The sequence below is a fragment of the Amblyomma americanum genome, chromosome 10 (genome assembly GCF_052857255.1).
Source record: "Amblyomma americanum isolate KBUSLIRL-KWMA chromosome 10, ASM5285725v1, whole genome shotgun sequence".
NCBI lineage: Eukaryota > Metazoa > Arthropoda > Arachnida > Ixodida > Ixodidae > Amblyomma > Amblyomma americanum.
In genome coordinates, this window is record NC_135506.1 from 14,402,441 (window position 1) to 14,473,751 (window position 71,311).

The 71,311-nt window shown below is 46.1% G+C and overlaps 3 protein-coding genes across 3 annotated transcripts in view; 1 reads left to right on the plus strand and 2 right to left on the minus strand.

The window, feature by feature from the left end:
- The first annotated feature begins 861 nt into the window (after positions 1–861).
- LOC144107441 (calcium-activated chloride channel regulator 3A-1-like) lies at positions 862–24,157 on the plus strand. Its single transcript, XM_077640437.1, has 10 exons — positions 862–1,020; positions 2,329–2,626; positions 3,856–3,965; positions 6,292–6,465; positions 12,215–12,343; positions 15,013–15,312; positions 19,661–19,784; positions 21,340–21,513; positions 23,467–23,754; positions 24,141–24,157. Exons 1-10 carry the CDS (start codon positions 862–864, stop codon positions 24,155–24,157), a joined length of 1,773 nt encoding a protein of 590 aa, XP_077496563.1.
- Positions 24,158–33,120: 8,963 nt separating this feature from the next.
- On the minus strand, positions 33,121–57,668 carry LOC144106863 (calcium-activated chloride channel regulator 3A-1-like). The gene is made up of 14 exons (XM_077639813.1): positions 57,531–57,668; positions 56,500–56,678; positions 54,405–54,705; positions 48,290–48,396; positions 47,226–47,402; positions 44,618–44,745; positions 43,585–43,699; positions 41,716–41,943; positions 40,116–40,415; positions 38,963–39,181; positions 37,906–38,179; positions 36,847–37,020; positions 35,619–35,915; positions 33,121–34,330 (listed from the first exon to the last, which is right to left on the minus strand). The coding sequence occupies exons 2-14, from the start codon at positions 56,653–56,655 to the stop codon at positions 33,408–33,410; spliced, it is 3,399 nt and encodes a 1,132-aa protein (XP_077495939.1). The 5' UTR covers positions 56,656–56,678; positions 57,531–57,668; the 3' UTR covers positions 33,121–33,407.
- Positions 57,669–63,353: 5,685 nt separating this feature from the next.
- LOC144106625 (calcium-activated chloride channel regulator 3A-1-like) overlaps positions 63,354–71,311 on the minus strand; it is a 13,938-nt gene continuing 5,980 nt past the window's right edge. Inside the window, exons 8-14 of the mRNA XM_077639470.1 lie at positions 71,166–71,311; positions 69,706–70,005; positions 68,665–68,883; positions 67,769–68,042; positions 66,737–66,910; positions 65,794–66,084; positions 63,354–64,504 (exon numbers count right to left, since the gene is read on the minus strand). The exon at positions 71,166–71,311 is cut by the window's right edge and continues 82 nt beyond it. Of these exons, the coding sequence (XP_077495596.1) occupies positions 63,939–64,504; positions 65,794–66,084; positions 66,737–66,910; positions 67,769–68,042; positions 68,665–68,883; positions 69,706–70,005; positions 71,166–71,311 (1,970 nt within the window). The 3' untranslated portion in view covers positions 63,354–63,938. The remainder of the gene's footprint in view (positions 64,505–65,793; positions 66,085–66,736; positions 66,911–67,768; positions 68,043–68,664; positions 68,884–69,705; positions 70,006–71,165) is intronic.

Consider the following 71,311-nt stretch of genomic DNA (forward strand, 5'->3'; position numbering starts at 1 on the left):
GGCGCTGACAATTTGCATATTTCCACGATTCTGTGTTGTATTTTATACCTTACAACAGGTTCCATTCGCATGATTAGGTATTTTCGGCGTAAATGCGGTATTAGGTAGCTATGTTCTTCAGTCGCTGCCACAGTCGTGCCTCCTGTGGCATTGTTCACTGTCAGACGAGGAGTTGACGAAAATTGGCACTGTGCGCTTTTGAGATCTGTGATCGATTTCGGCGAAGGATGATTTCTTCTTCAGCGAGGTGACTTGCATAAAACTTACTCCGCTTTATGTAAACAGCTTCCTCCTGATGCCACTTATTGTGTAAGCTTGTTCAGAGGAACCAGCCTTAAAGTTGTAAATTATTGCAACTCCATGCATCACGTGCAGCTGCATCTGTGTGACAGAAAGGGCAATCACGCATGGTCGTTAAAACGAAAACAAAAATACCCGAAAAGTACAAACCTTTCAGATAACGTAATGCTGAGCAAAAATGATTATTTTTTTTTTCTACCTGAAAAACCGGACGAGGAAAGCACGCGATTTCCTTTCAGCTCACATTGCTTCCTAGCACTATCCATTGCTGTCTGCTGTTTTCTGCTCGCATTTCCGCTCGCTTTGACGCCTGCGGAGCTAAGTTCTGGGAGTTCCTGTTTGTAATGGACACTCTAAAGCACGCGCAGGGACAGCGAGTGCGACAAACAGCGGTAGACATGGCTGGGAGGACACACCGCAGCGCGCTCGACTGCTGACGCACCCTTGGTATTTAACTTTCGTTTACCATTCGCTGTTAGTCACGTTTCTTTTTTTGTTTTTGTAAACGCACTTTTCGAACAACAATACGAGCTCCCATTCGGCCATTTCGCAGACAGCAGGATGGAGATGAACTCGCTTCTATTGACTGTCACATTGCTAAGCCTACTGAATGTGGGGACGCTGCTGGACATCGACGCCGTCGACGGTGGCTACATAGACGTGGTGGTGTCTATCAGCAAGAATGTTCCTTACAACGAGTCAGTCATCAAAGACATAAAGGCAAGTGGCGCAACTTGCACATTTAGTGCTTGAGCACATATTGCGGACTCAAAATCCGCTCGGCTTCCTGACGAACTGGGATACGGAGTGCAGCATAAATTGAGTGTCATGCCCTTAGTTTTTTAACACTTTAACGTTTTGACGTTTTAAGTACATCGATGGCTTACAGTTATTACTTTGCATTTTTCGGTGCTGAGATTTCCCGCTTCCGAATATCGCTTCCCCGTTGTCTTCTATCATTATCATCAAATAAGCACACGCGTAGTTAACTGAGTTTTGTCATGTCGTGAGGACCGCATAAAAAGCAACAAAGCTTGCTCTGCTCCTTGTGCCAATCAATTTGGGCTCGCTTGAATGTTTCTTAATCACTGCAGCACGAGCTCACCCCCGACAATTGGTCGAATTGATGTAGTTTTGAGAAAAAAGAATAGTCTTGGCAATGCACGTACACACATATGAAAACACAGAGGTGCATGCAGTACCAAGAAAAATATGCACACACCTTCGAAAACGTCTGTGGTAATCTCTATAAAAGGTTCATTGCATAAGGTTCGCTATGGCGCCTGCCAGTACAAAGGCATACTACGAAAAAAATACAACGCAAAGTTGCTACTCAGGAGCGGACGACGCGGCCACGAATATATCTGTGTCCATCTTAAATGTTCTTTTTGGGGATGTACCAGCTGCGAAATTTTGCTTGCCTTTCTAAATAATGATCAGCCTTGTACAAGTTAGAGAAGATAAGTAACCGGTTGCAATTACAACTACTCTGTGCTAAGTGTAACTTATTACAGTGGTCTGTACAGCTCCAGAAAAATAACTGAACAATTACAGAAAAGTAATCGATTGCTGTTGTGTTATTTTTCTTCTAGCTTTAATGCTGTATAACACAAATTTACACTACAATGAACTACTGTTTACCTTTACGTACAGCTCTGGTAATGGTGCACATCAGGGTACTGTATGAAATAGGAAGTTTATCTCGAACAAATACGCACAATAAAATTATTCTAGCAGGGAAAGTCCAAATAAAACGGTCGTCCAAACGGCACGGATACGTATGAACATGTGCGAGGACAGTTCTCGCTTACCACAGCTTATCTAATCAGATCGCTTTTTTTTTGCCTTTCATGTAAATGTAGTTTCGTGTGAGTCTTTGGGTCTCCCTCATATATGCACTTAGGCCCTTGGTTTAATATGAGTAAAATCAATAAAAACAAAGTTTCTTATTAAAAGTCTTTTAAGTCATGCCCTGTCACGTGCATATATATCTGTGAGTAACGTTAAGCGCGTTGACGGGCAACGCAGTCACTGTTCCAGTCTTCTGCCGAGTTCCTGCACCAGGCGACCAATGGGCTGGTGTACTTTAAGCACGTCATCATAGATGTGCCCCACACGTGGCCTAGTGGAGGCAGATTCCGACATGTGTCATCCAGAGGCTACGAGAAGAGTGACGTTCGCGTTGGACCCCCAGTGCCCCCTTACGGCGACCGGCCTTTCACGAAACAGGTCAGAGCTTGCGGTGATCCAGGGGAGTTCATTCACATCACACCTGATTTCCTCGGCGAGGTCAGAGCGACCAGCCCACGAAGATATAAGAACCCAGGTAGGTGGAAATGGCAGTTACATTTCCCTCATAGTGAAATTGCAGACCTTCTTCTGTTCTCTTAAGGTGAAGACTATTAATGCGGATATTTTGGGAAGCTATACTCCTGACGCTAATTAGCTGATCAGCCTTGGTGTGTGATTAGAACCTCTGGCACGTTGTGACGCAGGACGATTTGAAGAGCGAAGAATCTGGGGGTTGTGGGGTTGAATTGGGGAGATAAATACGTTCTCCCCACTCAATCGCGGCTGGCACGGTTCAAAGCCGCCCGGACCCCACCCCGGAACCCCACAGGGTATCGATGGCGATGCCATTTGGAAGAGCTGCCGTTTCCACGTAGCGCGTCAGGTAGACAGTAGCGACTATGGTCACTACTGGATGTATAGGGAATGGTCTAAGCAAGTCCATCCCGATATGTTGGAATGATCTTGACGGTAGTTGAATGGCCTTTAGAACACCGTCTGGCTTGAGAGGCAGAAACTTGCGTCGCTGGCAGACCCAGCAAGTTCGAACATAATGCATCACGTCGGGGTATAGACGAGGTCAGTAGTAACTCTCTTGAATTCGCTGCTCGCATTGCTAGCGGCAATGTGCCGCTAATCAACAGTGAGAGGAAAGCGCATCTAGCTTTCTATTCTCAAGACTACAGGCTAAGAGTGCGGTATGTTGGGATCAAGACGCATAGCAGTTTGCATCAATTCTAAGAAGTAAAATAATGAAAGGTGTCATTGGACGCTAAATGTAGTTGCGCAGGTAACCGTGCCTGTAACATCTACGCTACTATTTAAGGATGTAATTTGATGGAGAAAAGGGGTTAATGTTGCAAATAATGAAGTAATGAAAAGGCAATGTTATAAGTGAACAGTAATAGGTATGCAGTCTGTCAAAGGTGCTACAGCGATATTGATACGGGCCACGAAAGTATGGAAGTGTTAAGTGTAATGAACAATTATGTTCGTGGCATAAATGACTAGCGTGACTGCGTCATAGGAATTCAGTAAGGTAGACAGGTGAGTCGGCTCCGCTGATCATGGGAGGTGAATAGTGCTACTTTGGAGTAAGCTTGTTTGCGCATTTCACAGAGGCCCCCCGGCTATTGGTCGTTGGTAAGCAACCTAGCCTTTGGCTACTGTCTGTGACCCTGGTAGGATGCTTTCACACTCTGTGCGAGGACGGGGTCTCGGAAATAAAACAACTTTAATATTTTTGTTTTGTTTTTGGATGCGCAGCATACACATTCGTGCACGAGTGGGCCCACTTCCGGTACGGAGTGTTTGACGAATACGGTTGCCCGGGTGACGACCAGTTCCCCCTCACTTACTGCAGCATCAACGGGCAGGTATACACCTGCGACACTGAACAGTCGTGTGTGAATGCAGAGTTAAAGCCTCGTGTCGCTTTGTGCCATCTCCTTTTTCTTCTGGTCCAGGGGTTGGCTGTCTTTTACATACATAAAAATGTACCAACCTGCCGAAGGTTGTGCCTCAGTGCAGTTAATTTCTAGTTTTTGGGCCCGTCCCGTCCTTTATTTTTTCACAGCCTTTTTCATGTGTAATCCTTACAGCGTGTTGAAGTGAGGCCATTGTACTTGCTTGTCAGATTAGGCTTCTGTTCTGATCACTGGTCTACAAACGACGACAGATGTGCATATTAATACTACCTTTCATAGAATTTCGCGCACATATACTGTACTCGGAAACACCTCTTCTTGGCAATAAAGAGGCCAGCCGCCACGATTCAGTGGTTAGGGAGCTCGGCTACTGATCCGGAGTTCCCGGGTTCGAACCCGACCGCGGCGGCCGCGTTTCTATGGACGCGAAACGCAAAGGCGCCCGTGTGCTGTGCGATGTCAGTGCAAGTTAAAGATCCCCAGGTGATCTAAATTATTCCAGAGTCGTCCACTACGGCATCTCTTTCTTCCTTTCTTCTTTCAGTCCCTCCTTTATCCCTTCCCTTACGGCGTGGTTCAGGTGTCCAACGAAATATGAGACAGATACTGCGCCATTTCCTTTCCCCAAAAAACCAATTTTCATTTTTTTTTCAATACAGAGAAACCTACACGTTCGCAGCATCCGTCTTTGAGGCAGTGTGTCATATATTTCACCCATCATAAACTGTTTTAAACCTGCGTGCTCATGATTATATGCTTGCTTTGAAAGGTGTACCGTTTAGTATTAGTGGTGAGTCGTTAATAACAGCACATTTCGAAAATAATTTCAGTGGAATTGACTCAATTTCTGGGTGGTCGAAGCAAACGCTAAGGTTTAAGTGGTAAGTTATGTTAGTTGATATGAGTCCTTAGTGGACGAAAAGCGGAGAAAAAATACAACTTGGTTCTTGAAATCGACGATTGACGTACACTTATACTTCTCTGGAACGTTTCTTTTCCACATTTGCACCAATTTTTCAATGCTTCAAGTCAATGCTTTGTATATACTCCTGAAGCATTCTACTTCTAACGCTACTGATCAGTGTTTTATTGAGCGTTTCATGAGAGAAAAGCTAAGCTTTCAAGGCGTTATTGCCGAACAAAATGAAGTGAGATTCAATTTACCTGCTGGAAATTTTGACCTCTTAACAAACGAGCTCAATAAATTGAATTTTTATTGACACGTTATAGAGTGTGCAGGTACTCAATATTGTTGTGGTCAGTTGAAATTCAGTGTGCATTCTTTTATGTAAGGTGCTCGAGAACAGCCGCAGTTATTTACAGTTTTGCAAGAAAATGGTGAAAATACCAAACATTCGCCTTAAATTTATCTGCTAGTATATAGAGCGGATAAAAGGAATGTACGGAAGACATGCCTGCCGGAAAGAGAACGTTCCTTTCGTTAGCACCCGCCGCGGTGGCTCAGTGGTTAGGGCGCTCGACTACTGAGCCGTAGTTCCCGGGCTCGAACCTGACCGCGGCGGCTGCGTTTTTATGGAGGAAAAACGCTAAGGCGCCCGTGTTCTGTGCGATGTCAGTGCACGTTAAAGATCCCCAGGTGGTCGAAATTATTCCGGAGCCCTCCACTACGGCACCTATTCCTTCCTTTCTTCTTTCACTCCCTCCCTTATCCCTTCCCATACGGCGCGGTTCAGGTGTCCAACGATATATGAGACAGATACTGCGCCATTTCCTTTCCCCAAAAACCAATTATTATTATTATTTCGTTAGCAGTTAGATGGCATTACGAATAAGAGGACATGCGCGGTTTCGTTTTTCGAGCTTCTATGTGTAGCAGTTGATTAGCTGCAATTTTTTCGGATTTGTCGTATTATTTTAAACTGAATTCAATCAAAAATTGCTATCCTCTTTCATTATTGACTGTGTCTTCGATGAGATAATATAAGTATTGGGTGTAGTTCTGGCTTCTTCACAAAAACATTTAGTAACAACCAGTCCCTGCTCAAACGCATGGGCTAAAACTTGCTGCCCCATCACATTTCATGCAGCATACGTTGTCAAGGCAACGGCGCGAGTTTGAGCGAAATCTGTTTTTATAACAACCACGTGTATACGCCCCCGAGCTCGTTTAGGTAACTAAGTAACGTGCCTAGTTGTCCTATCTTCCTCAACGTAGCCTCTTCGCAAATGCAAGTGAGCACTGTGTCACGAACGATGAAATGTATTCAAAGATATCAATGAATTTAGAAGTAATAAAATATTGCTTTTTCTTCAGGTCAAGCTCAACTCCTGCTCGGCGAGAATGCGTTTCACGGCCACACTGCCTAACGGAGCTAATTGTTCGATCAAGAAAAACTGCCAGTTCACCGACGACTGCAAGATTGATGTCTTCCAGCCGAGTGACACACTCGTGGAGTCGTCTATCATGTTCATGCCGTACCTGGCTAATGTAAGTGTGGATCTATGTAAACGCTCACTATACAGTTTACCCTCAGTGTACAACAGCTTAATATTACCGGTACTCACCTACGGGGCAGAAACGTGGAGGCTAATGAAAAGAGTTCAGCTTAAGTTAAGGACAACGCAGCGAGCCATGGAAAGAAAAATGATAGGTGTAACGTTAAGAGACCGGAGGCGGGGAGAGTGGGTGAGGGAACAAACGCGGGTTAATGACCTCCCAGTCGAAATCAAGAGGAAGAAGAAATGGGCTTGGGCAGGGCATGTAATGCGAAGGCAAGATAACCGCTGGTCCTTGAAGGTAACGCAGTGGATTCCAAGAGAAAGTAAGCGTAGCAGGGGGAGGCACAAGGTTAGGTGGGCGGATGAGATTAAGAAGTTTGCAGGCAAATGGTGGATGCAGCTGGCAAAAGATAGGGTTAATTGGAGAGACATGGGAGAGGCCTTTGCCCTGCAGTGGGTGTAGTAAGGTTGATGATGATGATGATGATGATGATGATGACGATGATGATGATGATGCAGTTTACCTTAGTGTTGCTGATTTTGGGGGTCACTTCTAGAGTTTTTCTTCTCTGGTAAGTACAACAGTGATTATTAGGCTTAAGCATAACGATTAATAATCTAAAGCAATTGAATGTCTCTGGAACTGCCCGTAACACTGTGCTCTGGGAAGCACATAGGAAAGAAAATAGAAGCAGGTGTCTCAGCCCCCAAGAAACTCGATGGACGATTACTATACTCAGGAATGCCAGTTTTGAGTGCAAATGTGAAAATGTTGCGATTTTGCAATATACTGATGCGAAGAATTGAGAGAAACACGCATAAACCTACAGAGTATAGGCCACTCTTTATTATCTTCCATACACACTCGTTATTCGGCTACCACAGCGGTCGCCACGCAGGTCCGAAAGGGTTGCTTGTCCTCTCTCGAGCGCGCGCCCAGTGACAACGCATCCAGGTTTGCTTGCGTTCGCGTACCGCTGACCGACGGCTGCCACCTTCATCAAGCTGTGAGGTCGCTGCAAACTGGGCTTAGCCCGCTGGGTGCGCTGCCGTGTCTACGCAGTTTCGACAAAGTGCATAGCAGTGGGGAAGCTCGTACTAGTTTTACCGACGGGGTTCGAACCAACCACCCACCGCAGCTACCTCTTGGTTACGCCACATGAATTCAACGCGGCTCAACCTGGGAATGGACGATGCACAGCTGTGCTCGGAGACGACTCTATACTTAGAGAGAGAAATCGTTAATAGGCAGAGAAGCCTGTTTTTTTCTCTGTGATTCAGCTTTGCCATTGGTCTCTAAAACCCGAATAAAGTTATTCTCCGTAAGAAATTGACTTGTAACCTTCGAAAATTCGATCGCTAGTCACAGCAGTCATGTACGCAAAGTTTGTTAGTGCAGACCAAGCCTAGATGGTTTCTATATACGAATCATCGTGATGACTACGGGGCATCTGAAAACTTATGCCCGTGCGGAATTTGATATATGCGCAGGAGCAAGAACAGAAACGGCCAGCTCTTCGTGTAAGCGCCTTCTTGGTTTTACTCATGGAATAATGTGAGCATTTTTACGTGTACGAGTAATCGTCAAAGCAAAGAGGAGAGGCCTAGCTACTTTTAGACCAAGTTGAAAAACAAGATGGGTACAGTGAATACCTTCTGGAACTGCTCTTTAACTGGGTCGACGCTTTTCTTAGTTCCTTATAGCCTGAGTCGCTTTGGGACGTTAACCCCGTAAACCAAACCAACTTTCAGTCCCCCTGGTGCGTCCGGCACAGTCATGTGATCTTATTGCAGATAAAATCGTATACATCGGCATTGCGGTGTATTTTGCAGGTTACTCAATTCTGCGAAGCGGGAACAGGAGATCGCGAGCACAATCCCTATGCTCCTAACAAGCAAAACTATATGTGCAAGGGGAAGTCTACGTGGGAAGTCATCGCCGGTAACGAAGACTTCAAAGGGTGTGTAAACATTTCTACAGCTGCTGGTAAAGCGGTGTGCATTGCGCCTTTTTTTATGCGTTGCATATTGCAATCACTCAGTTCAGCCCTTGGGCGCGGCCGGGCAGCCACCATTGACCTTTAGCGCAACCACGTGACGTGACGTCACGACAGCCGGAGGAAAAGCTGGGCCCCAACTGGCGCGGTCGCGCGCGGCCGCAGCCACCACCTGACTCCCGCTCCCCCCGCTAGGGGCGCTGCGCTATGATTGACGTCACGGCATATGAATAAAAGAGCTGCGCTCCTTCGCCGGGACAGTCTTATACCCCTGTCACACGGGCATTTCGAGGGCCCTCGAACCGATAGTCTATCGACTCAAAGGCGATCGAGCGCTGCTACACGGGCAGTTTCAATGGCGATCGAGTCAATAGCCTATCGAGTCAACGGAGCAGCACGGAACTACATCGAGATATGCAACGCATTCTTGGCTTAATCAAGCTAAGCCTGGCCATTTTTTTCCCAATTTTATCGAATCACTCCGTATTTCCTTGTCGCAGCCTATATATCCGCCGCACATCGTTGGTAGCGGGGGAGCAAGCGAAAGTATAATAATGGTCCACTACTTTATCCTTATGCTCTTAAATCTGTTGCCTCACGTAGAGTGTCAGAGTTATTTATGTGCAGCAACAATCAACAACTGGTGAAGTATGCAGTATATGGGGTTTATTGTCCCAAAACTGCATACTTGTTATGACAGACTCCGTAGTAGAGGGCTTCGCATTAATTTATAGCAGCAGAGCTTCTCAATTAATGTGTTTTATTATATGTGGGTGCGGTGTTTAACATCCGGAAGCTACATACAGGCTGTGAGGGATGCCATAGTGGAGTTATCTTGACCCATTGCGACCACCTATGGTTCTTCATTGAGTCCATTGCACAGCATAGGTCCGGTTTTGCAACGGTCTAGCAAAGATAAATGACCTTCTACAGGCACACGAAATGTGTTTATAACTTTTGAGCAAGGCTTCAGCAACAACGGGCTGCAAGATCATTGAACTAGCACATAAAAAAGTTCATTTGGCCGCGCAAATCAGAGCGAAGCTTTTTCTGCTTATGCAACCAGTTTAAAGCTGCAGCTAATAGAGTAATATTTTTCTCTGGATGTCTTACAGAAAAATGTTTTCGCGTTCTGCGAAATCTCACCCTTTGCATTCGCCAGCAGGTAATTTATTTTTTCACTTGTACGTGTTAAATCGGGCAAATGGGTTATATGATCTTTATTCGTTCAAATTGCTAACAAGAAATGAAAAACATTTCCTAATGAAAGAAGTCAGGAATGGGAACAAACATCGTTTGGCTTTTAGCATGTGGCTTTGTAGACCGAGAAGCTTGACGGTTAGTCTAAGACTTTTAGAAACATTCGCCGAGCGCTACAAGTTCATTGCCTGTATTCGCTGAGTAACATGACCTTAATCACGCGTTCATTATTTTTTTTTCGTTTCCAAACAAATATGCAGGTTACCACAAGCGGACATGGCAAAGCAAATTTCGGTATCGTTCGAGGAAAGGATCCGAGATCTGCCTCAACGGGTGGTGCTGGTTCTTGACGTCTCCCAGAGCATGAGCGTGAGCGTCGTCAGGGCGAAAGACATTTTTGAAGGAGCAGAAAGAGACAGTTGTAAACTTAAGCTCTTGGTTTGCGTTGTTTCTACTCATGATTACACTGTAAGGCACAAATTGGGGAACTGTGAGGAGCCGTCTAGGCAGCTCCACTGTCATGACACCCGGTAGCAATCGTCGTCGCTATCATTACTATGAGCACAACTCATCTCAATGATATATGCCCGAAATCATTCACGAAATTATGCCACCTACGCAAGAAATTAAAAGGGTCCCCATCGAGCCTAAAACCAGTCCTAGAGTACGCCTTTGTTGTGTGGGATCCGTACCATGCAAAAAACATCGAGCAGGTGAACAGCATCCAACGTCATGCAGCCAGGTTCATCTCATCCGATTACCGGAAACATTCTTCGGTTATTAAAATGCCGAGGCAGCATAAGTTGGAGCCGCTCCAGATGCGCAGACAGATTGCCAGTTTAAAATCTTTGCACTTACTATACCATAACAAAACAGGATTGTCACGTGATTCGTATTTACTTTCTGCATCACAAATAGCATCAAGTCTGAACCACACACTGAAAGTGATAAGGCCATACAATGCCAGGACTAAGCAGTTCCAAAAATTTTTTTTCCCATGCACAATCGAACAATGGAATCGCCTGTCTGCTTCGATTGTTGAATGTGCTAACATTAATACCTTTGAGCGTTCTTTGCAAAATTACCTTTTGTAACCCTCTCGTGCCTGGGCAGCACTGCTGCCTGTAGTATTTGGAAATAAATAAATAAATAAATCCAAGGCGGGACAAAGACCTTTCCCGTTCACCTCCAATTACTCCTGCCTTGCACAAAGTGCTAAAACTTTATCCACGCAAACTTCCTAAGCTATTGCTCCCACCTGACTATCTGCATTATTCTGCTACTTTCCCTTCCATTTCGATCCATTCTGTTGACCTAATGGACCATTTAATTATTTTTAATTTAAGCATGCAGTATGCCTGCACATTGAATTAAGTTGAGATAAGGACGTCACCCAAATATGAGATAACACTATGTTTAGGAACTTGCTTGTTTCCTTCATCACGTGTGACTGCGGGCGAGTTGCAGCCAGGCTTTTTAAGCCCTCGTATTGTTAGCCTGTGGGTGACTGGGCGTAAACAGTGAATGTAAGAGTGGGCACACAAAATTCTCTGCTCGGAGTGCTCGGCATCGTACGTTGGTGAAACCAAGAATTTCTACGAAAGAATGAAGTGGCACAAAGCTGTTGTCAGACAAATGAGCACGCATCGAAGCGCGTTGGCCGAGCTCTGCGAGGCATGTGAACACAGAAGTGGGAATGTTACCCGCTCCCTCAGAACGCCTCCTCCCTCCTATACTCACGGTTTACGTTTGACAGAGCCATATATCCTCGACGGTCAGTTACCCGCCGGCTAACTATAAGAGGGATTAAAAACCCAAGCTGCTACTCGCCCACAGTTGCAACTGATGAAGGAACCGAGTAGGTTCCGAAACGTGGTCCTATCGCATTCTTGGTTGGAGCTTTTTCTCACTTGGGCCGGATTGGCCTTCCCAACCAGACAGACCTCTGTCGAATGTGTGCTTTCATGCCTGTGTATGTATTTTAATATATATGTTAGAAGACTCTGTTTTATGTTCCTAGAAGAATAGAGACCTGTTAGCACAGAGTGTGGACTCATATATGTATTTGATGAACCCACGACTGTAAAATATTTTGGGTACCACGATTGGAACGCCTAGTCTGAATAGGATACATAGCGCCCAAAATTCTAGACACTCATCACTTGCAACCACCAAATTGGCGCATATGAGACGCTCCTTTAAGTCATTTAATAAGCCAATAAACATAGAAAACGGAGGGAAAAAAAGGTTTGTGCATAACAGCAGTATCCGAAATGTCTGACTTTAAAAATTTCTTACATCGCTCTAGTTCAAGCGTGATTTGTCTGTTTCCGTTTATATACTTCTTGGTCTCTTAATTTCCTGGGCGCTTTTTTAAACAGATTAGTGGATTCACAGTACAAAAATGTTGCCAAGGACTGAGTGCTGCTCTTGTCATTTATTTGTAGTACAGCATAGGATTACAGAATAACTTTTGTATTTTCTCGCCCCCATGTTCAATCCCTGTTCTAAGGTTATGTCTCATTCGTATTCTCATTTCAGAATGAGGGTCGGTTAGGCTTCCTGAAAGAGGCCACATCCCGCTACATTCGGGACATACCGGAAGGCTCCCTGCGATTGGCCATCGTTACGTTCAGCGGGACCGCAAACATTGCCTACAACCTGACCACGGTGAACTCCGCCTCGCGCGAAGGCTTCCTTAACGTTGTGAGGCGGTTAAAGCACATCTCTTGGACATGCATTGGGTGCGGACTCCAACTCGCTCTGCAGGTATGCAGCACTTTTGTCAGCCATTAACAGTGTTAAGCAGAAAGCTTAAGGTTTAAGCGCTCATATCACGTCAATATCTTTTCTGCAGTGCCTCGAACAGGGCAGACAGCGTTTTAATAGCTCGTTAGTGAAAACACTCGCTGGCTATGTTCACTCGATGCGTTCAGAGTTCACCTGCCGAACAGTGAGAATACTATGTGTAAAGATCGGTGCACGCTCGCGGCAATGTACGCCGGCGACCTATGCTCCAGTCTCGCGTTTCTCCATCAATGCTGTCAACGTCAACGCGTATTGCTCTAATGCTGTGTTTCTGACGCAACGTTGTCGACGCAACGTTGTCTTTATGTTGCTGGGGCTATTTAGTGTCTGGAAGAGCCGCCAGATGGACCGCCACGCCGAATCACCACGGTAGTCGAAATCTTTGTTTCGTGAACAATGCGCTTTGGTGCGGAGAGTATATGCTACCCTGCAAGAGCCGCCTAGCTGGCTCCCCTATCTGGATGTATGTGTGTGCCTCCCAGGTTTTTGATGTTCTGGAAGGTGGGGTCGCGCAGGGGTATGGTGGGCTGTAGGCTCGTATTACGCAGCCTGGTGTTTTGCGGCATAATCATACTCAGATTTTATTTTTCGGCGCTATATTCATGCAATGAAGAAAAAAAAATGAGGTAATTGTCTAGCGCTCTTGTGCAGTGACCAGCGCAGCTGATGTGTTCGCGTCGTCGCGGGTTCGAATCCGAGTCGCGGCAATACTTTATTTATTTTTGGTTTGCCCAATGTCACCCTCAAGGTCAAGCTTCACACGAACTGGTGAGCCGGTTTGACCTCGTTAACTAGCGCTTTCGCACTAAAACGAAAGCAGGAATAATTTAGGAACACAGTTTCGAGGCAAAGAGATTATTTTTGCGGCTCAAAACCATCAGCTGCGGCTGGCGCTAGGAAACAAGAGATGTGTGCAATTTAGTAAGCCGGTAGATTTAAATATAGTAGGTGACTTCTCAGCTGTTATAGTTATGCGCTCATACTACTCAGAAGTTTGTAGCTAGCCGTTCACGGTAGACATTATTTTTTTTTTTTACAAACCTTTTCCGATTTTCCGGCAAAACGCAAGGAATCCTGCTTTTCCGGCGTGTCACCTGCTACCCAGAACACTGACGGCTATAGCGTGCGTTGTCGACGGCCCAGATGCCAAGTGCTTGTATGTGTGGTGCCAGGGTTGGAGCTGTGACACGATGCCTGAGGCCGTATTCTATAAGTTGCCGGTTTTAAAATCGCCATTTCGTGTCCGTCTGGTTTGGTCACTCAGGCATACCCGCGGCTTTCAAGAGTCCATGGAAAGCGACGCGGTCATTGGGTAGAAGGCGATCGGACCGCCTCGTTGGCTGCATATTCAGCCAATGGCAGCCAGTGGCCAGGTCCGGTCGTCTGCTGTTGGCCGAGCTCTGCGATGCGCCTCCCAATTGGCTACATATCGCAGTCAATGCCAGCCTATAGTGACACCCGGTCACCAACCACCCAATGGTCGGGCCGTTTTCCCCAGACGCTAGAAAGCCAAAATGGTCACTTTAAAATGAAAAGCTTATAGAATAAGCTCCCAGTGACTTCTACAACGCTGTGACGCAGACATAGAACCTATTTTATCTCGCATAGCCTATCGTAAGCTCCTAACATCTTCCCTGGTTGAGCAGTGGGGCAGCAATTGATGACGGGCTCAGGCTCATGACTAACACGGGGAAGCCGCCTAACTGATACGGCTAAGCCATCCAAAATTCGATTGAAATCAGTCACGAAGGCGAGGCCCAAATGTGGACCGATACCTAGTGCCAACGAAACCAGCCTTAGGGGCGGTTGATAAAAACACAATTGGTGGGTGTTTCGACAAAGCCTTAGTGAAATAGAGTTGGGGTATATTTATTCTTAAGAGCTATTAAAACAGCATATTAGCTGATAATTAGTGCCCCTTAAAGCTGACGCTGTGCGGTCCATTGCAGATAACGTGACTTCGCTGCGTACGCCTAGTAAACGCCCATTGTTCGCATGTTCATGTGCACTAGAGTTTTCGATTTCTAATAGTAAAACTGCTCGCTGATAGCGTCGGTTCATTAAAAACCTTAAAATCTAGAGCCAGGCAAAAGGCAGAGATGCCGAAAGAAGATGAGACGAGGACCGTTTTTCTTAAAGTTGTGCTTGATTGCTTGCGTTAGTCGCGTGTTTTTCCGTAGTCCCTGTCAAAAACTTCAAGATGTAAAATTTCTTTCTTTCGCGTAAGACAATATGGGCGAAGTGACATTAGGGTTGTTTTACGTTTTTCTTTTTAGAACGACATCACTTACTTGCATTTTTTCTATTTTACTGAAGTGTTTCAAAAATCTGGAAGCACACAAGTCATGATTTGGCTTCTATTGAAACACCGCCTGTATGCGACATACACATTGCATGCACCGCCTAAAGCGTGGGTGGTCCCACCCCTAACGAGCTGGGGTCCATGCGGTCGCAACGCGTCATACGTCGACAGTCTGCATCCACCATTGCTCCGAACATGCGTGAGTGGTACTGACACTGTTTCGTCGCAGGTGCTGAACACTACCAAAGAAGGGCCGGAAGGGGCCATCGTAGTTCTCATGAGTGACGGAAATGAGAATCAGCTCCCTTATGTGAAACATGTCCTGGAATCGGTCGTCAACGCCAGCGTCGAAGTCACTACGTTGGCACTTGGGCCCACGGCTGACAACAGCCTTGAGGATCTGGCTCTTGCCACTGGAGGCAGATCGTACGCCTTCGCCGATCTTCGAGGGGGTGTGGCTTTGGATATGTGCCAGGCGTTTGTTCAGTCCACCACCGCCCAAATCGACAGCGGTCTAAGGCCTGTCCTGGTACGTCCTGAGCGCCTGTTTACTGTTCCTCCTCAGTAGATGTTACATATTCTTTGGGGCCGCCGAATGGATCCTAATAACGCGCATTGACGCAGTGTAGGGAAAACCGAAAAGTGAGAAAATTCCTTTCGGAAATAAGAATGGTCTGCGAGATGAAATGAATTTAGTTCTTGCTTAGCTGTAAAGGTTTCTGGATTATTGGAAGTAAACGACACTCGGGTACCATGTATTGCAAAAATTTTATTCATTTCTCTTTGACTAAGTTTGGAAGCGAATACCTATACTTTGCTTCATACGATAGGTATTCTTTCTTTATTTGAATGCTTGTATTTATTGCTTCATAGTCTTCACTCAAGGTTCAGTTCACAAGGATTCTGTCACACAGTTGAATATTTGGTGATGATCGTTAGTGCAATTGAGCATTAAGTATAGTAAAGGTTCATAGTTAGTCTTGAAGTGCTTGTGCGATATAAAAATTAGTTTTCCCTTTCCAATTTTTTACAAAGCATCCTGCTTTTCCTGGACAGTTGATTACAACTGCCAGTTTTGTATGATGGTACAGGGTTAAAACATTGTGCGCAGAGATTTAAATAGTGAGCTTTTTCATGAAGTTAGTTTTTGTATCAGCCAGGCAGTAAAACTCCACCGTCTTGGAAGCATCTGAGGGCTGAACTGTAAAACAGTACTAAGTTATTTAACTTGAATGTGTCGTTAAATTAATCCCATTCACAAAGAACGCTTTTATAAGATTTCTGTGAATTCATGAATAAAATAAAATGCGTCTAAAGAAAGACAGTTTGGTATTTTTGTAGAGTGGCTTCATAATTGAAGAGCAAGCTCTCGAAACATGCGCAACTGTCTTAAAAGATACAGTGACCGGGAATATCAATAGAAACAGAAGCTATGTTAGACTGACAGATCACGTTTCAGGAACACTGCCTTTTTTTCGTTCGCGCGAAAATTCTACTGCGTTTGTGAGCAAATAAACAAAACAATAGGTTTCCGTTTGCCTTTGGACTTCCTGGAAACACGGGTGGTGTTATATAATTTAAATGATACACAACTCTCCGAGCTAGTCCCGCCGTCCAGCTGGCCCTTTGTTAAAATACTTATCAACAGTGGGTGCCACTATAGTTTCTTATGCAGCCCAGTTAACTGCTGTTTATGCCGATAAGCCATGTTGACAAAATGTTGGAACCTCATCTTTCTGCGTCCCTGACAGCACTTAGCTTACGTTCGGAACTTGCTGCCCATTACACCTTCACTCTCCACTTTGGTTTCCCTTCTCGATAGCACTTTGTGTCGAAATGTACCTATTAGCTTACCGTGATCGATAAAAAAATTACTTGACCAAGCGCAGCTACCGACATTCTCGAGTAACATCGCTACAGTATTTCGCTTTTGCGAAATCTGCTTATCCAAGCTCTGTTCTAAAAAAAAAATAACATGTTAGTAACCATGAGAAACTAATTCCTCACTGTAACTTTGCTCAATATTTCTCTTCAATGTCCCTTTAAACAAAGATTGCCATTTTGTTTCAGGTCACGAGGACCGAACAAAATATCTCGACGGTATCGGAAATACTATTCACATTAGACACTACAGTCGGCAACAACACGGTTGTGGATATCGAGCACAAATCCTCTGCGATATTCACTGCTTGGCTTGTCGACCCAAAATGTAACCGTTGTGATACATGCAACCAAAGATACGCCAACACAATTTCATCTTTCTCCATACCTGGACAAGCGATGGTAAGTAACCGACTTTAGCTATCATCTATTTTGGGGCGCAGCACATTGGGCTTGCATGAGCACAAGTCGACACCTATTCCGTTGAATACTGCCCATTCCTTCAAACTTACAAAGTTGCCTTCGTATCCGTGAGCTACGTGTGAACACGACGTTGGTTTCCAGGAAGCTCTTAAAGCAGAAAAAAAAAAACAGTATTTACGCTATTCTTTCGCAAAACTTCAAATTAGGCTAAATACATACACAGAGTGCTAGCAGGTAGCGCCGCCTATTGGCTACAATGCCTACAATGCCTAACACAGCTCCTCGTATCAGTGTTGTGACGTCAAACCACAGTCAACCAATGAGAGTGAGATTTGACGTCAGGCACAGCGAATCGAGGGGTTGGCGATGTGCCAGCTGCGAAAGCAGTCAGAACGTGGAGTAGTAGTAGTAGAAAACATTTATTCCAAAAAGGTAGGATAGAGAGGCGAAAATACAGATTTTGGGTGGAGTCCTTATTTCAGGACCCCAATGTCCACCGCAGTTGCTCTTGCTTGGGATATCAGCTTTCGCTGCGTCGCCAAGTCAGAGCTGAGCAGGGCAGACTCCCACTGTTCCTCGGAGTGATGTTTGTCTAGTTCGGGGGGCTTGGGACCGGAGCAGCCTCATGTTACATGATATGTTGTTGGAATTCCGCCACACCAGGGGCAGATGCTGTCATATCTGTCGGGGAAGATGATGTGGTACTTGCGTAGGTTAGGAAAGGTGTTCGTCTGCAGTTGTCGCCATTCCCTCGCCTCTGCCGCCGTTAGCTTACGGTGTGGTGGGGGACAGACTTGTCTTTGTGATCGGAGAAGGAGGAGGCGCTCGCCGTACGTAGAGGGGAGAGGGGTGAGGTCGGGGAGGTTAGTCGCTCGGTTAGTATATCCTCGAGCTAGACTGTCCGCGGCCTCGTTTCCCCGGAGCCCTTCGTGCCCAGGAGTCCAAGTGATTTGGTGCTTGCATGTGGAATTTTGAACTTGTGGGGTAGTCAGAATGGGAGCGACGGAGTGTGGAAGTCTGCCAGAGAGGAAGAGGCGAGACGCGGACTGGGAGTCGGTAATAATTTTTAACTCAATTCCCGTAGCATCGCCGTGCTGGATTGCGAGGGCAATTGCAGCAGTTTCTGCTACTGTGGGAGAGCAGTTTCGTAGGGAGGCGCTGGCGATTTCCTTGAAATTGGTGTCCAAGACGACCGCCACCGCGTTTGTTGAATCGGGGTACGTGGCTGCGTCCACGTATACAGCATTTTGTGCCTGTCGATGTGTGCGGCGCAGATAGTCCACTCGCGCCTTTCGTCGTCCCTTTTGTGAGTCCGAGTGCATGTTCTTCGGGAGTGGAGCTACATACACGCGAGTTCGCAGAGTTGAGGGTAGGTCTCGGTTGTCCTGGACGGCGCGTATGTCAGCCGGGGAACCCACTCTTTCCAAGATTTCAGAACGTGGAGAAAGTATTCAGTGTGAGCCCTGTCGTTAGCCGTCGAGTCATGTGATTGGATGTATCACGTAGTTGTGGGGGGAGAGGAGCGGAGAAGGATCACTTCTCAAAAAAGAAAGACACGCCAAGAAGGATGCGTGGACACCGTAATGGTGCCTGTGGAGTTGCGAAGGAGGACTAAGGACTTCAAACGCTGTTCGGCTTCCTATGAGTTGGTTAGGAGTTTAAAAGTTCTTTAGGCATTAAGGCAAAGTTTACAATTTAGGCCAGAAGACTGAACACCGATGGCCAATTCGTCCCAGTGATTGCTTTTCCGAGAAATAAGAGGACAGTGATAATGCATATTCAGTTAAATTAGCGCCTGCAGTAACAATGCTCAACATTGTGCACGACTGTCGTGACTTTCTATCGGTGCAAGAAATACTTCCCTTTATGTTAGGTCAAGCTAAAAGTAGCTAGAAAGAGGACAGCGCATTTCTACACAAAACAGCACCGAAACCTCTGTTTGTAAAATGGTTGGTGTGAAGTTGGTATGAATTCATCTTTGGGCCAGCATGAACTTTGGGACGCATCAACATAGACAGACACATGAAACACAGTCGAACTGTTTCATTGTTAAGCTTTGCTCTACAGTGAAACGTTGCGGACCTCTTTCTATGAGATTTAAATACGTCATTATTGAAGTGGCACATAAGCTATGCTCTATTTTGAAAAAGAGCGGGATGTGCAAGCCGATGTGTGTAAGATTTTCGCAGCGATTCTTTTACATCTCAGGGTGTCAATCCTGCCGAACGAGAGCAATCCCACTGATCACGTCATGTGGCGATATTGATTGACTAACATAACCACCAAACCACTATTTGAACCATCAATTCGTAGCTTCAGTTATTGATTAAATGACTAACTGAGTGATTGACGAAGTGAGTGTTATGTCTTTCGTTGAATCATTTATTCATTACTGCCTGACTGATGGTTCACTGATTCCAAAGGCAGGAATTTGGACGCTTCACGTAGAAAGCTCCACTCGAGGCAACTTAAGTGTGAACGTTCAAGTCAAATCGGAAGCCCGAAATGCCAGCGACGAGCCGATTCGACTTTCGTGCAAAGTCGACACACCCGTGGTGAACACATCGTGCCAGGCGAAGATATACGCTGATGTTACCAAGGGGAGCAAGGTTGTGCTGGACGCTGAAGTCTTTGCAGAAGTCATCGGCCCGATACCGCCTCACAAGTCCACGGTGCGGCTTCATGACGACGGGCACGGTACGCATCGGTCTGCTTAGCAACTGCTTCTCGATTTCAATGCGAGCCAGATGAACCGCTTCTAGCAGATTAAGCCCTCTTCCAACACCCTTCCTTACGCTGTCCCCCTCGCTAGCTTTAGTACTTTTACCGCATGCGCTGGGCGAGAGAGAGAGAACACGTCTCAGGTTGCAAAATTTTTTACGTTCTCTGGAATGTTAGGCGCCGTTTTGCAAAACTACATTCGGAAACCGCGCCAAAAACATTGCATAGGACGTATGCCATCCCCTTATGTAAGTGGCGCCACTTATCGGCAAGTAAGCGAACAGAGGCGTGCAAAACAATTCCAGGTCGAAACGAGTCATGCGACTGGCTTTGAAAGTAGAGGGGGCGTAATCCTCAGATAACCTCTACTGGCAAAATGTTCCTTGCAGTCTACGCTGAAAAATGCAGCAACAAACTTTCACCAATTAAATAAGCTTGTTAACAACTTTCACACGTGTGAGATGCACAAGTGCTCATTAATTTAGGCATTCATGCAATCTTCACGGGACATTATACCTATAAGCGCGAACTGCTAGCGCGACTCGACAAAAATGCATGAAGCGTGCTATTCTTAGTATAGAGCATAATTCACGTTTTAAGCAGAAAGATGAATCCCACAATCAAATCTTTCCCGTGATGCAGAAAATATAATTGAGGTGCACTTTTCTTTCGCTCACGAGATCTCAGCGAAACTAACTGCCACTTAACACTCAGCAGCATTTTCTGCCTCTTGTCTACTTAATGCGTGCCATTATTTTTCTTTTGTTAAGCTTGTACCCATGGAGGCAACCCTCTTAAATAATACTTACTGTCGCATGAATTGCAATGACTGCTGGATAGGTGTTCATAAGCTTAGTTGAAGAGATAGTTTATTACTTGACCATTCTTAATAAACACTTTGCGCGACCTTATCAACAATACTGTCGTGGTGCAGTTACGAACGCGATGTGCACATGTTCGTAATCATGTTAAAATTAGAAGACAAGTTATGCCTAAGTCTCAGAGCTCCAGAACCACTTTCGTGGATCTGCATTATATGCCTCCGAATTTCCAATACTCTGAAAGCCCGTGCGATTAGATTACAAAGCCGTGCTTCGTTGCCTTAGGACAAAACGCTTTACGGTACTCCCACTGCACAACTTGACCTAAACACACACTATCCCTAGGAAATTATCAAGCTGCAGCTGCAGACTCCTTCCCCCTGATGTTCATTTTCGACGCTGTTCCTTTTCTGTTTGTATTTGCATCCGTTCTCAAAATGAATATGCAGAGTGCAGTTGGGCTATGTGTGCATTGTGGCTGCGTTATGTGTAAATACACATAACTTCAACATGGGTGTACTTCTGTAAATTCTGTATTTTTGTCTTTTATATGTATATCATTCAGTTATCACTGCTGTCGAAACTGTTTACTGTAGGGACTGAGACCTTTCGTCAGGTCCTTGATACCTCTAGTCCCAGTCTCCACTCGCTATGACGAGGAACAAAGTTTATTCATTCATTCATGTTATGACGCCATATCCTTCCACCAGATCCGGACGTTCATAGAAATGACGGCACATACAGCGGCTACTTCACAGGGTTCACAGGACCGGGAAGATACTCTGTCATGTGCCACGTCTCGAGCCAAAACACGACACGGCTTTCGTACCCTGCGTGTGGCTCTGGAAGCTCGTTCGCCACAATGGAACTCAGCCCTTCTGACGGTGAGTCTGCTAACCCGCACTGTTCAGCGTTTTAGAGATTAATTCACTGGAGGTGAATTACAATGTTACGCTCGCTCTATTCCTAAGATAATGCCTCGCTTCTCACGAAGAACAAGCCGTTTGTATAAATACGGAGATATAGTATCTGAATGTTAATTTATGCTTGATGTCCTTAGTGCGTTGTTATAGTTACGAAACAATGGACGAAGCACCACACAGACAGACAGAATGCAATAAGGATATAGTAGAATGTAAGGAGAGTAGCGTACAGATCGGATATCACATGTGCAGACCGCGCAAGCGGTGTAGGCGGAGCAACTGAGATGAAGATTTATCTGATTTGCTCTCTGAGAAACTCGTTTTTGCCTGTGAGGTTCACACGTGTATTCCGCGGCGCACGAGTGCAAGTATTTTCATTGAAGGTAAGTGCCTGCCTTATTATGTACGTGATAGGGCTGAATATTTAGACGATTAATTACTGAAATTAACTTATGAGCCTTTTCAAGGTTGATTTTAAGAGGCAACGTTATACTGAGAAACTCACAGCCGTCAACATGGAAGCTGAGCCCGGCTTCTAAATTTTCTCTACCGGGGATGTGGCTCGAAATAATGAATTTCAAAATGACGCATTTCAAAGCTCGTAGAGTTGCGTTCCCGCCTTGCATATTTACAAAATTCTGTCCCTGCATATAGTATCATCGCAGAAATCGTTAACTGCTTCTACGTCATAAAATACAGAATCACTTCTGTATTTTCAGTATTAGTCAAACAAGCGACAATATTCTAATAATGTGATACGCGGTAAACCCAACTCATTGCCCAATCACACCCAATCACATTACTGATAAAGTAATATAGAAACTAGGCACACCATCGATTTTGCCAGCCTTCAATGTACAGCATAACAATGCCCCATAAAACAATAAATAATGAAGTTTTTAGTTAATTTATATAAATGTTTGCCTAATAATTCATATATATCACACACCTACTGTCCATCTTGTTGTGCAACCTACCTGCGCAGACCCGAGCGACATATCTCTCACAGTTTCTAGAATAAAATTTGCAAACGCTAAAACAAAACCACCGGTATACATTGAAGCGAGTTTAATTCTGCCTTTGAAAAGGGCACATTACTTTATGTGACCGCAACAGCTTCGCAGTTTTTCCAAGATTATTTCGAAATTAGTTTTTAATTTTAACTAAATAATTCGAGATAATAGCCAACATTGTCTACTAGAATTTAAATTTACCACTTGAGTGATTAAAGCATAGATGACGTTAAAACGTAACTTGTTTCTTTGCAGCAACCTCTTGGTCATGCCCATCTCTTGATGTTCGTTTCATGTTACTGTATTTCGTTTTTTTTTATTTTGTTAGTGTTTGTCATGTTAGTGTTGCCATGTTATTCTTTCTTTTACTCAAGACTACGCTTCTTCTTCGACGCGCTTGAGGGAGTAGTAAATTTAAAATATTTTAGAAAAATTTTACAGCGATAGCTGTTAGGCGCCCGTCCCTGGCTTGCGCGTCGGCGTCGGCGTAACGGTGGATGCGCCAGCAACCACCAGTTGTGCCACTGGTCAGCCTGCGCCGTATAAGCCTACCGGTGGCCCTGTCTGGAACAGCCGCCTGCCAGTGCAGGGGTGCATCACGTCACCAGTGGTCACGTGACTAAACGCCTAAACAGCTATCCCTGAATCTCGCGTTACATAGTCGTAACTGTCCCGTGTGCGTGTGCGTGTGTGCGTGTGCGTGTGTGCGTGTGCGTGTGCGTGTGCGTGTGCGTGCGTGTGTGTGTGTGCGTGCGTGCGTGCGTGCGTGCGTGTGCGTGTGCGTGTGCGTGTGCGTGTGCGTGTGCGTGTGTGTGTGTGTGTGTGTGTGTGTGTGTGTGTGTGTGTGTGTGTGTGTGTGTGTGTGTGTGTTCTTTTTTGCATAAATTGGAAACATTCGCAGGCTCCGGTCCTCTTCCGACGGCGGAGTACCTGTTCAGCGACTTCGCCCTCGCTGACAACAGCGCCGAAGCCACGAACGCGGCGTCGCTTGCCGGGGAAGCAGTGGGCCCTCTTCAGAGGTCGGCGACTGCGGGGGCCTTCCGAGTAACCACGAACCTCATTGAAAAGGACGTGCCGCCAGGGGACATCCGGGACTTGTCCGTTACGGAAGTTCGCCGCGGCGCCAACGACACGTTTCTGGCGCAACTGACCTGGACATGGCCGGGAGCACACTTGACCAACGGACAAGGTGGGCGCTGGCTTTTTTCTTTTTCACAATGGCTCGGAAGGAGGTTGATGAGGAGCACAGGTCATGGTTACTGAAGGCGCTCTCATGAGCATCTCCGTTAACTTCTTATTTATTTTAATAACTTAACTTATTTTAGAACTTAAACATAAGAAGGGCCTGTACGTGCGCTTCTTCGGTCTGCCCAGGATTTCGATATATCACGTGGTGCGGAGACGGGGGAGTGAGTAAGCTCTGCCGTGAAGTGATCCGTGTGATTATCCCTTCAAGGCGCCTTGTACATTCAGGCCTGAATGAAACGGGAACAGTTCCTATGTGCAAAACAAATATCTTACTTGTACACTTTAAGCTGCAATGTACAAACAAATACCTTACTTGTACACTTCCAGCTTCAATGTACAACTAGCCTGATTCATGTGTCCGGGTAAAAGGTCTACTGAAGCACTTATTGATAAACCGGTTGTGAAGAAATATCTCGCTGCAAAATAGAAAAGTACGGCGTATGCGTGTTCACGTTTCATTCCGGCCTGACTGTACACTGACGGATATATATAGTGAACTGGCAGTTTTGTGCATATTGGGAACTTCGCCATTTTATCGTCAGATTTCGCAATCTGCGATATGTACTTTCTTTCTGGATTACTTGAGTGATGTGCGTCTTTTGTATAAAAAATGTTCCCATTGTCCGTACGCTGCTGATGTGACAAAACCCGCTGTTTTAATGCTAGAGTTTCCAAAAATTTTGAGGGTTTATAAAAAGTTCTGCACATGCGTCTAAAAAGTTTGCCGTGGGTTTTTTCTGTGTTAAGGCTAACGAATTGGCTTTCTTGTTGTCTGGATATGCTGCTTAGGTCCAAAGTACTTTTTCTTAATCAAATCATTAATGTCGACTGGAAGAGTTAAACAAAAGCACGCTGCAGAGAACGCCGGTAGCAAGCAACGCTCGCCTCAATGACGATGTTTAGAGAAGATTAGGGAGCGCAGGGAGAATCTGGAGGAACATGGGGATTATCATGGCCGGCTCTTTCTCCTCGCTGCGCACTATGGGCTATAAAATGTTTCGCGCTCTAAAACCGACTATTTCAGGTGGCCATGGGAGATCAGTTGGATGTATTAAACGTTCAAAATTCCCACAATGTTTTTGAGTGTTTAGCGCTTGGCGGAAATTGGCGGCAGCCGTGTAAACTGGCAGTGTTTGTTTAGATTCAATGCACATGGTAACTAGCGCTAAAGACAAGGACAGAAGAAAGAAAGACGGACACCAGGAACGCTACTAGCGCTAAAGACAAGGACAGAAGAAAGAAATACGGACACCAGGAACGCTACTAGCGCTAAAGACAAGGACAGAAGAAAGAAAGACGGACACCAGGAACGCTACTAGCGCTAAAGACAAGGACAGAAGAAAGACGGACACCAGGAACGCTACTAGCGCTAAAGACAAGGACAGAAGAAAGAAAGACGGACACCACGAACGCTACTAGCGCTAAAGACAAGGACAGAAGAAAGAAAGACGGACACCAGGAACGCTACTACCGCTAAAGACAAGGACAGAAGAAAGAAAGACGGACACCACGAACGCTAGCGTTCGTGGTGTCCGTCTTTCTTTCTTCTGTCCTTGTCTTTAGCGCTAGTTAACATGTGCATTGAATCTAAACATCACCAACTAGCCCAGTTTTCCGCTTTAAATGGCAGTGTTTGCCGCGATTTTCTAGGCTGGTGTCCAACAATATAGGTGGTTTTGTGCATAATGTACAGACCGTCAGCAGCACTAAGTATGAGTTGCCTGAGAAAAGGCAAAAAAAAATAAAACAGATAGAACAGAAGAGCATGTATGGATGTTTAACTGTATTAAGCGTATCGCTTCGTGAAAGACTAAACCATCTAGTTCACATCTAAAAATTAAAAAGGTCCGATTATTCACTTCCCACTAATATCTTCTTGTGACAAATCCTCGCTAGAAATTGGACTTTCGGAGCTAGTCCTCAATCATTCTCCATCCATCAAGAAATGCGCTTTCTGACCGCGACCGTTAAATTCTCTCACAGCCTCTGCGGTGGTGATTCGAGTCAGCAACAACTCTGACGCACTCCTGTCGGACTTCGAGAAACAGGCAGAAATCACCGAAGCCTGCGTGTTGGATGGAGACCTCAGCCCACTTCCATCCGGCAGCAAGCACAATGTGGCAGTGTCTCTGCCTACCTCTGTCGTCTTGCCACAAGGCGATGCTTCCTCCGACTGGACCGCATATCTGGCTGCTCGCGTCACAAACAGTGAAGGTCTCCACTCTGAGATGTCGAACATCGCCCGGATGTTTGAAGCGCCAGTTCCTGAAGTGACGTCACCAACTAGAGACCTCCCGCATTCACGGTGGACTGTCTTGTCGCTGTGGATGTGGACAGTGGTTGCCGTAGTCGCATTGTTTATTGTCATTATTGTCGTGACTGTTGTGCTAACCTTTCTTAAGAAACCTGGGCGAAAGGCGATGTATCCAGTAAGAAGGCTTCACGGTCCAAGTAAGCCAGATAACACCGCTTTTCCTTCACCATCATTGCTTCTATAATGCCCACAACATTCAGTAAGTTCGGTGTTGTCATCTCTTTCTTCCAAGAGAAAATTTTATTCGACGAAAACTTCTAAGTGCATGTTCTAGCATTATGAAACATGAAGTGTTTCCATATTTATTTGTTGTGGATGTCTAAGACCTACGTTCTGAAGAGTCCTCTGAGAGTGGCCCAGAAATTGAGTTTGGACAAGAAGAGCCCCTTTCTGAACAGTACTTTTATATGATGGAAAGAGGACAACTGAGCTTGTTCAAAGCCAGACTCCATCGAACGCACAACTTCTTGCTCTGCACCACAGTGCACAGTCCAGTAGTATGAGTGTCCTTTATGTCTAGTTTTTCTCGTCGTTAAACACACCAGTCGTGCAGTACTTTCGCCAAGGATAACGCGCTTTTGCTGCGTATATGGATTACGTGCTCACCTCAGAGTCTTAAGTCAATGCAATTCCCCGAACCTTCTGAAGAAATTTTACATTTCTTTTATACAACGGTGACGTCATCATGTATTTTTGGGCCACTGCTGCTGGTCAGCGACGACGCCGGGTTTCGTTGCCGATGATCCATACAATGTTTTCGCATCAATAAAAACGAAAGTCACTATCTAGAGTGAGCTGTCGCGTAGAAATATTAGTCAGCGTCATGTACCAAGCCTAAAGAGGGTGAGCAGCGCGGCATCATGTTGTGAACCCAACCTGTAAAAGCCCAACTCCATGGGCCCTTTTCGGCGCGCGTCCTACGCGCTTCAGCGCCCACGCGCCGGCCAGAGGAAGTCTGCGCATGCGCGACGCGTCACCCGCCGCCGAGCGCGTCCACGACGCTCGGATCCGACAGTGCCAGATATTCGGCGCGCGCGCTACTCGCGGCAGCGCGTGTGCTATTTCCGGCGCGTCAACATCGACGAATCAGTGGGCGTTCTGCTTCTCTGTCTTCCGGAGCGAGTCTTCCAAGCATTACTTGAAGCGCGCGACTGGACGCGTACTCGCGGTATGCGCTTGGACTTGTGTACCGCTTTTTTTGCGCGTCGGGGCGCGGCGTTCAGCGCGCAGGTGCGCACGGCGCGTAGGACGCAGAAGTGTCTATGGAGTCTGGCCTTAAGGTACCCGTAGCGTGCGTACGCCTGCAAGCCGCAGCTATATATGTAGCGTTCTGCGCTTGCACATTCAGTTGGCCCTGGCTAGTTGCGTACTCAAGCTCACTGCGTACGGCCACCTAAAACTCTTTGTGATACCTTACCGGGCAGTTCAGCACAGCCCGCTACGAATTCGTCGAAATAGGCTTTTTGAAGTATAAGTTAGGTTCTACAGTATAATGATAGCAGTGTTGACTGACGTTAGGAAGCAGGTGAACCATGATCATTTGTAAGCTGACGAACTTAACTATAATAGTTTGTTTTTAAGTGTCAAAGCTAGGAACTTAATTAGTTACAATTAGTGGCTTGTAGATGGCCATTAGTTTTAGACGCAGCCGTCCTATAATTTCTTAGACGCGATTTGCCCAGCGCAGTGGGTCAAACAACTTCGGTCCACCGAGGCGCCAGTTGAAAATCGAGCATACGCACATTCGTCAACCTGTATACGTCCATCAGTACACCTCACTACGAGGCGCCCTAATAGTCCCCGCGGACCCCACGGGAAGTAGTACTGCCAGCGGGCGCTATAATATATTCTACCTCGCATTTTGCTCGTGGGAAAAAGTATGGTGCGAAATGACTAACTTCCAGCATACATTTCATTAACACATCTCATGCGTAGTTAGTAGCCACGCTCGAAGAGGTGGCAAATAGAATTTTGCGGCAGCAGGCGGCAGTTTTAATGTCATGCAAGCTGCACCAGCGGCAAATCTGGGGTTCAGTAATTTCCCGGCCATGAGCAGTGAAGCATTGGAGAAAGCAAGTGAACGGCAGTAACGAAAAAAAAATAGGAAGAAGTTGCACTTTCAACCACTCAACAATGAAATTGCGATTACAACCAGCTTTGAAGCAAAGTTTACGAGAGCTCACAGTCACGCCTCATTCTTTCCCAAGCTAAATCGGCTTCATTTATTTTAAATAATGCTGACAGGCAAAGGCGGTCTTGAGCCATGTTAATTTAGAGGTCAATATCGCGTAAAATGAGCGCAAAAGAATAGATTAAACGTCAACATGTTCATTAGGTAAATGTACGAGACCTTCCGAATACCTATTAGACGCTTTGTGGAATGGCACGCAACTATTGGTGACTTATTTAGCCCCATTCGCTTATCTCGCTTATCAAGCCAAGCGTCATAATGCGGAACAACATAGGCGAGAACAAGCGGTGACCTGGTTTCTGATAAACAAGCACAGTTGTCCTGCGACGTTGCTTGAGTGCAATAGGGCATTTGCCCCGTTTAATCATGTCCACTGAGTGAGGGAATTACGCAAAGAATGAACGCATGAGCCTCTCATCAACGCGAAGTGGAGCCGGTTAACAGAAACAAAAGCAGAAACTTGGGAAAAAAACAATTGCTGGAATATATATCTTACTGTGTTTTCCTCGGTAAACTGATGCCTTAGATTGGTGTGGCCACAACCACGAATGATTTTATTGTAGATTTTCTCCACGTAAGGATTACTACTTGAGTCAGTGGCTCCTCATTATCGCACAAAGTATCAAGAAGGCATGAATACACCATTAAAGTAAGCGTCCAGCCCCACAAATGCTAGTCTTTGAGAGACATCCAGAATAAAGACGTGTACTGCGTAGGGAACATCTTAGTAAAATGTTCCCTATGCAGTATGAGAAAGCAGATTTGTACCACATATCATGTGCCTGTAAAAAGATTGAGCCTCCAACTATCTATAGAATGAATAACCCGAGTGAGTGCGGAACAGTGGGAGAGTATGCTTTCCAGCGTAAGCTTGAAATGCCAAAGGGTCCTAGTAGAGCGAGCTCGTGAGATGGCCATACTCAGTGGAGCGTTGGACTATAGGGCACCAACCCCGTGAATGAAGACGGAAGACGCCATATGGAAGATGGAAGACGCCGCCTGAAGCCGCATCTCTTTTCTAGAGTGCAATAAATGTTTTCCGATCCGAGGCAAACAGTACTAAGGTATGAAGAGAGAGCCAATCGGAAGTCTAGGTTAGCATAAATAGCGTACGTGCGTTTTGTTTTAATTCGGCATCACTATTAGAAACTAACCGCCCGGATAACCCATCTGCAACCGAAGCAGTTTATTAGGGTGGCATTCTCTTTAAAGCTAGTATTCATGACCTCAAGTGTTCAAGTTGGGATTATGGGTTTATGGTGGTTTAACGTCCCAAAGCAATTCAGGCTATGAGGGGCGCCGTAGTGAAGGGCTCCGGAAATTTCGACCACCTGGAGTTCTTTAACGTGCACTGACATCGCACAGTACATGGGCCTCTAGAATTTCGCCTCCATCGAAATTCGACCGACGCTGCCGGGATCGAGCCCGCGTCTTTCGGGTGAGCAGCCGAGCGTCATAACCACTCAGCCACAGCGGCGGCACTTTAAATGTTCTGTTGCAGCCATTACACTAGGGGATTCTCAGGCTTCCTGAGCACAGCTCTAATTCTTACTTCATTTTTTTTTTGTAAATGGAAACACAAAACAACTGCAGTTGTACTTTCACAGCCTTGGAGCAGCCTTTCACAGCCACTGGGGTCGACGGTGCAGACAGCATTGCATGCGGGTTATGGTTAAGGATCAAATAAGAAAGTTACAATTTGATTTTTGTGATGAAATACGCAATGCGATGCAGCCTGGAAACAATGCTGAGCCGGATAATGGTTGCCGATTTTATAGTGAAGGTCATTTTTACGTTTAGTGAATACAAAAGTTTCTCCATTGCCGATATCATGGTGAAGGTTATTTCTACGTGTAGTGAATACAAAAGTTTTTCCATTGCCGATATCATGGTGAAGGTCATTTTTGCGTGCAGTGGATACAAAAATTTCTTCATTGCCGATTTCATGGTAAAGGTCATTTTTACGTGGAGTGAATACAAAAATTTGTCCATTGCCGATATCATAGTGAGGCATAGCGACAGCCGCAAAAGTACACCAGGTATCCGCAAAAAAAAAATATGCATACACTTAAAGCTAAGGTAGCTTCTATCTTTTAAAGCTTTAGTTTAGATAATATTTCGATGGTGGGTTGACAGGCATCAGAATCTCTGACTGCATGCCTCAACTTAAGCGGAAGTCTGAATCTGAGATGCAACACAGCTTAATTATTGAGGTTGTGTGCACTGTCCCAACTTCTGTGCAGCACATATGATGTGCTTTTAAGGATCCAGGATTAAGTGGCTGCGAAGTGCCTGTGATTAATATTACACCGTACGTGCATTCTTTTATTCTAGACTTCATAACACAGCTACAGTGCGCCAGTATGTTCGGGCTCGCTCTTTGATGCAATCAAGTCCAGGGCTTATGGACATCAATTTTAATTATGAGACAAGTTTAAGATATTGTAAAGTACTGTTATGGAAATATTGAAGGTAATGGTCTATTCTTCCAATGCGTAGCAAAATGTTTGCTCTAAACTTTGCCCATCGCTCGCATCGAGCAGTTAGGACTACCATAGAAAAACAATGGGGAACGTTTTTGACGATAGCAGAAACGTTAAGCGCAAAAAGATGCAAGCTTGCTGAGGGGAGATCTGAGGATTTTTATAGTGGAATTTTACAATATATGCAAGCGTTTAGCTCTTAAACAGCTGTTCGTTGAAAAATGTGCTTGTCTAGAATTTCTAGGTCAGTCTGTTATCTCTGCAGGAAAGACGGCACAGTGCGGCGTCTTTCACTGTTGTCCTGCCCTGGCCTCCAAACATGGAGGCTGTGTTATAAATGAGCATGTCAGATGAAAGCCCAACCCTTACAAAAATGGCTCTGTAGATAGTCTATAGACTTCTTATAGACTCTACTGCCTTCATTATACTTCATATATATATATATATATATATATATATATATATATATATATATATATATATATATATATATATATATATATATATTTCATTTTGTCTATTCATAGTCTATAGACGGTCTATAGACGAAAGTCTTCTGAAAGGGTATGACCATAAATCAACAGACTGTTTTTAGACGGTCTATAGGATTTGCAGTGCATATAGACTGTCATCTAAGGTTTGTCTATATAGGGTCTATAGACTTCATAGACAGGAGTGTAGTCTGTAGACTGTCTAAAGAAATTTTTGTAAGGGAATTCAGGCCTTCATATAAAGTGGCAGGGCAGGAAGAGAGACGTGTAACGAAAACATGAAAGCAAGGCTAAATAAATGGTGTTAAGGTTTTGTAGGTTTAAGGTCTCAAAGCGACTCAGGCTATGAGGGGAGCTTAAGTGAAGGGCTCTGGACGATTTCGACCCGTGAACTTACATCGCACAGTACACGGGCCTCTAGCATTTCGCCTCTGTTGAATCGAGACTGCCGCGGCCGGGATTTAACCCGCGTATTTCGAGTCAGCAGCCGAGTGCCATTACCAATGATCCAGCAAGACTTAAAAGAAAAGTGATAACAAGGGACGCAGTTGTTGCGAGGAAACTTAATAACAAAACTGGTGTCATCTGTTTGAAAAGTAAAAAAAACAATCCTAAACGGTGCTTCTAACTTGCGTATAGAACAGTCTGCTTGACTGCACGGTAAACACTTTCGTCCCTGCAGACGCAAGAACTCATTTGTGCCGCAAGGTTAGGCCTATTTTATGCAGAAATAAAGACGTATTAAAAAAAACCTTACAGATCTGCCTTTTTTACCATCAGGTACATTTTCTTCCGTTTTATTTGGGTATATCCTGTGTATTTGCACTACAAGAACTGCAGGGGGCACTTAAGCTACGCCTTAAATGTATGTCGCGATAGAATTAATAGTTTGACACCTACATATGAGGAAATGGGCATTGTGTACTTTACTTTCATTGATCCCAAGAAGTCCTCATGTCAATCCTGACGCAGTGCTGCAGCGGTTAAGCAATGCGCCAATGCACGGCGATTGAAGGTGCGGCCCCAGGTAGGACCTGTGCGACACTGGTTGCTCTTCGCGAGCAATCTCTCGCGACCAGTCTTTTATTAACGCGACAGCGTTAAAGAGCTCGTGTCGCAGAAAAGCCGGTGTCGTCGGCGGCGTTGGCCGTGAGTGAAAAATGGCGCATCTCGGTGGACACGTGAGCCGCGTTGTAAGAGAAGGGATTTTCCTTCCATTACGGCGCGGTACGAGTGTCCAGCGAGAATTGTGAGACAGGCGTCATTTCCTTTCCTTAAAACCAATTTTCAATTCATTTTCCTCCTCTTACGGCCCGGTTCGGGTGTCCACCGAGATATGTGAGGCCGGCGTCTTTTCCTTAAATTGTTCAAGGGGCCACGCGTCGCACCGAACGGGCGATGGCATTCCGTGCCCTCCTTGGCAGTGCTGCGACACGGTGTCGCGTCTCACTCTTAAAGGCGAAGCTTAAGCGTGCTCCAAATTTTTAAGTGCTGCCTGCCACGGCGGACAGCTTGCTCACAATGCGGTTGGTAGGTTGTGGTGACGCCGCAATGTCACGTGACCTAGGTGGCCCGCCTGTCTCCTTAGTTGCTTCTGTGGTCTTCTTTCGTGGATTTTTCACTCACGGTCAACGACGCCGGCGCCGGCTTTCTGCGACACGGGCTTCTTAACGCTGTCGCGTTAAAATTAACACGGGGCGGGAGAGGAGCCTCAGGGTTAGCTTCGGATGCAGTGACAAGAAATGTGGTGAGATCAAAACAGCCTTCTATCTTGTCAACAAGTAGCCATATTTTGTTCACTTATAAAAGGCACTAAATGTCAAAATATCTTGCCAAGAGTGTGCATGAAGTTGAGCAAAACTAATGTAAAGATTATTTGTTTTTTTATTTATTTACTTATTCGATGGGCAATACATGGTACTGTCCGTGGGGCAGGACAAAAAGAGGTAATTAGTCTCCTGACGAGGCCCTGGCCCCACTGGGCGCAACAGCAGCAGTTACAAAATACACGTAGATAGTACACATACAATAGGACATAACGATAATCACCGTACATCACCGTATGTATTCAGGATCCGCACGTGACTACTTTTTTTAGCTGCATTCACTCATAAGTCACGCAGCAGTCTCTTCTCTTCGCTTTGGTCTACGAACGAAGGCACGAATTGCGTTGGGATTTTTTGACGTCACAATCGTAAATATTGCAGCCACGGTGGCAGCAACGACAATCGCGACCGCTCCGCCAATCGGGATCCACTTGGACAGCCAAAAGAAAACGTCCAAACTTCTGCTCCTTGTTGGAGGAGCCGAAATCAGCTGCAAATAAGGGGTCGAAGGAAAGGTCACACTAGTAACAGCTGGATTCTCAGACGTGGCTACTTCGGAAGGGGAATTTTCTTCTGTTGTAGTACCGACATTGGCAGTCGCACGAGATACATAGTAGGTAATTATCATCGTAAACGTCTCTCCAGACTGTGGCGTGGTATTTGCAGCTTTCCTCGTGGTTGCTTCTTCCGTCGTGATGATATCGGCTGTTGTAGCTCCTGCTGTCGTTGTGTCACTGGCCAATGCCTCTGCAATAGTAGCAGTGGTACTGACTACGGTAGTGGTCGCCTGAGACGTGGCGGATTCCGTGCTCACAGGCGGTGGAATAGTGGTGAGAGCTTCTGTTACAGCAGCTTCTTTAGTTGTACTCATTCCAACAGTTGTCACTACTGGCGTATTGACCTCTGTGGTGGAAGCCACGGTAGTGGTGGCTGGCGACGAGGTGTGCAACAGCTGCACGACATTCGAGGTGTTAGACTTGAGTCCGTCGTAGTTTGTCGAGCGAGCCGCCAGATATGCTTCCCATCTCAAGCCGCCATCTTGTCGTGTCGCAAAGACGTTAGGTAGTGATAACACAACATCATGAAGCGCACCTGATGGAAGCGGGTCCAGATTGCCTTCTATCATGTTGTCTTTAGTGATTTTGATCTGGCTCTCAAAATCAGATTGTATCTTGACATAGTCCTTGCCTGCCCGAATCTCCACGGACGAAGCTGCAAGCAACAAGTCTTTGATAAGTCAGGATTTTATATTTTCAATGTACCACAAATCGAATTATTGAGGCCCTTCTAGTAAAAACGCCCTGATGGCTTCAAAGGAATCGATTGTGTCTCTGCTACTTGCGCGCATCACAAAGCAGTATAGAAAATGCTGGTTGTTAAATGATTTGTGTCTTTCAGCCCAAAGGTAAAAAATAATTATTGTGCAGTGAACTTGCACGCTTTATTCTGCTACACCATCGTATTAAATGTTTAGTTTAGTTTATGGGGGTTTAACGCCCCAAAGCTACTCATGCTATGAGAGACGCCGTAGTGAAGGGCTCCGGAAATTTCGACCACCTGGGGTTCTTTAACGTGCACTGACATCGCACAGTACACGGGCCTCTAGAATTTCGCCTCCATCGAAATTCGACCGCCGCGGCCGGGATCGAACCCGCGTCTTTCGGGCCAGCAGCCGAGCGCCGTAATCACTCAGCCACCGCGGCCGCTAATCGATTAATTAGAATGATTTTCTTAACTCGTCATCGCCTCTCACACATCAGTCAGTCGTCAACCACTCGGCCACCGCGGCGGCTCCATCGTATTAAATAAATACATGTGTGCTTAGAATTCAGAGTACTTGAACATAGCTTCTTCGGGTCAGCGTTGATTGAAATTGATGAAATTGGTTTTTGGGAGAAAGGAAATAGCACAGTATCTGTCTCACATATCGGCGTACACCAGAACCGCGCCGCCGTAGGGGGAAGGGATAAAGGAGGGAGTGAAAGAATAGAGGAAGAAAGAGGTGCCGTAGTGGAGGGCTCCCCAGGTGGGCGTTATGTGACAAGTTTCGTTCAGATCTTGGGCGGTGATGACAAAAGTAAGCACCAGTTGCACTTGTGTGATCTATTCTGCCGGAAATATACGAGCAACTATGAATTCTGCTTACCACCATGGATTCTTGAAAAGGACGAGCTTTTCCGGTTAAACTGAGTCAAGTAAGTAATGTTAAGTAAAGTTGAGTAGAGAGGGCTAGAAAAGTGACTTCTGTTACCGTGATCTTACTCTTTTTGACCTGGAACAACAATTGGGGTAAACGTACCATCAAAGATAAAAAGTTATTGAAACATTATTACATGTATGATATAAAAGGCGCGAGGTACGATAGTTGTACGAGCATTTATTTGTGCCGCCTTTAGTTCTTGTAATTTTATCGTTCCTCTTTATTTATCACAGCGCCAGAGAGCAGATCGGTTAAAACAATCTTTTCTGATTGCAACATATAACCGAAGTCAATGCTCACCGTTGCCGTGTGTGAGATGAGCTCCGCGCCATGTCCAAGTGAGCTGAACCAGGAGGGTGTCATTTTCTCCTGGGCGCACGTGTGCCGCGGCCAGGTCCCGGATGTCCCCAGGAGGCACCTGATTCTCCAAGATGTTCGCGGTCACTTGGAAAGAGCCTCCAGACGCCACTCTTTGAAAGGGCTCCAAAGCCTCCACCCCGGTCTTGTTAGCGCTAGCGGCCACTCCAGTGGCATTGACGACAAGGAAGTCATCTAGATTGAACTCGGACGCCGAGTTGAGGCCCGTTGCACTGGGAGCTGTTGGTGCGTTTGGGTAGTAATGAATAGGAAAGTCAGTCTCACTAGTGTAGCGCCTGCCATCTGTTCAGTGCACCCTCAATGATGCTTTCTTTGCAGGTGCCCATGCATTAATTTACGTTCTGATGAAGTACCCTCAAAAGCCGGCACTACCAGTTTCCTTCGGGAAAATAAAGAAAAAAAGGTGTACAAATAACTAAACCTGCTTAACGGAATTCAGGTGCGCGGGAAGGAGTGGCCATTAACAGTGAATCAAAAGACAATGCAAATCACGTAATAATAAGCCTGAATGTAGAATGGAGAACGAGGGAAGCATTTGGAAATGAAGATCGATATGTCCAAAACTCGGGCACCTTGTATATCCTTTAGATCCACAAACAAAAAGTTGAAGGGGAAAGAAAGGCTCAGACGGCATTAAAGCCTGCACGCTTTCCAGTCAATAGAAATCCAAAGTAATTTCCTTTCCGTGATTAGTATCCATAACAAATGTCGAATAACGCAATGTGCCTAGAGAGAACATCAACGTAGATTAACAATATCTTCACAACAATGGGTGAGACATCGTATTAAATATATAACCAACTTGTTTCCAGGACTACCTGTGTGCAATGAGTCATTTCACTTATAGCATCCAGACTTATAAAGTGAATATAAACACATACAGTATAAGCGGGTGTCATCAGTGGAGTAGCTTGCTCTCTTTCGGGACTAGTGCACACATCCAGTAAAGCACTCTGCATTGTTGCACTCTGATCGTAAGCACAGTGCAACAGCAGAATAATACCGAAATTTACCCGGTAAAAGTCGCTTTTCTAAGCTTTAGGATCGAAGGAGTATCAGCATTGTTCCGATATTATTCACCTTATATAGGCTACGACAAGCTATGAGCCTTGTCCCAAAATTGGTCAACTTCCACAGAATGGAAACTCACCAGCGGCCTCACTGAGCAGGACAGAGTCAAAGCCGCATCCAGACCCGCCCACTGCATAGTCCAGTTGCGTCGTTTTCTGGTGTGAAATGTGAGCCTTGACAACGTACCTTCCTTTGCCAGTAAACTTTGTGAAGTAGCCGCTGTAGGTACCATCGTCGGCGTGGTTGTCAGGGTCTGGTTGCATGCAGTGGCAAATGATCATGACACGCAGTGAGCGCAAATATTGTGAAGCCGATGCAATGTAGACGCCTACGGGGGCTATGAATCATTAAAACCTCCACTAGAAAGAATAAGAATATCACGACACTTATATACAAACAGGTACTTCTTGTAAGCGAATAAGATGCAAGAAATTGAAAGAAAAAAATTGCCGGTGGTTTAGCTCTGGTTAAACCTGGAGTGACGCGATAGCTCCACCTGGCCGAGTGGAACCACGTGACCAGCCACGACGCCGCTCCGCCGGCAGCTGCTCCGCACCACGTGACCAACCACGTGACAGCGTGGTGGCGAAGCCAGAGGGTGGCGTCGCCGCCCCGCTGAAGGCTCGAAATGCTACCGTAATGAAGCTATCGCTACAAAAGCAGGACGCTACTGCCTGAGATATACGGAGTCGATCATGTCAAGTATACTGCTATTAGCTAAGCGAGGCTTTTTGGGAAAGTTTATGGGCGTAAACTTCTGTTGTGTAACCTGGAGAACGGTAACAGGCGAAGCTTTTCTCCGTGTTTGCAAACGTTGATGGTTCTGTAGACAAGTGAAACGCGAAATATGGCCGAAAATCAAGGACAGTTTGCTGGTGTACCCTGTAGCAAGAATCTGGGCTGCTGCATCTGAAGTCTTTCATATTTTGCAGGCTCACATTTACTCAACAGATGATCGTTGTCAATCCGTAACATTGCCGGATCATAACAGTTATGACAACGTTCCTGAGATGTCGCCCAGACGAAGGCCTCGAAGTAAGCTCCAAAAGTGACGTTCGTTCGCACATTTACGCGTACTTAACATCAGTCAGCATCCACATGATTCGTCACGCAAATATAGATCTCCAAAAAACCTTACCGCGGCCGTCGTCATGAAGTTCAAGCGTAGATTCGTGCGGAATGTTCGGTCCGTAAACTTCGGCAAGTACAGCGGCATTCAGAACCACTTTCTTGCCCTTGGTGACCTTGGCGTAGACGACGGCGGTGTCCGGCCTGTCCACTAGCATGCTTCTCATTTCACAAGAAACCTGGACTGGTGTGACATTTCCTTTTCTGGCCCGAGACTTGACCTGGACGCTCACCTCCAGCTTGCTCGTGCCAGGGCTTGTCAAATGTAGGGTCCACATGCCAACCTTCAGAACAAAAAAAAATCAACGATAAGATGATTTATTTCTGTGTCTATCATATATTGCTATCACTGTCGTGTGCTTTATTGAGCTGTGTACATCGTGTCGTGTACACCGCCTGCCATCTGCGGATCGTGGCAGATGGAAGAGGAAGAGGCTGTAAGGTGGCTGCTACGAGAAGAACCCCCCTCCAAAAAATGGCTGTAAAATTGGTAATGAGCAACAATGACTAAGAATAACACAGCAAAAATGAACTTAGCAAAAAAACTTAAAGAAAAGGAGATCTGTCTTTGCGTAACTATAATAAGCATCCACGCAGTTTTCATATAAATTCAAACTAGGATTTTTATTTTCTTCTTTACTGCCAGGCTACATCTGTATTTCTCTGCTGTGAATGAAGCTGATCCTAGGTGTCAGCGAAATCCGATGATGACGAGAAGATATGGGCACATGAATAATTTTCTGGCCAATCGCCCACTGTGGATATGTGGCACTCCAACTGAGGAGAAAAGTAACAACATTATTGGGAATTTCGCCATAAAATCTGCCGAAAATGCTGTTCGACACCCAGTACTGCAAAGTACCACGCAGTGACACTGCTACATTTCGCCACACTTAAACAGTTCCCATTGCTTTCAGTAAACGATGCGTCACTACCCTGCGATGGCAGGTGCTCGCAGTCTAATTAAGTCTACAACAGTGCCCCCCAAGTGGGTCTGGAAGGATCTCTAGAAGAGGTAGTAGCATAGAGGGCACTCGAGGGGAAGAAGCAAATCGCGACTACCTCACCTCAGCTCGGTTTGGAATGTGGATCGTGATGTCGGCACCACTGGCTGTTTGCTGGCAGGATTGGCATCTCTGACCGCTAGGGTCCACGAGCCATGCTTCCACCTGCACAACCTGCAGGCTGTTGCTCTTCACGTAGACGACAGTTTCGTTGCCCACATCGGCGTCCACTTGAAATGTCTTCACTAGGGTGCCGTCCAATACTTCGAGGGCGTCCACCAGCTGTCGTAACACGATGAAATAGTTGGGTGCGCTAAGGAGCATGGTTACTTTCCAATGGTACGTAAGGCACCATTTTCACACAAATGAAGGGGCGCATGCATTAAGCTACATACGGTTTTGTAAAAGCTTTCACATGCGAAGCAAAAACGTCAGAGATCACCGCGGCTACCCGCATTGGAGGAATGCGAAAGCATTGACGCCTCCTCGACACTCGTCGCCTCCCTTTGCCCCTCTTTGAGTTCATTGACGTTTGCTGCTAATTAACTAATTAATATATGTCAAACTTTTTGTTCGATTAATTATCACTCATCGAATACATTTAAATTCATTTCAAACTTAACTTTCACTTAGTCTATTTTTCCAATTCTTTGCCTTCCGCGGCTGTTTTCCCGTCCACTCACTACATCGACGTCCGCGCTATATTTCGATGTTTTTTGACATTATTGGCTCTAATTAACGAGCTAATAATCCTATTGGCATCAAATTTTTTGCACGTCATCCTCACATCGTCCTCTATCAATCACAACAAATCGTTTGATGCTAGCTTTTTTTGAGAACGTCACAATCGCTGCGGACACGCTTTGGTGACGTGCTTTGATGACACGACCCCACCGACATAGCTTAGAAATGCTTTCGCATTCATAAGCTTGCCTGGTGATCATTCCGCCAGCCAGATGCTATTAACCGCGGTCTTTTGGCACGTTGTGTTGTTTAAATAAAGTGTACAGAGGTATCTATGCCTTTTCCATCGTACTGTGTATCTGGACGAGAGCTCAAGACTCAGCTGCTGACTAGGATTCCGTACCACGATCAACGATAAAGCACGAGGAAAATCTAGTCCAATTGCTCACTGCGTTAAAAATGGCTGGTCATCAGCACGCTCTTCGATCACGTACAAGTGTCCCATTCATAATAGGCACTCTTTCGCTCTTACTGTCAGGCTTCGCGCCGTCAGCTCGGACGGAGGCGTTGTGGCTTCAACGAAGGCGGCCTCCATGCCAAGCGCAACATTGCCGTACAGGTCCTGGAACGCGTACGCCTTGCCTCGCGTGAGCGAGGCCAGCTTCTCGAGATTCTCGTCTGCCGTGGCTCCCAGAGCGATGGTGCTGACAGTGACCTTCGAACTCAGGACATCCGGCAGCACGTTCTTGACGCGGGGGTTCCTGCTCTCTTTACCGTCGCTCATGAGAACGATGATGGCGCCCTCTGGCGTCTCGGTCGCCGTCGTCAACAGCTGGAAAAGTGGAAGAGGAGTCATGCACATATGTCAGCCTGCGTAAATGAGTCAAAACCAGAACTCTACTCACGCCTGCCTCACTGAGCTTTTATATTGTGCGCAAATGGTTTTGGCGCAGTGACAACATAAAAAAGAAGACAGGTACAAGATAAAGGTCTGTCAACTTCGAACTGTTCTTTACTCAATAACAACGCACAACTTTTGCATGAGAGTTCGCTGCGATATTATTTGAGATAATAATAATAATAATTGGTTTTTGGGGAAAGGAAATGGCGCAGTATCTGTCTCATATATCGTTGGACACCTGAACCGCGCCGTATGGGAAGGGATAAGGGAGGGAGTGAAAGAAGAAAGGATAATAGGTTCCGTAGTGGAGGGCTCCGGAATAATTTCGACCACCTGGGGATCTTTAACGTGCACTGACATCCCACAGCACACGGGCGCCTTAGCATTTTTCCTCCATAAAAACGCAGCCGCCGCGGTCGGGTTCGAACCCGGGAACTCCGGATCAGTTGTCGAGCGCCCTAACCACTGAGCCACCGCGGCGGGTATTTGAGATGTGCACTAGTATCACCCTCCAATACGCTTTAAATCAAGCACCCGCAAACCTTATAGTGCACATATTTGAGATGTGCACTATAAGGTTTGCGGGTGCTTGATTGTGCACTATAAGGTTTGCGGGTGCTTGATTTAAAGCGCATTGGAGGGTGATACTAGTTTCGTTAGTGCATATTTCTGGTTGCTCTGTGTCGCCGCGCCGAAGCATCAACTCCGAGTTGTATCAACTAACCCAGAATAAAGTGACTTAATTCGTGCTCTATCTTTTCAAAAAATAAGTGTCATCAGCTATAGGCAATATATACGCATGATTAGATCGCTTTCCTAGTCGATATAAATTGAAGTTATCGCCTATCTGACGTCGAAATGAGAGCAAAACTTTAAATAATTAAACTTCAAAATGAAGGTAGGCTTGCATGCAGTAATTCAATGCTGGACTGTCGTAGGAACAATTGTTTGGTACACCTGCCTTGCGTTCGCCAGAGTGAAGTGCCATTTATTCGCCTCCGAGAAGGCCAAGAAGTATGAGAAATTTCTTGGAACCACCTCCCCCCAACCACCTACACACACGAAGGAGAGCATAAAATGAGGCCCGGAGTAGTGAAACATGCTTGTGTTCTGAAACCTAACGCTCTCAAAAAGGCTTCAAGATGCTTCTTTTTGAATGTTTCCTTTCAAACCGAATCATGCACGCCGAAAAAGATAAGATCTTCGTGCTTCACGAAGTGCCTAGACCCACCTTGAGAGCTTCTCTGAGTCCACATCCAATGCAAGTGCCTCCTCGGGCCCACAGACGCTCGATGGAGTCCACAAAGTGTACTCTCGTTGTAGAGTTCACCAGTCTCAGGGGGCGGACCACCGTCGCTCTATCGCTGAAAGTTATGACAGCCAGCCGGCGCGAGTTGTCTTCAATGGCCCCTACGTAGGTCGTTGCCGCCATCAACAAGAACTTAATGCGGTTGTTATCCTGAAAAGTTGGACAAAAAGTCAGCTTGAAGGAAATGACAAATTCAGGGAGTGAGTTATGGGGCGAGATTGGAAATGGAAATTGGTTTTTTCGGAAAGGAAATGGCGCAGTATCTGTCTCACATATCGGCGGACACCTTAGCCGCGCCGTAAGAGAAGGTATAAAGGAGGGAGTGAAAGAAGAAAGGAAGAAAGAGGTAGCGTAGTGGAGGGCTCCGGAATAATTTCGACCACCCGGGGATCTCTAATGTGCACTGATTTCGCAAAGGTCGTTGCCGCCATCAACAAGAACTTAATGCGGTTGTTATCCTGAAAAGTTGGACAAAAAGTCAGCTTGAAGGAAATGACAAATTCAGGGAGTGAGTTATGGGGCGAGATTGGAAGTGGAAATTGGTTTTTTGGGAAAGGAAATGGCGCAGTATCTGTCTCACATATCGGCGGACACCTTAACCGCGCCGTAAGGGAAGGGATAAAGGAGGGAGGGAAAGAAGAAAGAGGTGCCGTAGTGGAGGGCTCCGGAATAATTTCGACCGCCTGGGGATCTTTAACGTGCACTGACATCGCACAGCACACGGGCGCCTTAGCGTTTCGCCTCCATCGAAACGTGGCCGCCGCGGTCGGGTCCAAACCCGGGAACTCCGGATCAGTAGCCGAGCGCCTTAACCACTGAGCCACCGCGGCGGGTTGGGGCTAGATTCGTGGGAGGAAAAGGGCGGGTTGGTGAGTGAGAGAATAAGATGGGCAAAAAAGGCATGTTCATGGAGGGGCGACGCGTAAACAAACCTATTAAAGAGCGCCTTCTTTTTATGGAAGACAACATTTGTTAACTGCTATGAAATGGCTGTAATAAACAGAATACTCTTAAAAACAATATGGAGCTGGGCTTAAACAGTAAATGAAGCAAATAGCACAGAAGTACTAAGTATTGAGAAGTTTATCCCGTTGGGAAGTTCATCAGATGCACTGGCGGAACATTCGGAAACACCACTGGCACTTACAGACGCAAATCAATATGTTGCGGATGTCTAGCTGAAAACAAAATCTCGCGAAGCTCTTCTTAATCGTGTTCCTGAGGTAAAAGCAGGAACCCCAATACGGTCAAGATATTACTGAAAGGAACTGTCGCGGCACTGTAAAACATTTGATATCCTTTGCACGCCGCGTATTAGACAGGTTGTGGGAAGTTGTTAACTTTATAAACTTTGGCAGCTGCCAAGAAAAGCAGCGCTATTGGCTCTTTCGGAAAAGAGCAAGTGTTTATGTAAGTGAGGAAGAAACGAGCCTAAGTACTTTTCTAAGTTTTAATACCTCCCGACTTTATGCGGCAGCTACACGAAGTCAAGACACGGAAACCTGTAAGTGTTCAAGTGAATGAAAGGTAGTTTTCCTCACTGATAGAAGGCTTGCGACTCCTACACGTTTTCATAACTTTAGTGACAAATAAGTAACTAGTGTATGAAACATAGCTTAATTTAAGAAGCTCCGCTAAGTGTCTCTGAGAAATAACGTAGGAATATACAGTGCGAGAAAATGTGTACATTTCATATACAACTAAGCGAATGGCATTATTTAGCTTAACGCGTGGTAAGATTAACGGTATCTGGCGAAAACACGCCACCCGCCTCAATAGAAAAATACTCACGTTCATGCTTCCTGAGACGTCTAGAACAAGCACCACCCTCTGTGCCAAGTCTTGCCTTTGCTGAACTTCCTCGAAGGAAACGTCAATGGGTTTCAGCGGATCCGGATTCGGCAGTCTGAAACACGAAAAAGGAATTCAAGAAAAACTGCTTGAAGCTACCCCAAAATTTCATTCTACTGTCAGAAGGCGATGCCTTGATAACTCGCAGCCACTAGCGATACATCCTCTATGGCGAGATGCACTTTTCTGAAAAATTATTCAAAAAAATTCCAAGGTTCAGAGTTTCGCCACTGTCACGACCCAACTTGCAGAAGTTTTTTTGTTTGTTTTTTTGTCGGGAGTGAGTGATGATGGGGTCGTTTTTAGCCGTCACCGAAAGCATCTCGTCAATCTTTCGCCCAAATTCACACACTTCTTCAGTCCAGCCAAATCCGGGAAATTGTTCAAGCACCCTTGCTAAGGAGACCCCGACGGCGGCGGCGGCTGCGGCAAGCGCCAAGACGCAGCTGCAAGGAGACTCTCCGGAACTGACCAAAAGAATTCAATAAAGTTTTTCATTCATTCATTCAAGCACCCTAGATGTCTTCTAACTAGGAAAATTCTTCCTTGAGCGCACAGTCTCGTTTTTAAACGTTGAAAGACTGATTTCTTAAAGAAAACTAACACATAAGATTCTCTCACGTGTTGGAATTGGAGAACACCTAGTAGGGTTATTCAGGAGGCCCTTTCTTTTAATAGAAGCTCTGTCGTATGTGCGCCTATTCTCCTGTGCATACCACTGTCTTGCGCTGTGTCGTTTTAGCTCATTTTTCCTTCCCAAAAATCATGGCACCAAGTGTTCTCCTCTTCAATCTGGCAGCAGACATTTCGCGCCACAAAGAACGGTAGCTATGTTCTGCCAATATGAACTTGTATTGATGCCCTGCTAAAGCGTCCTATACCAAGCTTGAGTTCACGGATTAAGAGAACACAAGCGTATGTTCTGATGTGAATGCCGCGGTACAAGTATGCTCAAAGTAAAAGACATACTCACAGCTGAAAGTCCGCGTTCCCACTGATCACCTCCCAGGTTGACTTCTGTCTGCAAAGGTCGTTCTGCTTGTTCGGGGAGAACGGATTGTGGCGGCGGATTCCATCACTTTTCTCACAGAAGTGGCTCACCTGTTAAATATAGCAAGAGAGAGAAAACGTTACACGTGACCTACATATGTTACCATCATTCGCATCGTTCAGATAACCAGCAGAGCAAATAAGCCGTTATGGTATTATTAACCAGTGAGGTGGCGCAATGAATGAGACGTGCTTTTAGCTTTGAAATCACTACAGGATTTTCTGCCGACCATGGAATTTTTTTTTATTTCAATGACCTTAAACGTGCTTCATGTATAAGGTCGTGGAGGCTATTATCCTCCAGAAGCCTCATCTGGCCCCTGCTCTTAGCGTTATCCCTTAGCCAAAAGGTGACGTCTTCTTCCCTAGTAGCAGTTAATCCACTTTATGTAGTCATCTTGTTCTTGACGCCTTTGTTCAGGGACACGTCCGCAGCAGGTGGTGAAAATCCACACCAGTGGCGGGTGTGCAACATTTAAGGCATGTGCCAGGCCTTGTTGATTCTTGATAGTGGCATCGGCAGGTCACTGATTTGGTAAGGGTCGCCCAAGACCTAATCCCTTTAAGGGACACCTCGTCAAGTCTCGTTAAATTATGCAGCAGGGGATAAGCGGACGGGGGAATCGGGGCACGTGTACTTTTTTAAACAGGACGTCAAGATGGCAACAGCAGAGCATGGACCAGAAGGGGGGCATTTAATAATTCCAACATGTTTTTATTCGTAGTGGCCTCCATGCTATGGTGGTTTGAATGTCTTCTTTTTGCCAGTTGCTGTTTTTACGTGAAATATATTATTACATTTACGTGTCTGTTTATTTCTATTCAGCATATTTTGTCCTAACCTACTGCTACTATAGGCCCTGAATGGGGGTGCGTTAATTTCATATATATAGATATTTTAAATCAAGGTTCAGGGTCCAGTTCCCGGCGGCACCTCGAGCCAGGAAAAGTGGTTATGAATGACTCATGTACAAAGATATAAGCGTATATTACACAGAAGCAGCCGCGGTCAACGTCGTTAGCACAAAACATTGCATTCGCAGTTTCTCTCAGCTCAAATGGTAACTTTGGAGCATTAAAATGCCCTTTAAATCACTTTTTACCCACCTATCACCGACCATCGTTCAGTAATGTGCAGCTTTTCAAAAATGGATGCACACCCACACACACAAAGAAAACTCACAGGACGGTTACGACTGTGTAACGTGAGGTTCAGCGATAGCTGTTAAGCGTATAGGCATTTAGTCACGTGACCACTACACCAGTAGTCACGTGCTCCTCCCCTGCACAGGCAGGCGGCTGTTCAAAACAGAGCCTTCCGTAGGCTTATGCGACCCAGGTTGACCGTTGTATAAGGCGAGTGCATTAATGATCGGTGGGTGCGTTAATGATGAACGAACCCATCGGTTACGCCGACGGCGACGATAAAGCCAGAGAGGAGCGCCTAACAGCTATTGCTGTAATAATAATAATAATAATAATAATCAATCAATCAATCAATCTTTATTTTTCGGTGCCCAGGAACAACCCAAAGGTCTTGGTGCTGGTACACCATTCACACGCACAAAATGTAAATTTATTTCACTACAAAGGAAGACACTCAGGGGAGGTAATGCAGCAGTCACGGCGATAGAAAAAAAAAGACATATAAACTAGGCGCGACAGCAAGCATGAAGCAAAAAAGCGAAAACAAGAAAACAGCGAGAACAGCGGTAAATGAAAACAGCTAGAACAGGCAACAGACATATAAATAACTAATGAAACAATAAACAAAGAGAATGAACGACCGATAACAGCCAAGTACAGCATATAGCAAAATACAAACAAGAATAAAGCCAGTACTAATATGAACGAATATGAAACCTCTGAAATACAAGCTAGAAATACAATCATACACAATAAGAAACGTAATTAGTGAACGCGTTACAGACAATCAGGCGTGAGTATACAGTATTAAAGAAATAATATTAATGAAAACAAGTACACGTGATGAACAATTAAGGAGAGAAAAAACAATATAATACCGGTGCAAACGCACAAGTGTAGTAATAATAATAATAATAATAATTGGTTTTTGGGGATAAGAAATGGCGCAGTATATCTGTCTCATATATCGTTGGACACCTGAACCGCGCCGTAAGGGAAGGAATAAAGGAGGGAGTGAAAGAAGAAAGGAAGAGAGAGGTGCCGTAGTGGAGGGCTACGGAATAATTTCGACCACCTGGAGATCTTTAACGTGCACTGACAACGCACAGCACACGGGCGCCTTAGCGTTTTGCCATCATAAAGACGCAGTTCGGGTTTGAACCCGGGAACTCCGGATCGGTAGCCGAGCGCCCTAACCACTGAGCCACCGTGGCGGGTTAGCTATCGCTGTAAAAAACGCATTTGCAGCGAGCCTTAACGGGACTTCAGCACTCCTGCTCCGAGGTTATTGGACGCGTGAGTCTTGTGCGTCGAGAGTTCTAACAACCATAACTACATCAGTGTCTTCGGCATGTGGTACCACTACCAGTAAGCTGAACACTCACATTTGCGACGTAAGGCATGAACATGATGGATGACTCGATTGGGTCGCCGGTACTGGTCCGGTGCAATCTGACCGAGCAGTCCCGGGCAAGGCGGCAGTGCTTGTCCACGGAGCACTTTCCTACGGAGGCTGTGCGAACGGTAAATGTGATCTTCTCCGAGCAGGCATTCAGCTTGACCTGAATGAATGCGAGCAAAGTGACAAGCCCACAGTTGCCACTGATTTTTAGACTCAGATATATTTTGCGTATGATCGCTTTTGAGTGCAGTAATACGCAGTGCGTGTCACACTAGCTTTCGTGTACTTTCAGATGAGATACTACGAACAGGCGTCGTTATACATGTTATTGTTTACTGCACACGAGTCTTCACACTCTGTCTACTAGAGGCGTGAGAAATCATATTTTTTCCCATCATGCATGCTACTCCGTATGTACAGTACTCACGGATTGAAATAGGACATTCGGAGCGCTAGCCTTGCAGTGCCACGCAGGCATGTGGTAAACCACAGGCCGGCTCATTGGCTACTGGAAGGAACAATTCTGCTTTGCAGATGTTCTCCCTCTCGCGCCATACCACAATGTACCACCTTGGTTCCATGAGCGTCTACGGGCGGCGCTCCATGAAGCGACGGCCACGCGCTCCGAATGTCCTATTTCAATCCGTGAGTACTGTACATGTATGCTGCAGGGTCAACTTCCTGGTCTTTAACTGCTCGTTTATTCTTTAATTATTATTTTTGATAGCAAAGTGAACTTCCTGACCTTCTGAAAGTGCTTACTTTATTAGGTTTTGGCAACACCAAAGTTTTGAAAGAATCTGCCATAGAACCAGGCCTGTATACTCTATTCCTATGTTCTCCACCGCACCCTTTTTGTTCAACTTGATGTCACCTTCAAAACTTGATCAGCTGCAGACTCTAGAGCTCGGCAATTGTGGGATTGATACAGCCCACCCGGGACTCATTTGATTTTATTAGTCATATTTTATTACGCTTCAATTAAATGGGATCAGTATTTTATTTAATCCAAAAAAATGCCTGTGTATGAATGCAACTGATCGTCACCTTGCCGTCCTGGCAGTATGTCCAGGGGTACCTGTTGTCATCCGGGCTCCCAAACTCGTCGAACACGCCGTAGCGAAAGTGTGCCCACTGGTGCACGAACATGTAGGCTGTAAGAAAATTTCGTTCGATTTTCAGCCAGACACTTTTCAAGTGACAAAAAAAAAAGAACTGTTTATGATTTTGTTTTCTTTGAAAATGCGTTTTCTGCAGGGCTGTAGCGAAATTTTGCCCCATGTAAGTACTATCGGCGTCAAATGAAATGCGAACATCGGAGCGCGTCGCCAAAGGTCCAGTTTACTACGTCTGCCTGTCGCCTTCAGCCATAGGCGCACTCATCCGGTTTTCGATAGTTTTGCTTGTTTTCTATGACGTTCGTTTTCTCGTTTTGCCGCTGGAGCGCCACGGGCAGTTTCCTCCTATCGCAACTTGCGCGATGTGCTAAAGCTGGCAGCCACGGCTGTAGATCGCGTGGGCGAAGCAAGCGCTCTTATCTCCCCGGCCAGCAGCGATTTGATTTCACTTCCATCCTCGGTGTGTTATCAGCTGGTTAAAAGTGGGCTTTCTCGCTCCTACAGCCTGGGAGATTGCCAAGAAAGGCGGTTAGGTTTAAACGTGAGCTGTAAATCTAAAAATTGCAATGTGCTATGCTGAAGGTCTTCATGGGTGAACTTAGAAACGAGCAGCCCCTGTTAGACGATAAGTCCTGCCACTCGAATCTAGGAAAAAAATCGGTATCATTACTGGATTCATGGGTGTGACAGAGAAGTAACCTTGTTGTCACAAGATGAGCGATAGTATTATTAGCGTCTGGTAGCGCTGTGGACAAATAAAGGCCGACCGACTGCTTGAATTAAGAAAAGAACGAATACCTTTTCTCTCACGTCGCAATATGATGCCATTGCACTAAAGCAATCTTGCCTCACATATTCAAGGGTAGACATGCACGTATGGCAGGAAAGGCACACCTGGTTTTGTCGGCTCTAGAAATCGCTGACACTGGTCCCAATGAGTTGAAAACGTTGACTTCTTATAAAACACCATGCATCGCCAGTGCGCCGTAGTCCATCATGCATGGTCTTGTGCAAAAACAAGCCTTGCTTTTCAATTTGCTACGGAGACCGCTGGCTTCTGCGACGGCACAATAGCTTCGCAGAACATCCTCGAGTAGACGATGCCAAATTACTGACGTGCTGGCACAACTGAAGAGTGTCCTTTTCCTCACTAGCCGTAATGTTGGGTGTGTCTGCACCAGCGGCCACAATAAGTAGGTTTCAATCCTTGCCGGTAACCCTCTGTCTGCGCCCACGAGGCATGTTTCCAAGCCGTCCACACCACATAATGCCTGGGAAATTCTGGCAATTGCAGACAGCAGACGACCTGTTTTGACGCGTTGCTGCACGCCGTGATGGTAAAGAGGAAGTATTCGCGCTCTCTTTTTCGGGCCGTAAGCTGACGCGTGAATGTCCGATCCCAGTTTATCTGAGCTTTTCTGGTGGCGGGAAAGCTACCAGAAACGAGCGATTCAGCAACTGTCGCGTTGGGCACCGACCGCTACCCGTTCGTTTTTTCACTGTTCGCCTAGCAACCAGGCGCTGATAACATGACGATGATGGAAGCAAAATCGAAGTGCTGCAGGCCAAGGAGCTACGAATGCTCGCTTCAAACACGCGGGCCACAGCAGGTGCCGCCAACGAAACCGCGCTGCAAAAGTTGAGATCGGTGGAAAGAGTGAATGCGGCGCTCCAGTGGCAAAGCGGCAAAATGAACGACTAAGAAAACACAAGCAAAACTGTCGCGGACCGAATGAGCACGAGTGAGCTCTGGTGGCGACAGGCAGACGGCGTAAGATGGACCTTTGGCCACTCGCTCCGCTTTTCGCATTTCATTTGATGCCGATAATACTTTCCATAGAGGAAGCGATAAAATCATTAGAACTTTCGAACACTTCTAAAGAATGCTAATCAGATGCAGCAGATGACAGCCAGAACATTTTTCTCGCACATTACAATGCTATGGCAAAAAACACCTATTTTACCGAACTGCTTACGTGAAATACCAATATATATATATATATATATATATATATATATATATATATATATATATATATATATATATATATATATATATATATATATATATATATATATATATATATATATATATATATATATATATATATATATATATATATATATATATATATATATATACATATATATATATATATATATATATATATATATATATATATATATTATTTTAAAATTGGCAGATAGTGCCAATGGAATAATATAGGCTAATACGGTGCTATTGAGCTCGTGCCACTCAACGACTTCCACTACAATCAATCGGTACATCGCCTATGAAAATCAGTCTGGTAGAAAGTGCCCTTCGTCTCAGACATCGTTCAAGCGTCATGTGAGGAAAATGGGTTTTCAGGGAAGTGAACGGTTCGTCAATTATAAGCTCTAATGTTTTGATGCCTGGATTGTAAAAGCGTTTTTTACAAGCCCTTCAGTGCAGTGATGAGAATAATATTGAAAGCCTCATAATCATTACGTATTGCTATTAAGTGTAACATACTCTGGAATTTAAATCAAATGCCTTTTTGGCGTCCTTTGTAGGACGTCCCAAAAATAAGTCACTTTTGCAGACAATAAAACATTGTTAGTGTCCAGTACTTTTCACAGGAAGCATTCAGCAGAACACTTTGAAAATATCTTTTTTTTTTTTGTGCAGCGTGGATCTAACCTGCAGAGCTCTGACGTGCTGTTTAAAAAAATTTGCTTCTGCCAGGAGAGCGAAATTGTCAGTTTATCGCACTCAATTCAATCTATTTTATCCTTTGCGTCCACAAGAGAGAGTACAATACAGCGGAGACAGAAACAACATTCACCGCAATATTATTATAAAGTTTTGTGCGTGAGTCATAGTATAATTAGTTATTAGAAAATCGAACGGTACATTAAACAAGGGTAGAAACTTGGGCGAGTCGGTAACGGTGATCCATGGAAAGTGAGAGTAGCGCAAAACGGGACAAAGGGACAGAGAAAGACAGACACAACACAGGCGCTAACTTCCGACTGAAAGAAACCAGGGCGGCCAAGACGAACGTAATCCGTGAGGGGAAACAGGCGCATGCGCCCAGAAAGATAATGAAAAACAGGTGAATGAGGATCTACGGATGTGCACGATTCAGCGTTTCTTTAAGAAGGCCAGCTCTCTTTTGGACAGGGAGATAGACGGCTTGCTTACACATTTATCGTCCAAGGCAGCGATACGAGCTGCTTCAATAATCTCTCGCGTTAACTGATCCCGGTGTCTGGCAACGATCGAGCACTTGTCCAGAAATGGCACACACCACACTCTTTGCAGTGTAAAGCCAGATTACTGCCAGTAAAAGTTCTCAAGTTATTTTTGTGTTCGCGAAGTCTCTCATTCAAGCACTGACCTGACTGACCAACATACCGCTTACCGCAAGAGAGAGGGATGTCATAAACAATGCCTTCAGTACATTTCACGAATTTCTTTCTGTGGTTAATGGTGCACTGCAGCTTTTGGGGACGTTTATCAGCGGGCAAAGTTTTTTTGGAAAGCGCACTTAGTTTTTCAGGGGCAGAAAAAACGACACGAACATTAGCTTTTGTCCCAATTTTCTTGAGATTGTGGGACAGGCAATGAATGTAAGGAATAACGGCAATTTTGTCTTTTTTTCTTTCTGAAGGCACGGACGGCAGTTGACCTTCCTGGCGCTTCTTCTTTAGTATGCCTTCGGCGACAGAAACAAATATCAGCTGGGTAGCCTGCTTGATGGAACCTTGCGAGTTGAGCGTGAAAGCTCTCGCTGATGAGGTGGGGGCATGACTTTTCCAGAGCATTCTTCAAGCATAAATTAATAATGCCCCTTTTAACGAGTTTAGAATGGGCAGATATATAGGGGAGTAGAGGTTTGTTTGCCCGAGGTGCATAGCTCCAACACAGGTGGTTGTCCAGGAATTTAAAACGGATATCAAGAAAGCGAATCTCGTTGTCGGTTGGCATTTCGTTAGTCAATAGCAGCGGTGAAAAACACTCTTGTACCTTAGCTAAAATACTGGATGCAACTTGCTCTAAGCACGATGGCGTACACTCAACAAGGAAAAAGAAATCGTCAACAAAACGAAAGATCTTGACGACATGAGGGCTGGTAAGCCTCTCTTGGAGGCTCCTGTCAAGATGTGCCAGATACAGGTCACTAAGTACAGGGGCTAGACAAGACCCAATGCATATTCCCTGTTTCTGAATGTGAGCAGCGCCTTGCCAGTTTATGAAAGTGGAGCGGAGATAAAAGTGTAGCAATTCTAAAAAGCCACTGACGGATACACCGGATTCATTCTGAAATGACACAGCGCCGAAATGATGGATCGAATCTTCGACAATTGTAAGCAGGTTATGATGGGGCAAGGAGTAATAAAGATCTTTCACATCAATTGAGAAACCAAGAAGGCTCTTGTCAGAAAGCGATTTCACAGCACTTAACACTTCCTCTGAACTACGTACTAGAAATGGGTCATCTATCGTCAACATGTTTAGTTTTTCTTTTAGAAACACAGCGATTGACTTTTGCCAAGTGTCCTGTTCGGAAACGATTACCCTTAAGGGAACGCCAGCCTTATGCGTTTTTGCGCTGAAAAACACTTCTAGGAAGAGGCGCTTACTATTTTCAATGCTGCTGGCTAGTCTTTCGAGATTAAGCTTGAGACAAAGTTTTTTTGCTTGAACCTTAAGTTTGGGAAGTGAAACACTTCTTCCACATTTAAACACTTCTGTTATGGCATGATTGGCTTTTTCATTGAATACACCGTGGGGAAAGACAGCAAACCCGCCCTCTTTGTCAGAGGGGATGACGCAAAGCGACTGTTCGGCTAGGTAGGACACGACACGATCCACACGAACTTTTGAAGGACGAGGCTTACAGTACTGTAGGACGTCAACGCCATCGGAGGTGCACCGGCCAGAGTCCTCTTTGTCGGCTAGGCGAGACACACGTCGCACCATGGAAAGTAGCTCATGCGGAGTCTTCGAAGTCTCCCTTGCAAACTTGGGTCCAAGGGACAACAACCGGTTGACGTCCTCAGGAAGGGTGACTCCTTCGGAGACGTATACGCTGTTGCATTTTCTCGACCCCTTAGGTGGGCAGAGGGATCGAAGGGATCGGAGTTGAAGTTGCCACAGGGCTTCAGTTGTTTGGTCCGCTAGAAGCAGATACGCTCGCAGCTGACGTTTAGCGGCGTTAGGTTCCAGTGCCTGTTGGAGTTGCACGGCTAAGTGCTCCCTCAGCAGACGTACATAACGATGACATTCAGATTTTACAATCTTGCATATTCTGCGGGAGTGCCCAGTGGAGGGGTTGAGACCATTGAAGAGAAATCTGACGTCGTCGGGTAGAATCCCGGAGCGGAGGCAAAAAGCTGCAGCACGTGCTTTGCACACAGTGGCAGCAATAACGGACACGGTCGCACATGGGCCTTGGGAAACACGTAGAAAGACGCCCGAAGAACTAGAAACGTAATTCACAAGGGTAGAAACTTGGGCGAGTCGGTAACGGTGATCCATGGAAAGTGAGAGTAGCGCAAAACGGGACAAAGGGACAGAGAAAGACAACACAGGCGCTAACTTCCGACTGAAAGAAACCAGGGCGGCCAAGACGAACGTAATCCGTGAGGGGAAACAGGCGCATGCGCCCAGAAAGATAATGAAAAACAGGTGAATGAGGATCTACGGATGTGCACGATTCAGCGTTTCTTTAAGAAGGCCAGCTCTCTTTTGGACAGGGAGATAGACGGCTTGCTTACACATTTATCGTCCAAGGCAGCGATACGAGCTGCTTCAATGATCTCTCGCGTTAACTGATCCCGGTGTCTGGCAACGATCGAGCACTTGTCCAGAAATGGCACACAACCACACTCTTGAGAAATAACTTGAGAACTTTTACTGGCAGTAATCTGGCTTTACACTGCCGCAGTACGCCGCAGGCCGTGGCCCAGTGTTAGCAACTGCTGCGTTTTTAAAGTTGTATCCTACTATACATATGCAGACGACGAATTCGAGCATGAAAAAGGGGAGCACTTGCCTGGAAAGTCGGCTGACTGGCGTCCTGTCGAGTTGGCCATTTGGGCGAGGAAAGTGGGGGTGAGCTGAATAAAGTCACCCGGTAGACCGCAAGGCCTGAGTTGTTGCGTAAAGGGCCTGTCTCCGTACGGTTCGCCTGGAAGGTCAATGCGCACGTCACTCTGCTCGAAGGAGGCTGACGACACCACACGGGCGCTTTCCCTTTTGGGCCACGTCTTGGGAAGCTCGAGGATGACATGCTTGAAGTAGACGCGTCCGTTGGTTGCCTTGTGGAGGAACTCGGAAGAGGACCGGAACAGAGCCTGCAGTTTTATGCCAATTTTGTGAATCAAAACGTTTAAACCTACACAGTTTTTTAATGCGAAAGCATTAGATGGATATGTCGCTTCAGCAAAAGCTTATCGGCACGATTCTGCCGTGCTATGAAGATATATGCGCAAAAGTTGGGTTGTGTTATATAGTGTGTGATGAAATCTCACTGTAGAAAAAATTTGGATGATGTGGTGCAATTAGGTAGTTAGTTAAACGCAAAGAAATGCACTTGAACGTCAAAATAGCCATGGACGACGATACAGTGTATGAATGTCCAAACAGCCGCGGACGTCTACATAGTGCAACAACTAAAACAAGACAAATAAAAGAGTGAGAAAAGAATAAAAAGTGTTCAAGTAACATAAAATTCATTAAGCAAAAAAGTGTCCAAAAATATCATGAAATGCCACAATGGAAACACCCCACGGTGACTTCACGACAATATAGTTATCATGGCTTTTCTCAAAGATATTTCCTTTCCACACAACACATGCTTTCGCATTTCTCCACGTAAGCAGACGTAAGTTCTCCCAGAATTTTTTTTAATGACTGCAGTAATTACGACGCCAAAATTTTATTATTTCCTTCCTGTGTTAGGCAGAGCCTCATTTCTCACTTACGCAGCTGTAAGTGACGTTGCCTATTACGGCGATTAATCTAGCAAGAAAGCTGAAAAGTATAAAGTTTATTGAAAGCAGTGCAGATGTGCCGGGGGCTTCTCTAAGATATCTCGTAGCTTAGTCATTCCTTTTTCTTTTTTTTTCCTTCTGCAAGGTTTCATATTCATGTCTATAAGGTTTACATAACGGTTTCTTTCCTATCGATTCTCAAACTATTTTTACTCAACATTCGGTTCAAACTCTTTCTTCTCCAAACCTCAAGTTGATATTCTTTCTGGTTCAGCATTGTTCTTGTGTAGCAAGCATTTGCAACTCTGCTGCAGAGCTATCACTGTTCTTCTACTGCATGCCAGGACTTCTCAAAACACATTGTTCCTTACCCTTCCGCTGACGCGGAAAAACTCGCCGGATAGTTACCACTGAGGAAAACGACGTGGAATCTTCTGAGGTACTTTTATTTCGCGATCACTGTGGTAAAAAAAATGTAAGTGAAACGCACATATGTTTGGTTATAGAGCAGCACTATTTCTAGGGCAGAGTTTGTGAGGGAACAAACACGGGTTAATGATACTCTGGTCGAAATCAAGAGGAATAAATGGGTTTGGTTTTGGGCAGGCCCTGTTGTGCGAAGACAAGATAGTGGATTCCAAGAGTAGGCAAGCGTAGCAGGGGGCGGCAGAAGGTTAGGTGAGCGGATGAGATTAGGAAGTTAGTGGGGATACGGTGGCCGCAGCTTGCAAAGGACAGGGTTAATTTGAGAGATATAGGAGAGTCATTTGCCTTGCAATGGGCGTAGTCAAGCTGACGATGATGATGATTTTTAGCTATTCTAGGTACTTGTTCTTCGACTAGCGTGCCTTCTGCTTCTTCCGGGCGACGTGTTTCGTAGCAGCCGCTGCTTTAGGAGCGTGCCCTTTTCCTCCTCTCCCGCCGTACCCTTCTCCTTCCACGGTAACTTTCTTTCTCCTGATTCCCACTGGTTACCACCCTCCGGTTACGCCGACTACTACTACTGCGACGCAAAACCCAGGGAACAAGCCTTTAACAGCTGTCGCTGTAAAAAAAAAAGAAACCAAGGAGTTCGAAACGCTGCAAAAGTTTCACATAGAACACCTCACTAAGGGAAGCAATATTGGTAGAGATCAACAGCTTCTCCACACTCACCTTGATATCCTGGATTAGGGATTCGTTGTAAGGGACAGCCTCACTGATGGAGACCACCACGTTCTTGTAACCTCCATCCGTAGTGTCGATTTCCAGAGAAGCTCCTGTGCTTAGGAGCCAGACCAGGACAACGGCAGCGCTCACAGCCCAGCGCATTCTTGCTAGAGGAAGGATGCCAGCTGTAAAATGCGAAGGCAACAATTGAAGGAGTTTAATTTATGGCTTAGTTTATTAGAGTTTAACGTCCCAAAGCGACTCAGGCTACGACGGACGCCGTAGTGAAGGGCTCCGGAAATTTCGACCACCTGGGGTTTTTTATTGGGCACTGACATCCACAGTACACGGGCCTCTAGAATTTCGCCTCCATCGAAACTCGACCGACGCGGCCGGGATCGAAGCCTTGTCTTTCGGGTCAGCAGCCGAGCGCCATAACCACTGAGCCACCGCGGCGGCCGAAAAAAAGTTGAAAGACCATCAAAAAAATGTTCTATTGCGTATATACGTTCCAGCCCTAAGCAGCACGTTGATTTCAAAGCTTCTTTTTTGGGTGTGTGCGTTTGACTGGTAATATGGATAGCTGATTATACCACAGTTCGAAGGAGCCATGTGTTTATCAACACTGAATTCGCTTCTGAACCGTAGAGCCCAAAGCGGTATAGTTATTCCATAAAACGTCGTGAAACGTTCCATAAGAGGATTTCCACAAGTCGGCATGTTTTCTAAGGGCTCGAATAAAACGAATGCTCAATTCTCACGAACTTCATGGATGAAACACAGGAGCGCCATGCGGCGTCATGCAGATCATGCGGAAATATTACAAAAAGAATACGAAAAAATTCAGGAAACCAAATGAGAAATACTGTGTGAGGATACTTATATCCGCCTATAATATATCACACACACACACTGCATTCTCACAAATCCGTACGAGGAGCCGTTGCGGAGCAGTTGAGCATGGGGTACCACAGTGTTTCGAGCGAAATTTTAATTCACACACAACACCAGAAGAAATATATTACGTTAACACGAACCTGGGGCGTTCCTTGATGTCTCCGGCTGTGTTATATGTCGTCGCTCTGTCACAGTGACAAATGGCGCGGCTGTCGAAATTGGATGAATTCACTCGGCAATACGCTTATATGCCGTAGGGTTGGGCTTCGTTTGTGACGAGGTTTGTTGATAACTGTTATTGAGTATCGATGCTGCTTTTCATAGCTGCGCACAACAAGATAATGAGTGTGTAGATGATTAGCTTTATTTAGGGCGTGTCAGCCTGAGGCTCACAAAGGAAGTAACTGCTGGTAATCACGGCCGGCGAGCACGCTGTCAGTGCGTGGACGAGATTGCGCGCGAAACGCTTGCATCCCTATTTCTAGCAGTCGCTAACTTCTGGTTAATCCCCTTTCGACATTTCAGTAAAATGGCTTCCGACGAGTTTGGTTTCATGGGATTTGACGTCCCAAAGCGACTCAGGCTATGCGGGACACCGTAGTGCAGGGCTCCAGATAATTTCTACCACCTGGGGTCCTTTATCGTGCACTGACATCGCATTGTATATAGGCCTCTAGAATTTCGCCTCCATCGAAATGCGACCGCCGCGGCCGGTATCGAACCCACGTATTTCGGGTCAGTAGCCGAGCGCCATAACCACTGAGCCACCGCGGCGGCGGCAATGTATAGACTTGCATTCTAGGGGTTTTTTTGCAAGTTTAGGTTGTAAGGAGGAGTTCCCTAATGTTTATAAGCAAACATTCTATACAAAACAAGGCTTCAACTTGCGGTAGTTGGTATGACTCCTTGTACAGATAATCGCGCTACGTTGCACCACGTAAACTGAAGAGAAATGAACTGTACAAGATCGCATCAGTATATACTGTCGCGGGCCCGCTCTTCTGCCTGCGTGGTTGCTTGGATAAGACGACAGGGAATTGATGATGATGAGGCTAGGTTTTTATGGCGCAAGGACATCTAAGGCCAAAGAGCGCCAAACACGAGGTTTTACGACAGGGAATTAAAAGTCAATCGATGCGAATGCGTTGCCGCACAGCTGCATGCAGAAGTCATTGTATTTGCGATTTAACTGCATTGTCGGACGATGCAGTGCACTTCGAAAGCCAGCTATGAATACGAAGAGACTTGTGCCAGATTACTCACTTGACTTGCGTAAGGTCACGTCATCAGACATAGAGGATGTTTTGGTTGGTTTATGAGGGTTTAACGTCCCAAAAGGACTCAGGCTATGAGAGACGCCGTAGTGAAGGGCTCCGGAAATTTCGACCACCTGGGGTTCTTTAACGTGCACTGACATCGCACAGTACACGGGCCTCTAGAATTTCGCCTCCATCGAAATTCGACCGCCGCGGCCGGGATCGAACCCGCGTCTTTCGGGCCAGCAGCCGAGCGCCATAACCACTCAGCCACCGCGACGGCTAGTCAGAGAGGATTAATTAACATGCGTTGCATAATATTTCCCTTAGCAGGCGTTAGAAACAGGGGGACAGCGTGTTTGAGCGAATTTAAACGTGTTTTCTGCTTTTGTGTAACCCGCATGAGGTGTTTTTATAGGAGAAACGGAAGTGTACCCTATATATACGGAGAGTTGTTTCAAGTTATAATGAAAAAGAAGAGTGTTGAGAACACAAAAAATGGACTGGACGACGCGGACAAGCACTTTTCAGCGTCGTCTTGTCCGTCTTACGCCTTCCCTTCGCACTGTTGTTCATGATATTCTTTATATAACAAACCACCTAGAACACAAGCAAGTTACGTGATGAGTATGTGGCAACTGATTGACGTTCAATGTCAATTGGTGGGGACCAGAAAATTAGGGAGTCTTTATTTCGCTACCGACAAACACAAATTGCCTTATAGAAACGTTGAGCGCCTGACACACATATATCCTGGATCCTGCCTTCTGGCCCAGGTGGTTTAGGCTATGCGCACAAAAATGTGCTGAAACAAGATAGGTAATTTTTATGTCCTGCCGGCACAAATGCGCGCGCAAAATAGTATTTCACGGTATTCTGCTTCCGCTCCGGGCAGCGAAAGTACATCCGCAATATCGTCTGCTATTCTCATATGCCGAGCGAATACGTTCAGCTGGCAGAAGGTGTGCTCACGCCCGGTGACGTCATAGATTATTGCTAATTATTTACAACTGTGCATAGGTTGTGAGATACCATAGTGGAGGGCTCCGGGTTAATTTGTTTCCTCGGGCGCACTTTCAGCCTGCTCTGCTATCGAAGAGCATACGGATGTTCTGGCATTTCGCCCCGGTCGAAACGCGGCCACAGCGGCTGAGATTCAATCCTGCGACCTTAGAGTAAACAACCGGATGCCATATTCACTGAATCACCGGTGCGGGTACGCCACTGATTCATCCGCCGCGTGGATATCTGTGTTATGCGATTGCATAAACAGCTTGTCGGGCCGTTCAACAGCGTGCCTTAAATCTGGCCCGATTCGAAGTGTTGCAAGAAGCAGAACGAGCCCGTTGAACCATTCTCATGGCGTTCGTGTTGTCTGCTCTCAAACATGGTCGGCGTGTATGATGAGGCGCATGACTAATCATGACACGTGGTCATGAAAAGGGTGTCACTTCACCTGGCGTTACATGACATGTGGAATTACCAAACCAAACGTGACGACCAGATGCGACCTCAGCAAGCCGGATGTGATTGATTTACACAACTTTAATTTCCATCAGAAAAGAGGTGCCTCCTTCCCCACCCCCGGCATACCGGCCTGGGAAGACAGGGAGTCATGCGCCCGCCTGATTAGAGGCTGGCAGGCAGCCCTTGGCTTGTTGCGGCCTCTTCCGCCAAATGGATGGTACGTCGCTAGATGGTAGGGTCCGCGCTTCGCAGCAGGGTCTCCCAGGCTTCTCTACTTGCTATATTTTGTCCCACCCCTGGGGATTGTGGGCACGCCCAAATTGTGTGGTCGAGGGTGAAGACCGGAACTGACGTCAGCTAACTGGAAGTGTTCGACAGCTTCTCTACCGGCTCCGTGTGCAATCGCATCCACGCTGGGCACGACCTGGTGACACGACCTCCCACCAGCCACCTTCTTCGACTTCGTGAAGAAATTAGGCTTAAAAATTTCGTAAAAGACATATCTAAAGTTAAATGTACACGGGTTCTAACAAAGATTTATTGCCGCGAAACGTTTTAATGTTTGTTCAAACTCAAAGCCGCTGGCACGATGCTTTAACCACTTTCTTGTGGTGCTAGAGGCGACCAGATATATCTCACGAGGTTGCAGCCGTGGGAAACTGCCTTTGCGATGTGCAGAATTGTTGGTTCTTTCCGCTCATGACCCGAAAGCTCTTCACCAGCTTTAAATTGGCCATTGACGAGAGCGGCCGTGGCTCAGGTCTTCGACGACTGCCAAGCTCACTTCTTGCAATCACCGCAGCGGAGTTGTTCAATTCTTTCCATGCATAGCATCGCATAATAACCAGTTTTCTTTTAGAAGCCCCTTCAATGCTCTCCTGACTACCGGACATGCCGTCCCCACTCGCTGACAAAATATCTTCCTTAATTTCAGGGCACCTGTAGAAAAGTCGATTCAGTGCAGAAACCTGAGACCCATGGACGCTTCATCATAGCAGCTGTTATTCGGATATCTCGCCACACTACACAGGAATGCAGGGCAATAACTGCAAACAAGCGCTAAATAGGAATTCTCACCTCCGATAAGCATTTGTATGGCCAGCGTTGTACCTGTAGCGCAATCGGACAACCACCCTCTATATACGTCGAAATCGGTAGAGCAAAACGGTGACGAAGCTTTCTACCTCATGCCACGCTTAGCTCAAATTCGGAAATGATGTGCCGAAGCAATAAAGAGCGACTCAGGAAAAAATATTAAGTACAGTTACAATGCTTCCTAATGCGAAGTTTGAGCGAAGCTTTGTCTACATCGGCGGCGCGAACGGTGGGCACCTCTCGGCGGCGGTCCTTAGCTGCTGCTTCGGCAGCGCGCACCTCTGGATTCTGGCGTCGGCGGCGCTGAACCTCTGCTCGGGCAGCTCGTTTAGCAGCAGCGGCACACGAAGCGTCTCCACCTGTTGCGTCCCTCTAATCTTCAGAAAGAACTGACTGAAACTGTTATAAGGTATAATTGGTATAAATGGTTTTTTTGGGGGGGTGGGGAAGGAAATGACGCAGTATCTGTCTCATATATCGTTGGACACCTGAACCGCGCCGTTAGGGAAGGGATAAGGGAGGGAGTGAAAGAAGAAAGGAAGAAGGAGGTGCCGTAGTGGAGGGCTCCGGAATAATTTCGACCACCTCGGGATCTTTAACGTGCACTGACATCGCACAGCACACGGGCGCCTTTTCGTCCATAAAAAAAAAAACGCTAAGGCGCCCGTGTGCTGTGCGACAGCCTTGTTTTTCCCATTGAGGGAAAGCCCGTCTGTGCGAGTGATAACACTCGATGGTACCAGTGAAGATACGGGTCCTGTATACTTCCTTCGACGAAGCCTGACAAAGAACCGCATACGGCATACACTCACGAGCTCTTGAATCGCGAAACGTCTAGAAACTTCTAGAGCGAGCGAGCGCCGCAGCACGTGTTAAGCTGGGTTTCCCTCCCCCTGTGTTCTCGAAAGGGCTCTCGAACTTTCTCGAATGTCTGACCACGCAGGAGAGAGCACACATTCCGTGCAACCCTCGCACTCCTCCCCTTCCTCCTCTCCCACTCCTCACCTACGAACAGGCAACCAAGGCCTGCGCTCTAAAATTGCGTTGGCTTAAAGCAGTGAATTATCGCTTGAAGTTCGTGATATTTCAGTAAACTGGGTTACTGCCGAAAAACAATTGCGGAATCGAACAAAAAAGATACTGACTTAAAAAATTATGTCCCGTAATCTTAAAACAGCTGGTCACCGATAGGGGGCGATAAGTGTCAACAAGCAGCATGTTGCAACCCTAATGAAAGTAATTACCTTCGCGCAGAGCGTCACCTAAGAGAGTTCTCACCTGAAAACATTTTTGTTTCTTGTAATGAAACGAAAACGCACCACCGTTAGCTTATTATTCCAGCTGCAGTTGGAGCTAGATAGAAAATATATCTTTAAACCGCTGAAACTTTGCGAAACACAAAAATGTAATGCGAACGGTACACGCGTATTTAAATTTTGGGCTATGTGTATATTTAGGGGTGCTATAAGGAAGTTACATCGAAACACGGGAACCTGTCTGAGGCTGTATTCGGTAAGATGAGCGAGCTGTAGGCGCATTTTTTTTATACTTGTTGAAAGCGTCAGGCGAATGTGTCCTGATTGTGAGGGCAGGGTAAAGCAAGCTGTTGACCAAGGTTAGGAAAATGTTAAACATTCGACGAAGTGTTAGTAAAAAGAATACCGGGACGCATAATGTTACCTCGAATAAGAACACCTTTTAGTAGGCGATCACAATAAAAAGTGCTATATAATGACTGAGAACGGCTGGACAGACTTCAGAGTAGCCTTATCCGCTGGTTCACTTCACCCACAGCTCGCGGCCGATCTAACACACTAGCTAGAAGTCGAAGACATTTTTACGCAGCCCTGTGTAGTTTAGTGAAGCAGCTAAGGTAAACTTTGGCGTAGTTTTAGTTTAGGGCTGTATAAGGTCCCAAAGTGACTCAGGCTATGAGGGATCCTCCGAATAATTTCGACCACCTGGGGTCCTTTACCGTGCGCAGACACCGCTCAGTACACGGGCCTCAAGAATTCCGCCTGCGTCGAAACAAGATCGCCGCGGTCGGGATCGAACCCATGGCTTGCTGGTCTGCACGTGAGCATCACCTAAGATAACTTTCGGCTAAGATAAACTTTCATATGATAAATCCGCACCAATCGTTGTAAATTTCAAAGTGAATATTTATTGAAAATAAAACATTACACTGGACGAAATGTGATTGTGTAGATGACAGTGAACTTTTGAATAAATGATGTGAACATACCGCTCCTGGCGTGTCACGCCCCATCGCTGTAACGGCACCACGGCCAACAGCATCAGCGAATAAATAAAATAAATAAATAAGTGCTGGAGGAGACGACCGATGGAGATTGGTATCTGAAGCGCAAGATGGCCTAATGCGGTTTCATGAAACTATGACTTGAGAATAAAGGCGTTGCGTTATGACCTTATATTAAAACGTTAAGTGAAACAAGCGGCGCCGACCGAAAAGGAGATTATAATCGACGTTTCAGCGACAACGTTGCCTTTGGCGGGAGATCCGAAACTTCATTTCATTTCTCTCTTCGGCCAGAGCCGCTTTTCTTTGTCATGTATTTTTGTATTTCGTGTCATGCACCATCCCCGACTAGACGGGCATCTGTCAAACACTTGATAGCCTTGACACGAAACACTCCCGATTTCAACAACTATCCTGTCAGTAATGGAGCAGGAAATCTGTCTTACCGAAGCCTATTTTTTAGCTAGGCATTAGCTTACGCGCTGGTTTCCACACGCAGAATTTCTACAGCTCGCAAAACCGAGCAGAGCACCTAATACACCCGTCAATCCAAGCAGGACCACGACGCCAACAAAGACCCAGAACGAAAACCGGACGAGAACTTGCAAGAGAGTGTCAGCGTCTATAACACTACGATATACGTCTTCCAGTTTTAAGATTGGGGGTGCTAGTGAGGTCGCTTCTGTCATTTTCGTCACAGTGACAATGGCATGCGTAGTGACGACATATCCGGTAACAAACGCCGTTGTTGCAGGGAGTGCCTCGTATGACACCACCACAATGTTCGACGGGTTCGACTTGAGCCCACCGCTGTTTCCGGCTCGGATGGCAAGGTATGCATTCCTGTCGAGGGCACTGTCGTTTGCAGTCGTGAAGATACTGTTGAGGAGGGACACAGTGACGGTGTGTTTGCTGCCAGACGGAAGGGCCTCTAGGCTTCCGTCTACGAAATATCCGTTGCAGATGTCCGTTGCATTCTCGAAGCCAGTCTTCAAACTGTCGTAATCTCTGCTGGTTAGGATCTCAACGTAGGCAGCTGTGAGAAGAAGAAGCGCCCTTGAAAGATGAGAACGCAATCGCATTTCAAGTGCACTCGCTAGAAAGCCTACCACAGGGCCTTACTTGTAACAGTCAAAGATGTAAAGAAATCTAGTTAAGCTGTGTCCACTGGCAATAAGACTAAAAAGTAAGAGCTTAAGACGCTGTAAGTTGTACTAAGACGCGACATGCAGTAGCTTGCATGATGACTTGTAGTGTCATTATGGAATCAAGCGAGAAGTTTTGCTTCCTCAGGGCATCCCATGGCAACGATCAGAAATGACACTTAAAAAGCACCCTGTCCAGAATTGTTAAGAGATACTAGGTAAGCGCTGTGCACACAGAAAGAGAGTGCACGCATTTCCCCAACTGCAATTCGTAACTCTTGGAAACTTCTTTCATGCAGTAGTTTTAATGGAACTGGAGGTAGCTTTCACGGGCAAACTCCAGAAGCAACTCCTCGCCAGGAGACAAAACAGCTTTCTCAACTAGAGACTACTGCTGCATGAACACTCATTGTGCTTCTGGATTCAGAACAGCTGCGAGTGAGTGCACGCGCCATAAGTGCAGGGCGATATGCCGGGTGAGGTCGCCGTTTCTGTCTGCCGTCGCGCGTCATGCGCCTTTTTAGATTTTAACCTTGCAGCTTCCTCTGCTTTTATGCAGCGGTTTTTCTGATCATTGCGTTGGACAAATGCCCCGGATACAATAAACTCTCCTTGAATTCGAGACCTATGTTATTTCCTCCAGCTCGATCCATCAGTGCTAGTGACTGAAGAAATCCGGATTGATTGCTTCAATCATTCCAAAATTCGCGGACCAACGCTACAGCACGCGCATCCGCGTAAGTGATAATAACCACCATGTTTTAGGCAAGCAGTGATTAGTCCCGTGGCGAACGATGCAGAGGTCTGGTGAGCAGGCAGAACAGCCGTACTCAGTTTTCTATGACGGCGCGCAGAACCCAGAGTGAAGATGTTGGAACTGAACTGGAGCTTTAGCAAAGTGGATGTTTGGGCTAGTTGGTAAAACATGATTTGCAGGGGGGCTTAGCGCGAGAGAAACAGGAACATTAGAGGGACACAGGATGAGCGTCCCGTGTTGCTCGCATGTCCTTGTTTCTATCGCACTAAGCCTCCCTGCAAATGCATCGAGACTTGTACGGAGTATACCAAAAATAGAATGTAATCCAAACCGGTCACCTAATAAGCAATGTTTGACATCTGGAGGCAAACAATCGAACAAGCACAGTACGAGTATATCGCGCTCCAGGCAAGAAAAGCTCACCAGCTCCGTGGGTCATGTGAGCTCCGGGCCATGTCCAAGCGAGTTGAACAAGCACCGTACCGATGTCTCCTGTACGCACATCGTTAACGGCCAGGTCGCCGACGTCACCAGGAGGCACTTGCTCTTCTTTAATGTCATCGTTGACCTGGAAAGCACCCCCGAGTGCGACCCTCTGGAAACCTGCAACTTCTTCCGTTGTTGCAGCAGTACTTCCTGTGACGTCCAAGCTCAGTGCGTCGACCATTATGAAGTCATCCAGCGGATGCTCAGATGCGTAAAGAAGTGCCGAACCTGCGCACGTAACAAGGTTAGGTTAGGTTATTCGCGAAAAGATTCGAGGGAATAGAATTGCATCAAATATTTCGACTGTCAGGTTTGTGTGATATCGGTGAGCTAAAAACGGCTCTTTGAGTCTATAGAGAAAAACTCGCTACCGGTGATCAGTAGAATTTAAGGATTACTGCTCGGAGTCACTAAGGTACCTGCATGAAATAACTACTAGCCGCATTTTTAGCACAAAGCCATCCAGAAAGTGGACGTGATCAACTGCTCAGTTTGCGATACCGGGAGACGTATCCTCGGCAGAACGTGTGGCCTTACAGCATGAGTGGTTCGTTATTAAAGCCACGAATACATTGCACAGGTACCTCATCGTAATTTCGTAAGACGTACGTGTGCTGCCGAGAGGTAAAGTATACAATTAGAGGTGTGCTCAGACTTTATTGTCACGCCACTTTTTGGCACCCCGCTTGTTAAACAGAAGGTGGCGTTGTTATCTGGAGGTCGGTCAGTTTGATCTTTGCATCCGGGGCTTTAATGTTTCGGGACAACGCTGAGAGACGTCGCAAGAGCGTCCAGCCAACATGCGCACCAGACATGTATCACTTTTGCTCACGACAATACTCCGATAGCCGCACAAGCCAAACTAGTGCAGAAAACTCACTTTTGGACGTATAAGACACCGTAGTTCCTATGAGGCTACCGGAGCTGCCCGACGGGTAGGCTAGTCCAGTGCCGTTCTGGTTCGTGATGTGTGCCGTGACTGCGTACCTTCCTCTGCCGGTGAACTTTGTGAAGTAACCACTGTAGGTGCCGTCGTCAGCGTGGTTATCGGGAGCTAGTTAAATGAGGCCACAAAACCAAAGCCCAATAACACAATTAGTCATAGCAATTCTCGAACCCGTGTATGTGAACGCAGCCGGCCTCGCAAAGATTTCTGATAAGTTTAGCTACAGCCTTGCATAGCTTCTTCCCTACCACACAGTCTGTGTGAGGTATGGAACTTGTCTATATGTAACTTGTCTGGTTTAGGCGCCCCAAACATTTTGCACTCTTTGGCGTTCACATAAACCAAACTGAACATAAAGCAATCAAACAAACAGCGAATGCAACTGTCTGGACTCGACATATTTGTGGCAGCGTTAAGAGTCTGAGGCTGACACGACTGACTACACATATACTTGAGCGGACATTCTTGTTTACTTGACCGGACTGCCCCGACCAGCCTGGCCGATTGATCGATTGAATGATTTACTGATCTAGTATTTGCACAGTAGTCCGAAGAAGTTCAAACAGTGTAATTATCACAAATAGATTCAATTATATAAGGTTCAGAGAAACAATACCACGACGCAGATCGGTAGGATTATTCACGCTTATATCGGTAGTCGTATATATCAACGTCAGACTTACGCAGCGTCGAGCGAGTTTGTTTCGCCGTTGCAGCTAAGGTAATACCAGGTCGCGCAATTGTTCTCACCGGAGCGCAGAAAAAAGTGACTGCATTAACGTGACAAAGCGTTCGTGCTCGAGATAAGGCGAGTGAATTTGCCCATGGCAAATCAATCTCGTCAAGTTTTGCGCACACAAGGCTTCACTATGTATCGCCGCAAACGCTACAAATTCAGAGTCTGTATAACGGTGCAACAGTCTCGAGTAGGAGGCTTTCAGCTGGGATTCCCGATATCGCTCTTACCGCTTCCGTCATCGTGGAGGCGAAGTGTAGATCTGTGTGGCTGGTTCGGCCCGTATACTTCGGCAATGACGGCGGCGTTCAGAACCGCCTTCTTCCCCTTGGTGACCTTCGCGTAGATGACCGCTTCCTCAGGTCTGCTCACGATTCCTGTTCCGACTTCACAAGTGACCCGGATCGGCTCGACGGCGTCTCTCCTGGCCCCGGAGTTAACTTGGATGCTAACTTTGATTTCAACTGAGCTGGAAGTCCGCATGTGAAGCTCCCACGCTCCAACCTTCGGAAAACAAAGTCACCACACTGTTAACCGAAGTGAGCTTATACGGGAGTAAAAAAAGTAAGGTGACCTCTAGCGCACTGCCTTTTATATAAAAGATTACACTAGAGGAATTCTCCCTTTTTACTTTTCTGTTAAGAGTCACAGTGCACTGTGACTCGATCCACATTCCATTTCCTCAGCCTGCTTGGAAAGACTACTTGGGACCACGCTTTGCACTTGGTAACAACGCTACTGTGAACAAAATTAGTGTCATGATAATTGTAATAATTATTCGTTATTTGCTTGCTACATATTGAGAACATTGTGGGGATGAAGCGCGTTAAAGTACTTGTGATTTGACATTATTAAGAGTAGGATATTCAATTTTAGGCTACTGCAGACACGTCTAAGACGCTCCACCAGTCAGTACAATTATCTCTAAACCAGCGGCCCGCTTTTTCGAACGGCTTTCAGAGGGGCCTAGAAGGCCCCTCAGAGTGTCCGTAGACCAAGCCAGCGGTTGAAAACTTGGTACCGTCTACACGGACCAAATGAATATTAAAACTGCGTGTTGAACATATCATATTCACAGCTCCTGAGATTGCGACGCAAAGCGGAGAAGCATATATAGGCTACTTACCTTCGCCGGACTCGGAATGGACAAAGTAATGCGAGCCCCATGTACACTCTGTGGACAGGCTTCGCACTTCTTTCCGTCAGGGTCAACAAGCCACGCCTCCAGTGGGACACTTTCAATACTCGTACGGGTCACATACACCCAAGTTCCGTTTCCCACATCAGCATCCAGTAGGAACTGCCTCATAGTTGACGTGCGGAAGGTTTGGGCGTCTTGCATGATCTTTAATGTGAACGAAAAAAAAAAACGAGAAACAGCTATAACATTGTTCAGTGGAATAGGGAAAAGAAAACTTTAATAACGTTGAAATAACTTTATGAGCGCGAACGGCAAATGTGATCAAGGGTTTCGTACGGATTAGTGGAGTTTCAACTTCGTACCGAATTCATAAACAGCACCGAAAAATCACTAAGAGGGGGCCTTCAACGCTTTGCTGACATGACCAAAAACTATGCAGACTTGTCCGAAGATCTATGAAAACTGCATTTTTGCCGTACTGTAGCGTACAGCGTAAGAAATAAAGTGCCTTTTCTGCAACAAATCGTGACTGCCTTTGTAAACTAGCCGAAAACTGCACATGATGATGGCATCGTTTCCATCTCTGCTACAATCAAACCGATGACTCGGCAAGCAGCGTTCCTGATTGAACTGACCCATAATCTTACAATCTCTTCGCTCCGTGATCTTATTGTGGTGCCACTTCTATTCTTTCCTTCGTACCAGCCGCGGTTGCTGATTTGTTAGGGCGCTCGACTTCCGTGCCCGAGGATGCGGGTTCGATCCCGGCCGCGGCGGTCGCGTTTTGATATAGGTGAAACGCAAGGCTTCTGTGTACCGTGCGATGTAAGTGAACGTTACTGATCCCCAGGTATTAAAAATTAATACCGAGACCTCCACTACAGCTCCGCTCATAGCCTCAAACCCCATATACCGTATTGTATACGTCATCTTTCCTGCCGTGACAAAAGTTCTCTTGCATGCTTCTAACCTGATTTACGGTCATGATATCAACATATGACTTGATACCAAAACTTATTAGCGTACCATTAGTGTCCGAGGAGCATGGTCGTCTTGCGCCGTGGAGGCCTCGACGAAGGCGGCCTCAATCCCGAGTGCAAGGTCTCCCCAGAGGTCCTGGAAGGCGTACGCTTTACCCCCAGTTGCGGTCGCGAGCTCTTCGAGCATGTAGTCGGCCTGCACGCCTAACGCCAACGTCGTGAAGATGGCTTTTTCCCTGGCCACTCGTGGCAGCACGGTCGCGATGTGGGGGCACCGGTTTTCTTGACCGTCGCTCATCAGGATGATGTCCGCACCTTCCGGAGACTCAGTGTCTGTTCTCAACAGCTGAAAGCACGAAACATCTGCACTCATTCTCTGACCTTCGCGACCCGGGAACATAGCCCGCATTGATCTTAGAGGAAGGGAGAGGGCAAAGTAGCAAGCGTAAAGGAAGGCAGGTTAATTTTGGTGGAGTTCCGGTTGGCCACCCCGCAGAACCGGAATTGTCGATCTCTCGGGAGAACAGATACTCTGCTTTAACGAAATAAGGTATTGATATGAATGCTCTGAATGGTGAATAGTAGTAGCCGCGAAATCTCGAAGTATTCCCTGGGTGTTTTCAAGAAGTATCCACTGAACCGACTTGGAGGAGTTGGGGATGAAAGCTAAGGCGAATACCTTAGTAATACCCGCTTTGCAGATGACACTGCCTTTCAAAGTAACTCAGAGGCCAAAATAAAAATCATGATAGTGGGTCTATACAGGCAAATGGTCGCGCTTAACATTAACATTAACAGGGAATACACCTGCTCACAGATGGCAGCGACCGCAGCTCCAGACCGAGAGGGTGATATAACTAGAGGAATAAGAATGGGGTGACCTGAATTTGGCACGCACTCTCGGATCATTAGTAGCTTTTTTACCTGTATACGCCCCCTCCCCCAACAGGAAAAGTTCTTGACAGCCTAGTCGAAATGAAGGAATGGGCATCGGCGGGGCATGGAACGCAGAGGCAGGATAAAATGCAAGCTTGATGAACGGTCGGGACCAAATCCGCGACCAGGGTCATCGGCAGTCGCATCTGAACAATAGAACGCTTTGTGGCCGGTCAGTGCTCACGGGCACCTGCAAAACGTAATCGCCAAAGAGCAGCAAAGAAATAGTAGCAGTTTTCGTGGGAATACCTTCGTGGACGATGCCTTTGAGTGGCTGCCTAGAGATTTACAGCGGCCACCGTCACTCTAGCATTCAAACGAGGGAAAAAGAACCCCGTTGTGGTTCCGACATCACTCCAAGTCAATCCGAGCGGATGCACAAATGGCAGAGAGAAAATGGAGAGAAGACGGAGGAAAGAAGAGACCAAGGATGGGGAGGAAAGAGAGACAGACATGACTGGCTTTTCCGGAATGTTTCAAATAAGCCGCAGCTTAGTTTAACCAGTAATTTAGCAGTGCTCGGTAGTTCAGATGCAGCAGAATAACCTAAGGCGGAAGCGGTGGGCGTACCTCTAGAGCTCTTCTGACGCCACACCCGATGCAGGTCGGCCCATTGGCGCACAGATTCTGTATGGCGGCCAGGAACCCCTTTCTCGTGCTCGCATTCACCGGCATTAGACTGTGGGCCATCTTTGCTCCGTAGCTGAATGTAACGA

What these genes read in the sequence shown, in the direction of transcription:
- LOC144107441 (XM_077640437.1), top strand. Translation starts at nt 862, where the DNA reads ATGGAGATGAACTCGCTTCTATTGACTGTCACATTGCTAAGCCTACTG. An exon ending in ACGAAGATATAAGAACCCAG is followed by an intron (nt 2,627 to 3,855) that starts GTAGGTGGAAAT and finishes TTGGATGCGCAG; the next exon opens with CATACACATTCGTGCACGAG. An exon ending in GGAACTCAGCCCTTCTGACG is followed by an intron (nt 21,514 to 23,466) that starts GTGAGTCTGCTA and finishes AAACATTCGCAG; the next exon opens with GCTCCGGTCCTCTTCCGACG.
- LOC144106863 (XM_077639813.1), bottom strand. Translation starts at nt 56,655, where the DNA reads ATGCGCTGGGCTGTGAGCGCTGCCGTTGTCCTGGTCTGGCTCCTAAGC. An exon ending in ACTTCATGACGACGGCCGCG is followed by an intron (nt 37,021 to 37,905) that starts GTAAGGTTTTTT and finishes GCATGCAACCAG; the next exon opens with ACCCTGACAACCACGCCGAC. An exon ending in TCATCTCACACACGGCAACG is followed by an intron (nt 34,331 to 35,618) that starts GTGAGCATTGAC and finishes TGTTGCTTGCAG; the next exon opens with CTTCGTCCGTGGAGATTCGG.